Source organism: Oncorhynchus mykiss, chromosome 20, assembly GCF_013265735.2.
Source record: "Oncorhynchus mykiss isolate Arlee chromosome 20, USDA_OmykA_1.1, whole genome shotgun sequence".
Taxonomy (NCBI): domain Eukaryota; kingdom Metazoa; phylum Chordata; class Actinopteri; order Salmoniformes; family Salmonidae; genus Oncorhynchus; species Oncorhynchus mykiss.
The window spans coordinates 35,525,380-35,597,468 of NC_048584.1; the positions used below are offsets into that span (position 1 = coordinate 35,525,380).

The 72,089-nt window shown below is 41.3% G+C and overlaps 3 protein-coding genes across 6 annotated transcripts in view; 2 read left to right on the top strand and 1 right to left on the bottom strand.

Annotated features, from left to right (window-relative positions):
• The first annotated feature begins 11,552 nt into the window (after positions 1 to 11,552).
• On the top strand, positions 11,553 to 33,380 carry LOC110499407 (hexokinase-1). Of its 2 annotated transcripts, XM_036956254.1 has the most exons (18): positions 11,553 to 11,615; positions 15,679 to 15,841; positions 20,469 to 20,617; positions 21,580 to 21,699; positions 21,928 to 22,023; positions 22,149 to 22,248; positions 23,150 to 23,333; positions 23,488 to 23,643; positions 23,784 to 24,017; positions 24,839 to 25,143; positions 26,726 to 26,874; positions 27,112 to 27,231; positions 29,099 to 29,194; positions 29,520 to 29,619; positions 30,880 to 31,063; positions 31,159 to 31,314; positions 31,419 to 31,652; positions 31,941 to 33,380. In XM_036956254.1, exons 1-18 carry the CDS (start codon positions 11,553 to 11,555, stop codon positions 32,086 to 32,088), a joined length of 2,757 nt encoding a protein of 918 aa, XP_036812149.1. In that variant the 3' UTR covers positions 32,089 to 33,380. The 2 variants fall into 2 exon arrangements, with proteins under 2 accessions (XP_036812149.1, XP_036812150.1); XM_036956255.1 differs by lacking the exons at positions 11,553 to 11,615; positions 15,679 to 15,841; positions 20,469 to 20,617 and adding an exon at positions 21,345 to 21,501 and having other exon boundaries at positions 31,941 to 32,088.
• Positions 33,381 to 35,870: 2,490 nt separating this feature from the next.
• On the bottom strand, positions 35,871 to 42,242 carry LOC110499408 (neuromedin-K receptor). 2 transcript variants are annotated; one of them, XM_021576538.2, is made up of 5 exons: positions 41,643 to 42,242; positions 39,016 to 39,210; positions 37,890 to 38,040; positions 36,995 to 37,191; positions 35,871 to 36,676 (listed from the first exon to the last, which is right to left on the bottom strand). In XM_021576538.2, the coding sequence occupies exons 1-5, from the start codon at positions 42,041 to 42,043 to the stop codon at positions 36,517 to 36,519; spliced, it is 1,104 nt and encodes a 367-aa protein (XP_021432213.1). In that variant the 5' UTR covers positions 42,044 to 42,242; the 3' UTR covers positions 35,871 to 36,516. The 2 variants fall into 2 exon arrangements, with proteins under 2 accessions (XP_021432213.1, XP_021432214.1); XM_021576539.2 differs by lacking the exon at positions 35,871 to 36,676 and having other exon boundaries at positions 36,991 to 37,191.
• A 3,632-nt stretch (positions 42,243 to 45,874) lies between these two features.
• Positions 45,875 to 72,089, top strand: part of LOC110499410 (tetraspanin-15) — a 33,987-nt gene continuing 7,772 nt past the window's right edge. Inside the window, exons 1-6 of one of the 2 annotated variants that reach the window (XM_021576540.2) lie at positions 45,877 to 46,100; positions 54,267 to 54,452; positions 59,298 to 59,372; positions 61,648 to 61,743; positions 65,481 to 65,597; positions 69,952 to 70,002. In XM_021576540.2, the coding sequence (XP_021432215.1) occupies positions 46,017 to 46,100; positions 54,267 to 54,452; positions 59,298 to 59,372; positions 61,648 to 61,743; positions 65,481 to 65,597; positions 69,952 to 70,002 (609 nt within the window). In that variant the 5' untranslated portion in view covers positions 45,877 to 46,016. Of the gene's footprint in view, positions 46,101 to 54,266; positions 54,453 to 59,297; positions 59,373 to 61,647; positions 61,744 to 65,480; positions 65,598 to 69,951; positions 70,003 to 72,089 lie in introns of both variants that reach the window. The other variant, XM_036956257.1, reaches the window with a different exon arrangement.

Below are 72,089 nucleotides of genomic sequence, written 5' to 3' on the forward strand. Positions count from 1 at the left end.
AGGGTTAAGGTAGTTCTGGAAAATGATGGTGGCCACACAAAATATTGACACTTTGGGCCCAATTTGGACATTTTCACTTAGGGGTGTACTCACTTTTGTTGCACTCACTACTTTACATTGTAGCAAAGTGTCATTTCTTCAGTATTGTCACATGAAAAGATATACTCAAATATTTACAAAAACGTGAGGGGTGTCTTAACAGCGCGATTTGCCAAGTCAGGATACTCTGAGCGCAGACAAATCCAGAAATCTGGCAGTGGCTTCTAATTTAAATTACATTTTCACAGAACCGCTTGTTGCAATTTCGATGAGGCTCTCTTGTTCAGATATCGGTAAGTGGACTGGAGGCAGGGCATGAAAGGGATAACGAAACCAGTTGTTTGTGTCATCCGTTTCAGGACAGTACCTGGGTAATTGCGCAACCAACTCACTCAGGTGCTTCGCTATATCACATTTGACATTGTCCGTAAGATTGAGTTCATTTGCACACAAAAAATGATACCATGATGAAAAGACCTCTGTGTGTTGCCCTTGTTAATGCAGACAGAGAAGAGCTCCAACTTCTTAATCATAGCCTCAATTTTGTCCCGCACATTGAATATAGTTGCAGAGAGTCCCTGTAATCCTAGATTCAAATCATTCAGGTAGGCCAGTCGTGTGAGAAACTCATCATGCAAGCGGTCAGACAAGTGAAAATGATGGTCAGTAAAGAAAACTTTAAGCTCATTTATCAATTCAAAAAAACATGTCAGTACTTTGCCCCTTGATAACCAGCGCACTAAAAGTATTACGTGGTCGCTGCCCTTTCACTGCATAGTGCAGAAAATACACGAGAGATCAGGGGCCTTGCTTCAACAAAGTTAACCATTTTCACTGTAGTGTGCAAAATGTCTTTCAAGCTGTCAGGCATTTCTTTGGCAGCAAGAGCCTCTTGGTGGATGCTGCAGTGTACCCAAGTGGCGTCGGGAGCAACTGCTTGCACGCGCGTTACCACTCCACTATGTCTCCCTGTCATGGCTTTTGCGCCATCAGTACAGATACCAACACATCTTGACCACCGAAGTCCATTTGATGTCACAAAGCTTTCCAGTACTTTACAAATATCTTCTCCTGTTGTACTGGTTTCCAGAAGAGGATATCTTCCTTAATTGGCCCTCACAAAAATGTAATTGACATATAGCTCACCATATAAAAACGCTTCTAGCCCCTTCTTATTTATGGTATTATACATCTTACTACTCGAAAGTAGTAAAACTTTATTTTTCAAATTGGCATGTTTTGTTTCTAAATGTCTGTGCAAGAGTGAAGGTTTCATCGAGTTGTGAGATAGTACTTTTGCACATATAACACACTGTGGCTGAGGAAAGGCACTACTCCCAATATAAGTGAACCCGAAATCAATGTAGTTGTCATCATATTTGCGCCTTTTCGATGGCCCAATGTCCCTGTCTGTTGTTCGGTGCTTTCCCAGGTAAGGGGGCAGTAGCTCTTTGGCTGCATCAGGTTCACAACTGTCAGTGTCCATGCTAGCTGTGCTAACAACAAATTAAGAATTACTGATAGTATTGGATGTGCTCGTGGAAGCAGAACTTGTGTTGTTGACAGGTGCAGGTGTAGTACTGCCGGTAGTAGCAGTACTACCAGTAGAGCTGGTATGTGTCTCTATGGATGCGGGCCTTACTTTTTTTTAACCATTTATCCATTTTCGAGCAAACGTTAGTGGAATTCCCACGAGAGAGTAACGGTTAATGTGATTAGATGTTAATTATTTGACTACGCTAGCTGTATTTGACATTGTGTTGTTATTTCGATGAACACTAGATGGTTTAATTTTATTTTTGGCAGTGAAACAAGGCTACTCGGGCAAGAAAAAAAAACTCACCCAAATGTATAGCCCAGTTGGAAAATATAAATGGACTATATTTTTTAATTTGGCTTACCCCCGACGGCATTGCGCGCACCCCAGTTTGGGAATAACTGTACTAGTTGCATCCGTTACCTGATGTGGAATAGAGTTCCAGATAGCCATGGCTTTATGTAGTACTGTGCGCCTCCCATAGTCTTCATTTGGGGATTGTGAAGAGACCTTTGGTGGCATGTCTTGTGGGGTATGCATGGGTGTCTGAGCTGTGTGCTGGTAGTTTAAACAGACACCTCGGTGCATTCAGCATGTCTACACTTTTTTACAAAAACAAGTAGTGATGAAGTCAATCTCTCAATCTCTCCGTTCTGTCTCATATTGCTCAAATAAACAGCAGACCTGGTTTATGCTGCCTCTGACTCTGGTCCTCTGACTCTGGTCCCCTGAGTCAGAGGCAGCATTCTGGGAACTGAAGCACCGCTTCACTTCTACTCCAATCCTTACCCAGCCAGACCCAGAACTCCAGTTTGACCTCGAGGTGGATGCTTCCGATACCGGGGTAGGTGCAGTCCTGTCTCAACGTTCTCCCGTGGATCAGAAGCTTCATCCTTGTGCCTTGTCCCGCAAGCTCTCACCTGCAGAGAGAAATGTTGACGTTGGCAACCTGGAACTTGACTGTTAAGCTGGCTCTTGAGGAGTGGCGTCACTGGTTAGAGCGTTCAGTTCTTCCCTTCATTGTGTGTACAGATCATAAAAATCTAGCCTCCATCCAGACCGCCAAACGTCCCAACTCTCGGCAGGCCAGATGGGCATAGTTTTTTGGAAGATTCAACTTCACACTCACTTATCGCCCCGGATCTAAGAATACCAAGCCTGATGCCGTCTCTCGTCAGTTCACCGCAAACAACAAAAGTTCAGAGCCTGAGACCATGATGCCTTCCTCCTGCATCGTTGCTGCCGTCTCCTGGGAGATTGAGTCCCGTGTTCGTCAGGCTCAGCTAAACCAGCCTGATCCTAGAAACAGCCCTTGTAAGGATGTGTTTGGGCCAGATTCAGTTCGTTCTGAGGTTCTTCAGTGGGCTCATTCTACTCACCTAATTTCTGCAGCATTAGTAAAGATGTGATGTTGATGATTTCATTCATGTGCTCTTTGTAACTAACCTGGTAGGTTGACTGATAACCTGAACCAGGTTGCAGGCACTAGTTATAGTTTGAAGCTTTTTCTTTAGTGGGCAGCTTGATGAAAGCCAGTCAATATTTAAATCACCCAGAAAATATACCTCACTGTTGATGTCACATACATTATCAAGCATTTCACACATGTTATCCAGATACTGACTGTTAGCACTTGGTGGTCTATAGCAGCTTCCCACCAGAATGGGCTTTAGGTGAGACAGATGAACCTGTAGCCATATTACTTCAACCGTATTTAACATGAGATCCTCTCTAAGCTTTACAGGAATGTGGTTCTGAATATAAACAGCAACACCTCTACCTTTGGAGTTACTGTCTTTTCTGTAGATGTTATAACCATGTATTGCCACCACTGTATCATCAAATTATTATCTAAGTTAGTTTCAGAGATTGTCAGAATATGAATGTCATCTGTTACTAGTAAAGTATTGATTTCATGAGCCTTGTCTCTTAAGCTATTCTTGTTTCTTAAGCTTTTCTGGGATGCTTGATTGTTTTCATTGCTTTACTGGGAAGCTTAGCAGAAGTAGACATGCTGATGCTATTTATGTTAGTGCAGGGTGAGCTGCACACACTGGACTTCCTACTAGGGCACACTGCCTCAGTGCTAACAGTATAACTCTGGGTCATAAGCACATGATTACTGCATACAATAGTTTTAGGATTAGCAGAGTCATTCAGTGCAGTTAGGGGGACAAATTAGGTTCCTTACATTGTGTCTTCCAACGTACCTGGGATAATGTACATTTGCTGAAGGATTATAACAACTCAGTGACACAATGGCAGGGATTAACTGAGCTGGGCTTAGGTCATTGATAAGTCATTGTCTCAACACAGCTTTATAATGCTGTGAAAGGATCCAGGAACTCAAATGATTTGGGTGGATCCCATCCTCCTTATTAAACAAGGTTTGTTTCCAGAAGCTATCTAAATTGTCAATAAATGTTACATGCACAGAGCTGCAATAGTCTCGTAGCCAGTTACAACATGTAGTCAGGAGTCAAACTAACACCTAGTCCATACTTTGACAACATGTAGTTTGGAGTCAAACTAACACATAGTCCAGATTTTGGCACAGTTTTAAAGCACAACAGAACACATCTTACACAGTACCTCTTGAACTGTTCAGCTTCTCCAGAATCCTCAAGGGCACAGTCAAGGCTCTGGCGCCGCAGTGTCTCGTGGAGTTTGTCCTATCAAAGGATCTATATGGAACCTTTTTTTAAGGTTCTGTAAAGAACCATGCTCATAAGGTTCTAAATGGAACCTGTATTGCGCTATAAATAACCCTTACCTACGGTTCTATAAAGAACCATAAAGGTTCTATATAGCACCAAAAAAGGGTTCCGCTGTGGTTACAACCCTTTTTGGTGCTATATAGAACCCTTTTTATAGCTCTTTATAGAATCTTTATGGAAAATGGTTCTATAAATAACCTTTCTCAATCTAAAAAGTTAAGAACAATACAAGCTTTTTTATTCTGGATTAATAGCCTTATTACATTGTTAAAATTCCATAGGTTTTATTATTGTGTTTATTATCAAGTTGAATCAGTTGTGCTAGCTCCGGAACAGAGATACTTGATAACTATTGAATTAGATTGACACAAGGCCATTTGTGAGTCTTTCACAAGACACCATTACTGTCCATTGTCTTTTATCTAACATGTCATAATTGCATAACGCAACAGAATTGATAAACTGGAATGACACGCTCACTCATGGTTGCACAAAATGAGCAGTGCTCAAACCATACCCCAAAATATTCCCATGAGCCGCCACCCCTACATTTGAAATGCCACTAAAAGAGGAAAGAACTTTTTTTTTGAACTGCAAGGAACCATTCAAGTACTCAAAGGGTTCTTTGTGGAACCACACTGACCCATCACCCTTCCCAAAGAACCTCTGAGGAAACCTAATTTCTTAGTATTTAGCATGTGTTGAGTAAGACATATTGACACTTACCAATGTTTTACAAATCTATATTCAATTTTCACCTCCTGTAGGATTAAATTACACAGTCAGGTAAAAGTGATTCATTTTTATTCATATCCTGTGTTACAACATTGGAATGTCCCCTATTACAGTTGAAGTCGGAAGTTTAGATACACTTAGGTTGGAGTCATTAAAACTAGTTTTTCAACCACTAATTTCTTGTTAACAAACTATAGTTTTGGCAAGTTGGTTAGGACATCTACTTTGTGCATGACACAAGTAATTTTACCAGCAATTGTTTACAGTCAGATTATTTCACTTATAATTCACTGTATCACAATTCCAGTGGGTCGGAAGTTTACATACACTAAGTTGACTGTGCCTTTAAACAGCTTGGAAAATTACAGAAAATTATGTCATGACTTTAGAAGCTTCTGATAGGCTAATTGACATCATTTGAGTCAATTGGAGGTGTACCTGTGGATGTATTTCAAGGCGTACCTTCAAACCCAGTGCCTCTTTGCTTGACATCATGGGAAAATCAAAAGAAATTAACCAAGACCTCAGGAAAAAAATGGTATACCTCCACAAGTCTGGTTCATAATTGGGAGCAATTTCCAAACGCCTGAAGGTACCACGTTCATCTGTACAAACAACAGTACGCAAGTATAAACACCATGGCACCACACAGCCGTCATAGAGATGAACTTATTTTGGTGTGAAAAGTGCAAATCAATCCCAGAACAACAGCAAAGAGCCTTGTGCAGGTGCTGGAGGAAACAGGTACAAAAATATCTATATCCACAGTAAAATGAGTCCTATATTGACAACCTGAAAGTCCGCTCAGCAAGGAAGAAGCCACTGCTCCAAAACCGCCATAAACCAGACTACGGTTTGCAACTGCATATGGGGACAAAGATTGTACTTTTTGGAGAAATGTCCTCTGGTCTGATGAAACAAAAATAGAACTGTTTGGCCATAATGACCATTGTTATGTTTGGAGGAAAAAGGGGGAGGCTTCCAAGCCGAAGAACACCATCCCAACAGTGAAGCATGGGGGTGGCAGCATCATGTTGTGGGAATGCTTTGCTGCAGGAGGACCTGGTGCACTTCACAAAATAGATGGCATCATTAGGTAGGAAAATGATGTGCATATATTGAAGCAACATCTCAAGACATCCATCAGGAAGTTAAAGCTTGGTCGCAAATGGGTCTTCCAAATGGACAATGACCCCAAGTATACTTCCAACGTTGTGGCAAAATGACTTAAGGACAACAAAGTCACGGTATTGGAGTGGCCGTCACAAAGCCCTGACCTCAATCCTATAGAAAATGTTTGGGCACAACTGAAAAAGCGTGTGTGAGCAAGGAGGCCTACAAACCTAGCTCAGTTACATCAGCTCTCTCAGGAGGAATGGTCCAAAATTCAGCCAACTTATTGTGGGAAGCTTGTGAAAGGCTCACTGCATGTTAAACAATTTAAATGCAATGCTACCAAATACTAATAGTGTGTATGTATACTTCTGACCCACTGGGAATGTGATGAAAGAAATATAATGATTTATTTCAGCTTGTATGTACTATTATTCTTACATTTCATATTCTTAAAATAAAGTGGTGATCCTAACTGACCTAAAACAGGTAATTTTTACTCTGATTAAATGTCAGGAATTGTGAAAAACTGAGTTTAAATCTATTTGGTTAAGGTGTATGTAAACTTCTGACTTCAACTGTATGCTGGCTAAATTAGACCCCTAGTGGGATTAAATAGAAGAGTTAAACCAGGGCTGCTGCATGCTACGTCATAAGACCATACACAGTAGTAGAGGGAAAACCTTGCTCACGGTAATCCCTCTCTGTCCTAGTTACGACCTAGCCTCCTGGGTTAATGATTCAGCTCATTCAGGTTTAGGGGCTGCTGCATGCTGTAGGTCACACTCGCAAAACCAGTATGTAAACAGCACTATGTACTTACATACTGTACATGCCCCCTCAATGTATAGGATGATTATGACTATTTTAAGAATTGTGATGGTCCCCTAGATGGCATTGGGCCAACCTGTGATTTCTTTGTGCATTTCTAAAGAGAGGCAAGGTGTCTGGCAGATTTAATGAAGCCTTTGTTGCTCCTTTGGCTGAAGATATTTGGGTGCATTCATTCAGTAGTCTTGTTTTTTTTCATGTTGTAACAATAAGAGCTTTCAGTTAGAAATACAGTATTACAAGGGGAATTAGCATAGATATGTGATTCTGAAGGACTGCAGACACCCTGGCCCCGGCGAATTAGCATAGATATGTGATTCTGAAGGACTGCAGACACACTGGGCCCGGCAAAGTAGCATAGTCACCATTTGATTATATAATGAATCACCCTCTCTCAAATCCCGGCCAATCCTATCTGGAGGAACAAGTTGGTAGCACTGATTTACTTTGAGATTACCTAATCTTATTGAGGAGAAGACTTTCCCTTTTCCTTCAACCACGGAGAACATGAAGAGATTGAAGATAGACGAAGTGAGAGATGATGCAGATATTTTACCACATCCTACTGTACGTATCACTCAACTATCTCATTAAGTGGAGGGATATGCTAGGCTTATCATGAATGTGCATTATAGTTAGCTGAATAAAGCAAATTCAACTGAAGCCATTGCTTAATATCGTAGTGAGTGTTTGTTAATTGGATTCTTGGACAGGAACATAAGGCATTAGCTGTGTGATCGATAGAAAAGTTGGGAGCTGGATAATTTGTATGAAAATTGATGTACATGGCTTATTCACAACATTGCCTGAAGATGTTTTGTTGATGAACACCACTGACCTTCTGTGGACCACTCGAACTGAATCACTTATGTGACAATAGACAAGTATATACAAGTATAATGCAAATTATTTGTGTTACAGTATTACTTCTAGTATTTCAACGTTTCTGTAAAAAAAAAAATATATATAATATTAATATATATATATATATATATATATATATATATATATATTATTTTTTTTAAATCTAAAATGAATACCCCAGCATAGGGGGACACATATTATTGTGATTTTCTCCCCACCAGGTTCAAACTGTTCACTCTATGTGTGGCTGTAAAATAAAGTGAATATTTGAATGGTCACCTCATAAAACGTGACTCATACATTGCACATGATCAAATGATCAAAATCCCATTCTATTGCTCAGTGTGAATTCCTTCTCATCCCAGCTCTTTGGAGGAACATTTCCTCTCCGTTATCTACTGTGTAAACATCATTTAGGTTGTCACCATGGTGATTCTAACTGAAACTGCCACTGACAGGAAATCACTTTATGTTTGTGAAGTCTGTGTTGACTGGTTGTGTGTCTGTGCATGCATATCCAATATGTAACAATCACACCTCAGCCTCTATAGTATACTATAGCTGAGTAATACGTTTTAACATTTTGAATAAATTCCCAGTTTTATTAGTATTGATGGAAAACCCAAGCCTAGTGGATTTAGGTTTCTGTGAATACTGAAGCGTTAACTACATGGTAACAGATCTGCTTTCATTGTCTTTAACATTGTAAACCGATGATTGAGTTCAGCAGGTGTGCTGGAGCCCTCTCTCTACCCTGCTTTCAGTCTCTGTCTCTCTCTAACGTTCCCCCCACACACACACATTTCTCCCGTCAACCTGTTCTTCTATCACTATTTCTAAATTCTGAAATATATTTTAATTCTATTTTTATTTCACTTTTATTTAGCCAGGTAGGCCAGTTGACACAAGTTCTCATTTACAACTGCAACCTGGCCAAGATAAAACAAAGCAGTGCGACCAAGAACAACAACCCAGTTACACATGGGATAAACAAACGTACAGTCAATAACACAATAGAAAAATCTATGTACAGTGTGTGCAAATATAGTAAGATTAGGGAGGTAAGGCAATAAATAGGCCATAGTGGTGAAATAATTACAATTTAGCATTAACACTGGAGTGATAGATGTGTAGATGATGATGTGCAAGTAGAGATACTGGGGTGCAAAAGAGCAACAACAAAAACAACATGGGGATGAGGTAGTTGGGTGTTCTTTTTACAGATGGGCTGTGTACAGGTACAGTGATCGGCAAACTGCTCTGACAGCAAATGCTTAAAGTTAGAGAGGGAGATATTAAGTCTCCAGCTTCTGATTTTTGCAATTTGTTCCAGTCATTGGCAGCAGAGCACTGGAAGGAAAGGCGGAGAAAGGAGGTTTTGGCTTTGGGGATGACCAGTGAAATATACCTGCTGGAGCACGTGCCACGGGTGGGTGTTGCTATGGTGACCAGTGAGCTGAGATAAGGTCTGGCTTTACCTAGCGAAGACTTATAGATGACCTGTAGCCAGTGGGTTTGGCGACAAATATGTAGCGAGGGCCAGCCAACGAGAGCATACAGGTCGCAGAGGTAGGTAGAATATGGGGCTTTAGTGACAAAACGGATGGCGCTGTGATAGACTACATGAAGACATGGCTAAAGGTCAATCAGATTTGTGAACATGGTCCCTAGCTGTGTGTTGCCGCTTTCCATGTTGTCTGCTGTCTGTAACTTGTGAGGTGTGGAAACACTTTGTTGCTTTTATGAATTTTGTCTTGCTGCTTTTTGTTTTATGTTGCTCTGTCTGTATGCTACGTCTTGCTTGTCCTATGTTGCTCTGTCTGTATGCTATGTCTTGCTTGTCCTATGTTGCTATGTCTTGCTTGTTCTATGCTGCTATTGTCTATATTGTAATTGTTTTTAATAACCTGCCCAGGGACTGCGGTTGAAAATTAGCCGGCTGGCTAAAACCGGCACTTTTACTGAAACGTTGATTAATGTGCACTGTCCCTGTAAAAATTAAAAATAAACTCAAACTCAATGCTGTGATAGACTACATCCAATTTGCTGAGTAGAGTGTTGGAGGCTATTTTGTAAATGACATCGCCGAAATCAAGGATCGGTAGGATAGTCAGTTTTACGGGAGTATGTTTGGCAGCATGAATGAAGGAGGCTTTGTTGCGAAATAGGAAGACAATTCTAGATGTAATTTTGGATTGGAGATGCTTAATGTGAGTCTGGAAGGAGAGTTTACAGTCTAACCAGACACCTAGATATTTGTAGTTGTACACATATTCTAAGTCAGAACCGTCCAGAGTAGTGGTGTTAGTCGGGTGGGCGGATGCGGGCTCTTGATCGGTTGAAGAGCATGCATTTACTTTTACTAGCATTTTAAGAGTAGTTGGAGGCCAAAGAAGGAGTGTTGTAGGGCGTTGAAGCTCGTTTTAAGGTTTGTTAGCACAGTGTCCAAAGAAAGTGTGTGAGCAAACTCTGAACCTTGTTCAGAAACCCTGAACCTTGTTCAAAAGAAGTGAGTGAGAGAGAACATAACTTCCCCTGATGACTTAACTTCCCCTGGTAGCTCTGCAATTACCAGACAAATGCAGTGACAATCCCTCCTGCTCAATTACAGGGATTGCAGGGAGGTGTGGGGGAGAGGTTGGATAGAGGACTCCTGTTCCAGAGAATAGCACACGTCAGGGGTGTGTCATCTGACCCTCGTGAGCTGAACCACATCCATTTATACACACCACTCACTGTGTGTGAGACAGAGAACAAAACGTAACCTGGATTCAGCCTGAATTCCTTATTTAGCAGGGAGACGTTCTAAATTGTTAACAACAGACTTACCAAAATACACAAAACTCGTTTTTTTTCTCTGTTTTGTGTATATTTGAAAATCAAACGTATTATTAATTTGTAGTGGTCATACAGTCAGTTGCTTTGCCATTGCAACACAACTGGACCTCTAAGCCACATCTTAAACCTTTACAACACCCTACAAGTGTCCTTCAGGCAGCTTGTACCACTGCCCATTGTAGGCAGCAGTGCAGTAACAGACAGCAGCAGCCTCCAGTAGGGGCAGTCCAGAGAAATATATTAGTCAGCTTACAGAGCTCCCTGACAACATAAAGAGAAAAAGCGCTTTGGGGGTCAGAGGAGGACACTCGAGTGATACAGGCTCAACCCAAGAGCAAGGACAATTCAACGTAACCTAACCCCTCCCTGCCTACTGTTTAACCCCTATGAGCCATCACCACAGCAACGTGCTGAACATGCCTGTTGGTTTAAAAAAAAGGATTGAGACCGGTTCTCTTTTTCCCCTCCTCCTCTCTCCTCTACTTCCTCGTTTCCTCCCCCACCCGATGTTCTTGTGAAAGAGAGTGTGTACTGCAGGCAGCCAGCCAGCCACCCTTTCGGCTGGGTTCTGCCCGGGAGGCCCCGGCTTCAGCAGTTCAGCCAATCAGAGCACAGGCAGAAGGAAGGGCTTAAACCAGTCCCCATCCCGGCCCCCCTACTGCGTGCATCTCATGCAAGCTAAACTTACTCCACATAGTCTGACTTCCTGGACCCAGGGAGAGAGTGTTGCGATAGTACTGATCTGTGTAGGAGCCCCATACATGACTGCTTTGTTTGAAACTGTGAGCTTGTTTTAACCTCCTCACCAGTGAGAAGAGACTATAGGGATTTCCCTTTTTTTAGCTCTCCATTTCTCCTTCACCACATCGGTGGACAGGATGATCGCAGCACAGCTTCTGGCCTACTTCTTCACTGAGTTGAAGGATGATAAAGTCAAAAAGGTGAGTGCCCTGTAGGGACCTTGCAACAGCAGGAAGAGCTGTTGCTACCTTCCTCCTAAAAATAGGACAGCTTTGAGGCACAGAGCTCAGGGCCATGTGACAAAATGTGACATAATCTGAAGCCCTGGGCTTATCGAGTGCCCCCAGATTCTCTCTGACTAGAGTCATGGTTACGTTTCCCTGTGTTGTGATAGCGTGCAGCAGCGTTTACAGTGTTGGTCAGGGCATCTTGTCTGTACCAATGCAATGTCCTTGAAACCAGGATGTGGGCTGCCCTGAGCAGTGGGCCACGGGTTTTTCCACGTCTGTTGTGAATGAATGTGTAGGGTGTGGTAACTCTAACCCTGTGAGAGGTCAGGAGCATCTAAAGCTACCCACCTCTTATGAGCAGAGGGTCAGATTTCAGCCACCGAATGACATTGCCTCCACCAGCTTCCTGGAGGCCCTTGCTGTAATGATTTCACTCTGTCATTGTTGAGAGAGAAAGGAATGCAAACGTTGAGAATGTGCATGTTGGAACTGCCCCATACCTCCTCTCTTGGCTGTTGTAGGACTACTGGCTAGGGTGTGTTAGTGGCAAATGTGCCTAAAGAAAAGCTAGCAAGTACATACTCTAGCTGGCAAGCCTATATCCTTGTGGTAAATGTAATGTCACTAGATTAAAACCAGCAATTATTCAGAAGTATCAAACATCTTTAGATTTCTCTGGCACATCCGTGTAAACAAATTACAGCGAGGTACAGGTTATATATTCTCTGAAGGTTATTTGTGTGGATGTCTGAGATGTGCTGCTGCATGACTTGTAGTGCTAATTAATGAAACATTCCGTTGCAAGTTGTTGGGCTCAACTAGTGTTTTGTAACAGGCCAAAACAGCGATCAAAAGATGTATGTGCTTTTACGTGTTTGGTCAGCTGCAAGTAAACATTTTTTTAGAGTTATTTCCCCCTCTAAATCTGCTGTTTTGTTCATCAACTCAGTTAATGTAGGAAACTGCTAGAAAGAGAACCCATGTGTTCTCAATTGACGCAACTCTAGAAAGGAATCTAAAACATTTAGGTGTTGTCCAATCTTCCTTAATTGTGCAATATCCTCTCACTTTTTTTTTTTACAGTATGTGCAATATGATCAAGGATAAGGAATGCGGCATAGGTATCACATAGATTGTGTGTATTTGTACTGACTCATTTACGTGATGAATATGTCCTACGTGCTAATAGGCCACACTCCCATTCTACATCTTTAGGAAACAGGAAACAATGTGATGACTGTAAAAAGTCACCAGTGAAAGCTAAGTTTACATATCCTCACTCCTTTATTGCGATGTGTGCTGTGGTAGTTTAAAAAAAACATTGACATATCTAAATATTTGTTTGGCATACTCGAAGGCTTTTAGCTTGTGGCTAGAGAAACACACCCATATTACATTTGGTTATCAGGTTAAACTCTCAAACGGTATTCTGAACACAGTGCAATGAAGGTTCAACAGGCAGCCATTTTTAGTCAATGCCAAGCATTCTTTACAGGGTTAATTGTGTCTACAAAACTACTATAAATAATACTACATGTTTGTAAAAAAAAACGTATTACCAAATTTCATCAGCCTAATCTCAAGGCTGATGAAATGGTTAGAACAGGAAATATGTGTAATATTTAACCACTGGAACAGGAACTCCACGCATTCTTCTTAAATGACTGATATATTTAGTGCCTTCAGAAAGTATTCATACCTCTTGACTTATTCCACAATGTTGATTTGTTTCAGCCTGATTAGAAAATGTATTAAATACAATACCCAATAATGACAAAGTGAAAACATGTTTTTATACATTTCAGCAAATTTATTGAAAATGTACTTAAGTATTCACATCCCTGAGACAATAAATGCTAGAATCACATTTGGCAGCGAGGACCGTTTTTGAGTCTTTCTGGGTAAGTCTCTGAGAGCTTTGCACACCTGGATTGTACAATATTTGCATATATTTGTTTTATTTTTTTTTCCTCAATCTGAACCAGGCTGTTACACAAACAAAATGTGTAAAAAGTCAAGGGGTGTGAAGGCACTGTATGGTGTGTGTTGCTAATTTTTTTATAGCAATGCTGACTATGTTCTGTATGACAATCATCATGACTTGCTTTTTATATTTCCTCCATTGGAATAGTAAAGTTTATACAGTTAGTGCTAACCCAATCATTTTATATCTCACATAAATTCCTTTCAGTTTTATTCCTCTTGTTACAGACCGGTACTGTCTAGCTCGTTACTGGAATGTCTCGAGGTAGCTCAATAGAGCTCTGTCCTCAAATAAACTCCTGTTTTATTTCACTAGTGCTGCCTTCATTCACATGGACAGATGTGGAAAGGCTTTAGAGAGAACGGCTCACTCTCCCAAGATTAAGGGTCAGAGGTGTGGCCTTCATGTCACTAGGCCCAGTATGTAAAAGGACAGCTGAATTACTAGTATTACTTGAATGTTTTGTAACTTTTGGTGTCGTTTGTGAGCCCATTGTGTTCCCTTTCAAGGAGAAAGCAGATAAAATAATCTTAATGTTTTGAATGTTGATGTATGAATGATGAGTGGATTAAACTGAATAAAACATTTCCCTCAAGAAGAAGGTGGTTGTCAAATCAAACCTTATTTGTCACATGCGCTGAATACAACAGGTGTAGACCTTACAGTGAAATGCTTACTTACAAGCCCTTAACCAACAATGACGTTTTAATAGAAATATGTGTTAAGTGAAAAATGTAAAATAGAAAGTAACAAATAATTCAACAACAGTAGTAAAATAACAATAGCGGGGCTATATACACGGGGTACCGATACAAAGTCGATGTGCGGGGGCACCGGTTAGTCGAGGTAATTGAGGTAATATGTATATGTAGTTAAAGTGACTATGCATAGATAATAAACAGAGAGTAGCAGCAGCGTAAAGAGGTATCTGGGTAGCCCTTTGATTAGCTGTTCAGGAGTCTTATGGTTTGGTGGTAGAAGCTGTTAAGAAGCCTTTTGGACCTAGACTCTAGCTCTCCGGTACCGCTTGCCGTGCAGTCTATGACTAGGGTAGCTGGAGTCTTTGAGAATTTTTAGGGCCTTCCTCTGACACCGCCTGCTATAGAGGTCCTGGATGGCAGGAAGCTTAGCCCCAGTGATGTACTGGGCCGTACGCACTACCCTCTGTAGTGCCTTGCAGTCGGAGACCGAGCAGTTGCCATACCAGGCAGTGATGCAACCAGTGGTGCTCTCGATGGTGCAGCTGTAAAACCTTTTGAGAATCTGAGGACCCATACCAAATCTTTTCAGTTTCCTGAGTGGGAATAGGCTTTGTCGTGCCCTCTTCACAACTGTCTTAGTGTGTTTGGACCATGACAGTCTGTTGGTGATGTGGACACCGAGGGAACTTGAAGCTTTCAACCTGTTCCACTACAGCCCCGTCGATGAGAATGGGGCATGCTCGGTCCTCCTTTTCCTGTAGTCCAAAATCAACTCCTTTGTCTTGATCACGTTGAGGTTGTTGTCCTGGCACCACATGGCCAGGTCTCTGACCTTCCTATAGGCTGTCTCATCATTGTTGGTGATCAGGTCTACCACTGTTGTGTAATATGAAAACTTGATGATGGTGTTGGACTTGTGCCTGGCCATGCAGTCATGAGTGAATAGGGAGTACAGGAAGGGACTGAGCACGCACCCCTGAGGGGCCCCCGTGTTGAGGATCAATGTGGCGGATGTTTTGTTACCTACCCTTACCACCTGGGGGTGGCCCGTTAGGACGTCCAGGATCCAGTTGCAGAGGGAGGTGTTTAGTCCCAGGGTCCTTAGCTTAGTGTTGAGCTTTGAGGGCACTATGGTGTTGAACGCTGAGCTTTAGTCAATGAATAGCATTCTCACATAGGTGTTTATTTTGTCCTGGTGAGAAAGGGCAATGTTGAGTGCAATAGAGATTGCATCATCTGTGGATCTGTTGGGGCGGTATGCAAATTAAGTGGGTCTAGGGTTTCTGGGATAATGGTGTTGATGTGAGCCATGAGTGATTGATGATGATGATGTGTTGATGTCTTTCAGATCGATAAGTACCTGTACGCCATGCGTTTCTCCGACGAGACGCTGTTGGACATCATGAAGCGCTTCAGGATGGAGCTGGGAAATGGGCTGGGCCAGGACACCAACCCCACAGCAACAGTCAAGATGCTGCCCACCTTCGTCAGGTCCATTCCCGACGGTTCAGGTGAGCATAGATATTCAGATGAAGAAGAATTGTGGGAAATGTATGCCTTTCTTTAAAGGGGACAAGATGTAACATGTTAAAGATTTGTACAGTTACTGGTGTAGGATCTTAATTAGTTTCAGGACATTTACTGCACACCAGGAAATACAAACTTGTAGTGTATTCAAACTTTAAAAAAGGCTTCTAAAGTTCGTAATTTCCACTTTAGAATATCAGACTTGATTTGACCTCTGCTGAGTCCCCCAACAAGCTGCATTCCAAACACTTAAGACACACCTTCTCCCCTCAGCCCTCAAATTAAGTGGACACCTCTGATAACGTATTATGACGTCTGACGAGTTGACACTTGCAGGGAAAGGAGCGAGGGAAGAATAAATAAATTTTAAATGGACCACTCTTGCCTGGAAATTTGTCACTCGTTCATCCCACTGTTGTGTTTTCAGTCATTATGGAACTGTTGTGTGTGTGCATTATATGCGCGACATTCAATTATGATTACACTTCATATCTTGGCTAGAAGACAACGCATCCACAGACATCGAATGTTAGTTATCCTACTATATCGGGTAAATTGATGTATGAGTGTGATGTCAGGGAAAGTTATGTTGGCAAGTTATCGTTTCCAAAAGCTAAACCAAACAAAAACATCTACTGTTATCATATGTGTTTGAGTCATCATGTGCATTAGTAACACAATTTCTAACTTATTTACAGTTGTATGTTGACTTCTCCATATTAATGTTGGTTTTAAATTTTGGCTGAGTTTTCTTAGCGGATGTACAGTCATCACGAATTGAATTATGGGGTGTTTCAGGCCCGTAGTGAACATAATTGTACACTCGCAAACTCGATCAAAAACGAGGGCTGAGGGGCTTATGTTGCCAACTTCCCTTGCTTGGCTAATCATTTGGACCAACGACAAAGATGGCCACGGGGATTCCCCAAGGGCATAAGGCGAGGGTGAGTGGAGGAGGGTCTGTCTTTTATGAGTTTTGAAACGCAGCCCATGTGACGCTACTTCAGCTTTTGGACGTTAACAAGGCAACACTGCATCTTAACTCCTCCTCCACATTTACTGGATTGGTTGAACAGTGCAGAAGAGAACCTCCCCCAACAGTTTTTTTCTTCTTCTTGTCAAGACCAGGATGTAGGGGAACTATTTTCAGGCATTTCTTTTACGCCTTATATGATAGGTTAGCTCAACCAAAACATTTATAAACCCCGACAAAAATGTCCATTAATAATTCACATTTCCTCTGCTGCAGAATTATTTTCCTGCTGTGAGAAACTGCTGAAATGAAGATCGTACATCTCTACGCATCTAGGTGTGAGAAAGAATCCTGGGGTGTAATCATTAGCCTGAAATGTTAAAATTAGAGTTTTTATTGGACAAATTCAGATAAGTCCCTCGCCATTTCATTCCATTTGCTTTCGTTTAAGAAACGCTTTGCAACAGAATTGGTGGAATGATTTACACCCCAGATGGTCAAGTGGCATTGTTTCAGTTTTTTTCTCTCATTGGCTAGAGTTACAGTCACAATAAACATTTGAGGATCTGATTTCCTCAGTACAACCTACATTTAATTTTACCAATATTAAAGGACACAATCTCATACATCTCACCTCATCAATTCTCCTATGATCTTTCAGGGCAGGTCAATATGAGTTGGCAGCACATTCGATCTGCCAACATTCAAATCAAACCATTTTAATGAAAAGGGTTATCTGATGTTCCTGATACAGCAAGTTGAAATAATGTTTGATTCATGAAGAATTGCATCTTATTGTGTCCAACACTTGTAAACTTTGCTAGAATTTGGTGACAACTGGTGTGTCTTAATCTATAGTAGCAGAAGGTTGATACATTTTTTGATCAACTGTTTCAAATTGACAAATGAAGCATCCAGTGGGTTCATCAATGCATTCATTCAATGATGAAGGAACTGTTGTCGTCTGAATTGCTGTAGGCCTACTGCAGCGACAAGCTTGCCATGTAACCATGGTAGAATCTGCCTTTGCTGCAGCGTGTAAGCATTCTATATTCAAGCCCTGCAGCACCCTATCAAAAGCTTGTGATTACATCATAGATTACACATAATCCCACCTCCAGATTTTTACAGGCAGTCAGTGTCTGATTCTACCGCCTGTACTCGGTGGAAGGCTGTGTTATGTGTGCGACCGGCGGGGTTGGAACCCGGGTCTCCTGTGTGCCACAAGATTGTGGTAAGCCATTGAGCTGAAGCCTATAGGCATTAGCTTGGGGAGCTACAGTGGGGCAAAAAAGTATTTATTTATTTATTTATTTACAGGCCTCTCTCATCTTTTTTAAGTGGGAGAACTTGCACAATTGGTGGCTGACTAAATACTTTTTTTGCCCCGCTGTATGTGTGAGCATGGTCAACATGATCAACCAAATGTGTTGTGTGTTATCAACTATATGGAATACGTCTATCAGCTACGGCAACACAAATGTTTCCTGCGGTCAGTGACATGGTACTTCCTTCAATCATTTATTCCATAGGGAATTGTGGAAGGGAGTGGACAATTAGATTTCAAACAATGCTTTTCACTAGGCCATCTATACTTTCATGTGATTTTCAGCGTCTTCATTTGTAAGTAATACGATACTAATAAAGATGGATATTGTAAATACAGTATAGCTGCTCCTTTAAGACTCCTACTGTTACTGTGTTAATAAGTAACATCCAGGCTGCTGAATTCTGCTGTCATTCACACTTTAAATATTTGTTCATTTATTAACAAGGAAGCAAGCAGTTAAGGAAGTCTAATGGGTTTGACTACCTCTTGACATAGCCTAATGTTGCAACGCTACGCTGACTGAAGTTAGTGCAACTGTTTAGTGCAATCATTATCTAATGAATCAACTACTGGTAGGCTAAAAAGTATCTATTAGCATCCTATCAGGAAAGCGCAATTCAGAGACGAGTGGTCGTTGAAGCTTTCTCACTTTCCCCTATCAGAAGACCAATTTGTCAGACTGTGAAAACTAGCGGATAGCCAACCTAGCAATGATTTATTGTTGTCAGGCGACAGCAGTAGGGTGAATTAGGTTGATAATCTGTCTGCACTCAGTGCTTTAGGATTGGACGTAAAAAAATAAATTTAAAAAAAGCATTTCCTGTCAAACAATCACTTTGAAGTAAATCACAGCAAATGTGGCATACATCACACTGTCAGGGTATTAGCTTGTGAATGGAGTAAGAGATCATATATGCAGTAGGTGTTTAGGGTTCAAATGTTGCATTTCCTCTTGTTTTGTTTTTTTACTTTTCAGTTCTGTTGGTTTTCAAAGGAGAAGTTGTCATGCCCATAAAGTACTACTGCTTTAATTGTAACATGTTCTCAAGACAGTTTGACAATGTCTTTCATTCCCAGGAGAGTGGAGTTTTGGCAAGAGTTGCCAGGAGCTTTAGCCAAACTGATATACTCTTGCATGGCAATGCCAAGGATAGTCAACCCAGGCATGGGCAACACAAGGATAGTCAACCCAGGCATGGGCAACACAAGGATAGTCAACCCAGGCATGGGCAACACAAGGATAGTCAACCCAGGCATGGGCAACACAAGGATAGTCAACCCAGGCATGGGCAACACAAGGATAGTCAACCCAGGCATGGGCAACACAAGGATAGTCAACCCAGGCATGGGCAACACAAGGATAGTCAACCCAGGCATGGGCAACACAAGGATAGTCAACCCAGGCATGGGCAACACAAGGATAGTCAACCCAGGCATGGGCAACACAAGGATAGTCAACCCAGGCATGGGCAACACAAGGATAGTCAACCCAGGCATGGGCAACACAAGGATAGTCAACCCAGGCATGGGCAACACAAGGATAGTCAACCCAGGCATGGGCAACACAAGGATAGTCAACCCAGGCATGGGCAACACAAGGATAGTCAACCCAGGCATGGGCAACACAAGGATAGTCAACCCAGGCATGGGCAACACAAGGATAGTCAACCCAGGCATGGGCAACACAAGGATAGTCAACCCAGGCATGGGCAACACAAGGATAGTCAACCCAGGCATGGGCAACACAAGGATAGTCAACCCAGGCATGGGCAACACAAGGATAGTCAACCCAGGCATGGGCAACACAATGATAGTCAACCCAGGCATGGGCAACACAAGGATAGTCAACCCAGGCATGGGCAAGACCAGGAGTTCAGTCTCTGGGGAATGTGACTGTAGAAGTACATTTATAACCTACGTACCTATACCATGGGCCAGTGGCTCATATGTTCTTGCTGTGTCCACATTAGATTAGATTATATTAACTTTATTATCCCACCAGGGTAACATTTATTTGGTTGTGTTCTTAGAAAGACAAAGTACAGATGTAGGATCTTAATTTAAACACCCTGTTGAAGGAGAATTTTCCTGCAATGCATCAACCCCTACCAAAAAAAATGATGATTCATTATAATCCACACAATAATTCACATTTCCTGTTGCTGCAGGATTATTTTCCAGCTGTAGCAAACTGGCTCAAATTAAGATCCTCCGTCTGTACATAAAACAGAGGAACACAGAATAATAATAAAATGCATTTGAAGGTGCGACGAACGTTACACATCCATATTGTTTTTGCTTGTTACAGAGAAGGGGGACTTCATTGCTCTGGATCTGGGAGGCTCGGCTTTCCGCATCCTGCGAGTAAAGGTGTCCCATGAGAAGAAGCAGACGGTTCAGATGGAGAGCCAGGTCTATGACACTCCTGAGGACATTATCCATGGCAGCGGTACTCAGGTACGGAGTACCTTTCAAACTCAAACCATATGTAAATGTCTAAGGGCCCGATTCAGACTTGAGATAAGTAGACTTAAAACTGCAATATGCAACTTTTTGGGAAACCCGATCAAATTCACACAGAAATATGTTATAGATATGTCATTTGCATTGAAAGCAAGTCTAAGCGGCTGTAGATAGGTTCTTTGTGTGCTATTTCTGTGCTTAGTTCTTAAGTTTTGTTTTTGCGTATTTTACTTTCGGTTTTGTACACCAGCTTCAAACAGCTGGGAAAAAATGTTGTTATTGAAAATATATTTCACAGCGGTGATTTTCGGGGTGTGGTTTGATGTCGGCGTCTCTTGTGTGTGTTCGCAGGTGGGAAGAGTTAGCCCAATTATGTTGCCAATTAGCTTCAGCCGGCCGGGGTGCGAAAATTAGTTTGACTGTGGATAGCCTATCCCTGGAGATAGTTTGGGACCGTCAATAAATTGCACAATGTAAATGAGACAATCATTTCAGGTTGCACACCTTCTAGTTGTCTCATTAAATGCTTTCAATATTTGAATTTCTACAATTTTATAGTTGGTTTGAGGTTTTTAAGTCATTGACATTTGAAGCTATTGACATTTTAAAATATTGCCCCATGTACAATGTGTAATTTACTGATTGTCCCTAACTAGCCCCATAGAGATATTGAATGTCAAACCAAGTTGACCATGGGCATTACAAAATGATTACTTGGGTGCTGTGGGCAGGATTAAAATGAACAATAAGGTGTAACGGGTCCGAACAACAACAAAAAATGCTGTTTAAAGCTTACTTCGTTATTCAATGATTTTTAATCATTTTCAGTGCGTCAGTGATAGCCCTAAAAGCCTAGTGGCAAGGGAAACACAACCAAAGTGTGTATTGCAGTCTCTCCTTGTCCATACATTGCTTTCGAGATAAATATCCCTCACTGAATTGTTTTCCTTTTGCAGCTGTTCGACCATGTTGCAGAGTGCCTGGGTGACTTCATGGAGAAGCAGAATATCAAGGACAAGAAGCTTCCAGTTGGCTTCACCTTTTCATTTCCCTGTGCACAAACCAAACTAAATGAGGTGAGAGAATAATTTATTTATTTTTATTTAACCTTTATTTAACTTGGCAAGTCAGTTAAGAACAATGACGGCCTACCAAAAGGCAAAAGACCTCCTGCAGGGACAGGGGGCTGGGATTCAAAATGAACACACCAATAGGACAGTACACCTAAGAGTATCCGTTTCAAAGACTGTTCAAATATTATAGCTCATTCATCTTTAGCCTAACTTCCTGTTTGTCTGTTGCAGAGTTTTTTGCTCAATTGGACTAAACGCTTTAAAGCCAGTGGAGTTGAGGGAATGGACGTTGTGGCACTTCTGAATAAGGCCATCAAAAAGCGTGGGGTAGGTTTGATGTTTTCAAGCATCCTTGCCTGATGCAACGACAATGAAGTTCAGTCATAAGCAATGATTAGAAAGAAATCTGTTGCACCACGGTTGTATAATTGTAACCCTGTGCTTTTTTTCAGGACTATGACGCAGACATCATGGCAGTGGTCAATGACACAGTTGGAACCATGATGACCTGTGGCTTTGATGACCAGCGGTGTGAAGTTGGTATCATCATAGGTAGGACATCCACTTACCTCCCAACAGAGAGATACAGCGCTGTTTGATTTCAGTGTTTCCCTTCTTATCATCCTTTTACCCCAGTTTTGTTCAAGTCGGGCTGAAGCTCATTGGTTACACTCTTAAATCAAATGTTATTTGTCACAAGCGCCGAATACAACGGGTGTAGCCTTTACCATGAAATGAAAATAAAAATATTAAAATAAAAATATTCCGCTTAAAAAAGTTTTTTAAAGGTTTAAATTATTATTTTTTTTTATTTAAAAAAAATAGAGTAACACAAGTAATAAAGTAAAACGCACAAGAATGGAGCATCATGAATATACAAAGCTACACTGTATATACAGGAAGTAGTACTCTCGCTACTAATATGTTGTCTCTTGGTGTTTCCTCATTCTCCTTCATTTCTGGATATACAACAGAATTTTAAAACATGCAGCTGTAAATTAAAACTGCAGCCAACACTGTTTATAGGGAATTGATGTGGATGTCCTGGCCGTTGTTAATGACACAGTGGGAACCATGATGACCTGTGGCTATGACGACCAGCTTTGTGAAGTGGGGGTTGTCATAGGTCAGCCTGGCATTCATTTGCCGCCTTCATTCAGAATGGCTGTTTCATTGTCAGTATTATGAGTCTTTACCTCTAGCTACTCAACAGTCTTTCAATTGAAAGGCTTTATTGGCATGGGAAACATGTTTTACATTGCCAAAGCAAATGGAATAGACAACAAACACAAGGGAAATAAACAATCAGTAAACATGACAAAAGTTTTAAAATAATAGAGATATTTCAAATGTTATATTATTGGCTGTGTACAGTGTTGTAACATTGTGTATCAGTGTTGCAAATAGTTGAAGGCAGATTCTTCCTCACCATTGCTTCGGTATGTCATCTCAGGCACAGGTACTAATGCTTGTTACATGGAGGAGCTGAGGCACATTGACCTGGTGGAGGGAGACGAGGGCAGGATGTGCATCAACACAGAGTGGGGAGCCTTCGGGGACAATGGGATGCTGGAGGACATTCGCACAGAGTTTGACAGAGAGATTGACCGGGGATCTCTGAATCCAGGAAAACAGCTGTATGTCTGCTGTTATTATTAAACTATAAAGTAGATCTTACCGAGTGACTTGAAGACTTGAAAATATCAGTCTAGTGTTTAGGTAGTAGTTGTTGTCTTACGTGTTGCCTTTTCTCTCAGTGTTTAGTAATGCATTGTATATTTTTCTCTCCAGGTTTGAGAAGATGGTCAGTGGGATGTACATGGGCGAACTTGTGCGACTCATCCTGGTCAAGATGGCCAAAGAAGAATTTTTGTTTGAGGGTCGGATAACCCCTGAACTTCTTACCAAAGGGACATTTGAAACAAAACATGTTTCTGCCATTGAAAAGTAGGTGTCAATCAGTTATATTTTCCTTTGTGTCCAGACGACTTGTATCATGTTTTAAGACTGCACACTACTACTGTACACCTTTTAATGTTATTTACCACCACTGAGCTCATCCCTTCTCGGTACCTGTCATTGTCCAGGAGTAAAGAAGGCCTTACCAAAGCCAAGGAGATCCTAGGTCGCCTAGGTGTAGAACCATCTGCAGATGACTGCATCGCCGTGCAGCACGTATGCACCATAGTCTCCCATAGATCAGCCAACCTCATTGCTGCCACTCTGGGTGGCATCCTCTCCAGGCTAAAGGACAACAAAGGGAATCCTCGTCTTCGCACTACTGTGGGAATCGACGGCTCTCTCTACAAGATGCACCCGCAGTGAGTAGTCTATACCAGAAGAGGGCCCCGTAGAGTGATTAGCCTATACCGCTAGAGGGCCCCGTAGATACAGTGATTAGCCTATACCGCTTGAGGGACCCCTGGATATAGTGTTTAGCCTATACCGCTAGAGGGCCCCCTGGATGCAGTGTTTAGCCTATACCGCTATAGGGCCCCCTGGATGCAGTGTTTAGCCTATACCGCTATAGGGCCCCCTGGATGCAGTGATTAGCCTATACCGCTATAGGGCCCCCTGGATGCAGTGTTTAGCCTATACCGCTATAGGGCCCCCTGGATGCAGTGATTAGCCTATACCGCTAGAGGGCCCCGTAGATACAGTGATTAGCCTATACTGCTTGAGGGACCCCTGGATATAGTGTTTAGCCTATACCGCTAGAGGGCCCCCTGGATGCAGTGTTTAGCCTATACCGCTTGAGGGCCCCCTGGATCCAGTGTTTAGCCTATACCGCTAGAGGGCCCCCTGAATTCAGTGATTAGCATGTGCCACTAGAGGGCCCTGTGGATACAGTGAATAGCCTATACCACTAGAGGGCCCCCTGGATACAAGGCATAATGTACCTAGCTCTTATTGTGAATCTTAATTGTGTACCTTGATTTGAAGATATGTGATTCTGTTATGGTTTAGGGGTATACTATAATGAACTTTGAAAAAAGAGACACTGATACAGATATCAACGTTATATTTTAAGTACTCGAGCAAAAAGTCTGAGTTGTTGAGTTGCATGAAAGGTTGAGTTACACGTGAGAGTCTAAGGTCAGGATTTTGGTCTGACTAAGAATCTCCCTGCCCATCTCCTCAGATATGCCCGGCGTCTCCACAAAACCGTCCGCCGCCTAGTTCCCGAGTCAGATGTCCGCTTCCTGCTCTCAGAGAGTGGCAGCTCCAAGGGCGCTGCCATGGTGACCGCCGTGGCCTACCGGCTGGCCGACCAGCGTCGTCAGATCACAGAGACCCTGGATGAGTTCAGACTGACCAATGACCAGCTGCTGGAGGTAAAGAAGAGGATGAGAACGGAGATCCAGAACGGCCTGGGGAAAAAGACCCATGACAGCGCCACCGTCAAGATGTGGCCCACATATGTACGCAGCACACCGGATGGATCAGGTAAGAAAAGTTCAACTGGTGTTGAAACTAGTTAGCCGGGCTGTGATTCTACCTGTTGAACACAGTGGTTTAGCTCTGTGACAAAATATTTAGAGATGAATTACATTTGACATGCGTTATAACTCAATGGGAATTTTACACTTCCTCTGGTCTGCCTGCTGTGTATAAAACCACATCAACAGGTTGACAGATCCCCATGCAGTATAGAACCACATCAACAGGTTGACAGATCCCCATGCAGTATAGAACCACATTAACAGGTTGACAGATCCCCATGCAGTATAAAACCACATCAACAGGTTGACAGATCCCCATGCAGTATAAAACCACATCAACAGGTTGACAGATCCCCATGCAGTATAAAACCACATCAACAGGTTGACAGATCCCCATGCAGTATAAAACCACATCAACAGGTTGACAGATCCCCATGCAGTATAAAACCACATCAACAGGTTGACAGATCCCCATGCAGTATAGAACCACATCAACAGGTTGACAGATCCCCATGCAGTATAAAACCACATCAACAGGTTGACAGATCCCCATGCAGTATAAAACCACATCAACAGGTTGACAGATCTCCATGCAGTATAGAACCACATCAACAGGTTGACAGATCCCCATGCAGTATAAAACCACATCAACAGGTTGACAGATCCCCATGCAGTATAGAACCACATCAACAGGTTGACAGATCCCCATGCAGTATAAAACCACATCAACAGGTTGACAGATCCCCATGCAGTATAAAACCACATCAACAGGTTGACAGATCCCCATGCAGTATAAAACCACATCAACAGGTTGACAGATCCCCATGCAGTATAAAACCACATCAACAGGTTGACAGATCCCCATGCAGTATAAAACCACATCAACAGGTTGACAGATCCCCATGCAGTATAGAACCACATCAACAGGTTGACAGATCCCCATGCAGTATAAAACCACATCAACAGGTTGACAGATCCCCATGCAGTATAAAACCACATCAACAGGTTGACAGATCTCCATGCAGTATAAAACCACATCAACAGGTTGACAGATCCCCATGCAGTATAAAACCACATCAACAGGTTGACAGATCCCCATGCAGTATAGAACCACATCAACAGGTTGACAGATCTCCATGCAGTATAGAACCACATCAACAGGTTGACAGATCCTTAATGCTTTGCCACACTGCTGTATAATGATGGCCTCTTTCCATGTAAGGACATTACATTGTGCATTTTATTGGCTCAGCCCCTCTTGCAGTGCCCTGATTAAGGTCAATGTGTTTCTAAGACTAGCACAATTATTGCACAACACTCCCACACCTTGATGTAAATCAATCCAATTCTAATGAGAGATTAAACTCTGATAACACACTGCTTGTCTGAGCCCTAATTTCAATTGGCTATGACAGTGGTAACACTTTACATAAAGTGAACAAGTACAATGCATTGTAAGACTTGTCATAAGCTTTTATGAACCATTTATAATCACTTATGTTTTCTTAATCGCCTCATAAATGAAATGGAAAATCCAATAATATTTTGTTTAATTAAAGATAGTATTCTTATGTTGTGTTTTCCAGAAAAGGGTGATTTCTTGGCTTTGGATTTAGGAGGGACAAACTTTAGAGTGCTGTTAGTGAAGATCCGTAGTGGCAAGCGACGGACAGTAGAGATGCATAACAAAATATATGCCATTCCTATGGAGGTGATGCAGGGGACCGGAGAGGAGGTGAGTTCGTTTTGGACTTTCAATAGAGTATGGACATCTCATTCTGTACCAAAACAATAAACATTTTCTCACACATTAGAAAAGGCAAAAGGCAACAGCTTCTATTATATTTCCATAGAAATAATAGAACACGCATTAAGCACATTCTAACAGCCAACCTTTGTTACCTATGTAACTTAAGTAAATGTAACATGTGCTTGTTGAAACATACCCTCCACCCCCCCCCCCCCCCTCTAGCTCTTTGACCACATTGTCCAGTGCATATCTGACTTCCTGGACTACATGGGCATGAAGAACACCCGCCTGCCTCTGGGCTTCACCTTCTCGTTCCCGTGTAGACAAACCAGCCTGGATGCGGTGAGCTGACTGCATCCTTTACAGCAAGGTTTCTTAAACTAGGGGTCGGATGAGGTGTAAAGTAATCAGCCATTCATCAGCTTTTTACATCTCAGACATATTGTTCACAACTTGCTCATTGCTGTGTGTGTGTGTGTGTGTGTCTGTGTGTGTGTGTGTATATTAGTGTACATGCATACATAAAGTTGAAGTCAGAAGTTTACATACACTTAGGTTGGTGTCATTAAAACTTGTTTTTCAACCACTCCACAAATTTCTTGTGAACAAACTATAGTTTTGGTTGGTTAGGACATCTACTTTGTGCATGACACAAGTCATTTTTCCAACCATTGTTTACAGACAGATTATTTCACTTATAATTCCCTGTATCACAATTCCAGTGTGTCAGAAGTTTACGTACACAAAGTTGACTGTGCCTTTAAACAGCTTGGAAAATTCCAGAAAATAATAGGCTAATTTACATAATTTGAGTAAATTGGAGGTGTACCTGTGGATGTATTTCAAGGCCTACCTTCAAACTCAGTGCCTCTTTGCTTCACATCATGGGAAAATCAAAAGTAATCAGCCAAGACCTCAGGAAAAAAAATGGTATACCTCCACAAGTCTGATTCATCCTTAGGAGCAATTTCCAAATGCCTGAAGGTACCACGTTCATCTGTACAAACAATAGTACTCAAGTATAAACACCTTGGGAACACGCAGCTGTCATACCGCTCAGGAAGGAGGTGTGTTCTGTCTCCACATTGGTGCGAAAAGTGCAAATCAATCCCAGAACAAAAGTAAAGGACATTGTGAAGATGCTGAAGGAAACAGGTACACAAGTATCTATATCCACAGTAAACGAGTCCTATATTGACATGACCTGAAAGGTCGCTCAGCAAGGAAGAAGCCACTGCTCCAAAACCGGCATAAAAAATCCAGACTACGGTTTGGGGACAAAGATCGTACTTTTTGGAGAAATGTCCTCTAGTCGGATTAAACAAAAATAGAACTGTTTGGCCATAATGACCATCGTTATGTTTGGAGGGAAAAAGGGGGAGGCTTGCAAGCTGAAGAACACCATCCTAACCGTGAAGCATGGGGTGGCAGCATCATGTTGTGGGGGTGCTTTGCTGTCGGACGGACTGGTGCACTTCACAAAATAGATGGCATCATGAGGGAACATTTTTGATATTGAAGCAACATCTCAAGACATCAGTCAGGAAATTAAAGCTTGGTCGCAAATGGGTCTTCCAAATGGACAATGACCCCAAGCATACTTCCAACGTTGTGGTAAAATGGCTTAAGGACAGCAAAGTCAAGGTATTGGAGTGGCCATCACAAAGCCCTGACCGCAATCCCATAGAAAATTTGTGGGCAGAATTGAAAAAGCGTGTGCGAGCAAGGAGGCTTACAAACCTGACTCAGTTACACCAGCTCTGTCAGGAGGAATGGGCCAAAATTCACCCAACTTATTGTGGGAAGCTTGTGGAAGGCTACCTGATACGTTTGACCCAAGTTAAACAATTTACCAGCAATGCTACCAAATACTAATTGAGTGTATGTAAACGTCTGACACGCACACACTGTTGACTGTTCCTGTGTCTTCGCAAAGTATTGTGGAGCCCTCAACAATATATATATATTACAGAGAGAGATTACTCTCAAAACTAAGGCAGGATCCCCATTTTAAATGTTGTGCCGATTTTCTTCATTAGGCTCAAAAGAAGTGCATTGTTTGTCCTGTTGCATGTTTTCTAAAGATAGTAGCTAATATATTTATTTATTGAGTGTCCAACAAACCTCTAAATCTTGACACAGTGCGTGTGTGTGTGTGTCGGTGTGTGTGTGTGAATCACTAATAGAACATCCCTGTGTCTGTGTTCAGGGCATCCTGGTCACCTGGACCAAAGGATTCAAGGCCACTGACTGTGAAGGGGAGAATGTTGTGGGGCTTCTCAGAGAGGGGATTAAACGGAGAGAGGTAAGTGGAGAGGTGGCATGATTCTTTAACCTCAGCCCGGACCTGAGCAGGAAAATCTCTTGGCCCTAGATATAACGAAGGCCCCTGCTGTAAGTGGCTGTTCTTTGGGTATATAATATATACAAGCTGAGATCTTATGGGCATATATTGACAATCAAAAGTTGCTGGAGGCAGCTCTTTTTGTTTGTTTTTACCATGATTTATAAAGTTGTGATACAATATTTGTCAGTGGTATTTCTATAAATTCAGTTCTGCTCATCTCCCCATTGCATATGTTTCCCAAAGACGTCCTGTACATGTGATTTTACATCTGTGTTTACTTCAGGAGTTTGACTTGGACGTAGTGGCAGTAGTGAACGACACGGTTGGGACCATGATGACATGTGCATATGAAGAAGCCACCTGTGAGGTTGGCCTAATTGCAGGTTGGTCATCTGTTTTCAGACACTTCTATAATGCTGATTCGAAATGGTTTCTGCCCAATGATAGAGCATGGGCAGGAAATGGACACGCACACACTGTTGACTGTTCCTGTGTCTTCGCAAAGTATTGTGGAGCCCTCGACAGTGTCCAGGTGTATCGATTTATTTTCTATGATGTACATTTTGTTTCCTGCACCTGGCAAAAGGCAGTACTTTCAAAACTAATTCTAGACCAAGGCAATATAGATTTGAGTGACGGAGAGGACAAGTGAAAGTAGGAATTATCAGAATAACAGCTGATTGCGAGAGTAACAATGTCCCTATATCTAGACAACTACAGAACATCATTATTATTATTATTATTATTATTATTGTGTTTGGTCGGAACCAGCCCTCCTCTGAAAGGCTGAGATATTTGACTCAGGACAGCTAATCAGATGTAACAGTGATTGTCTGAGACGGGAGTTTGTTTTACCCCTTGTGTTGGTATTCAGGATTTGGACCACAATGGACAAGAGTTGCAGCTCGTGAGATTATTTCTTTACCTCGTGTTGAGGTCCAAAATTCCAACCATTTCAAAAATGTAGCTCCTGGCTCACATTTCCTGGTCTCTGAGATTCAACGTTGAAACCACTTTAGACGTGGGCTGCAACTCCCTGTCTTTCTTGGTCTAATGTTACTTTCTGTTGCCAATCCTTTTATGCACTCTCGTCAAAAGGGGACGGTTCTGTCAGTCTGACACGCTCTCTGACCTCATTCGGGGCGTGGCTACATACTATGAACAGTTTATAGGACATAGATTCTCTTATCCCTCCTAAAATCACATTCTAATCTTAACAAATGTTTCATATTATATGTACAACGTATTGGATGGAAACTTGACAGATAAAGGGGATACACTTTCCAAGTTACAGTATTTTGTCCATACAATTTGTTTATGGAATCACTGACCATTCCCCACATTGTTATGTTAGAAATATTGTTCCAGTATCCACTTTTGACCGTGTTCGATTTTTTTGGCGTGAAAACTGTCTGTGAAGCAAAGACATTCCTTTGGTTGATACTAAAGGGGGAGACAGAGCCCCACCTTCTTCCTGCAATTTACAACCGGGTGTGTGTGACCTGTCAAACCGGCCCAGTTCCCTCTTCCCCTATTCTGTGGGTGAGAGAAGGTCTGGTTATTGTCAATCATTGCCAAGCTGATCTGACCCATTGTGATCATCACAGGACAGTCATAACAACATGTATGGTTTGTGGTTTCAGGAACTGGCAGCAACGCCTGTTACATGGAGGAGATGAGGAACATTGAGACGGTGGAGGGAGATGTGGGGAGGATGTGTGTCAACATGGAGTGGGGCGCCTTCGGGGACAACGGCTGTCTGGATGACATCAGGACAGAATATGACAGAGCTGTGGATGACTTATCACTCAACCCTGGCAAGCAGAGGTGACTGGGCTGCTCTCTCTTTATTTGATATTGAATAGTCTTGTTATTAGAGATCTAGATATACTAATTGATTATGTTTTTTTTCTTCATCTCAGGTATGAGAAGATGTGCAGCGGTATGTATCTAGGGGAGATTGTGCGAAACATCCTGATCGACTTGACGAAGCGTGGCTTCCTCTTCAGAGGGCAGATATCAGAGACCCTAAAGACCAGAGGCATTTTCGAAACTAAATTCCTCTCCCAGATTGAAAGGTTGGCAGCCATGTTGAATCTGCGATTGAAATGGTAACTGATTGTGTCATAACTACCTTTTGTTGTGCAATGGTCTCAACAAAATGTCTCCATTTTCCCCCCAGTGACCGCTTGGCGCTACTGCAGGTGAGGTCCATTCTGCAGCAGCTAGGTCTGGACAGCACATGTGATGACAGTATCATTGTCAAGGAGGTGTGTGGTACAGTGTCTCACCGGGCGGCCCAGCTCTGTGGAGCTGGAATGGCCGCCGTCGTCGACAAAATACGAGAAAACCGCGGGCTGGACCAAATGGACATCACCGTGGGGGTGGACGGAACGCTCTACAAGCTTCATCCACAGTGAGTAATAATGATGTGACTGCAATTGGCTTGTAATAACATGTATCACAGTCATTGACTGAGTTATTCGAGTTGACAATGATATTATGGTGAATGTTGAGTATGGGCCAGCAATGGTTGTGTAGTTTTATTGCAGTTATAAAATAAAAATGGTATAGCTCATCTTCGTTCTATTCTCGTTTATCAAGTTCTACATCTTCATTGATTTACGTTCCAGTGTAACAATAGCATGAACAAAGTTAAGTGTGTTATGCAAGACCAACCATGTCTTTTTCTATCCATTCACAGCTTCTCGGGGATCATGCACCAGACAGTGAAAGAGTTGGCCCCTAAGTGCAATGTCAACTTCTTTCTCTCTGAGGACGGGAGCGGCAAGGGTGCAGCCCTCATCACCGCTGTGGGATGTCGCATGCGTGAGCAGGAGGAGAAGAGCTGAGTCTGTTTGGCCTGCCCCCCTCCTCGTCCTCTACCACTTCCTCGTCTTCCTCTCCTTACACATGGTTAGAGAGGTATGCTACAGTATGTGATTTTATGATTTGATTTAACGATGACGCTGCTCAAGTGTCTGCCGCTCTGCTTCAGACACAACCCGTTGTGGGCACCAATGACGCAACATTACATTCTTCTAAACCATTTAAATCTTACACCTGCTATTTACCAGCCCGTTTCCTGTTTGTGTTGGTCTGCTGTACCGGATGGAAGGAACTGGGCTCAGTCTTATTATTGTGATGTTAGAACACTGCTGTAGGTATTTGGGGGCTAATGTAAGAGAAGAAAGGGAATATTTCTGCTTTGAATGTCTTGTACCTTGCCTAGGTATGTTAAGTGTTATTTATTTTATAGTGTGGATGTTTTGACATAATGAGTGATAGGGGATAATCATTGTAAGGTTAAAGATCTCTATTGCAAAAATTGAGTTTTATTTTTAACATTGCGTTCTTCTGTATGTATTTCCAAAATGTCAAATGTCAACTTTTCTTTTGTTTGCTAGAATTTCTAGGGTTGTCATGAATGCACCATTGTTCCTTGACCTTTGAGGATATTTTCATTGCACAAGCTCGTTGAAAAGTCTATCCAGCCACCCTGTAGGATGTGTTCCTTAATACATTGCTTTGGCAGTCTTTGTGAAACCTCTCAGGTTTAGTCATATTAAGTAAATGTAAAAAATCATGCTTTTTACCTAACAACCCCTCCTGAAAACCAGCGCTCTAAAGCAACTGGATCAATAAAAGTGTCTTTTGTGAACAAGATAACGACTTGAATTCCAACAGTGTACAATGTAAAATTTAAAAAAAAGATGCTTATAACAGAATAAAGGGAACAAAATAGGAGTATACGTTTGCATCCTGCAGTTGAATGTTTGAGTCTTACCGTACAAAAATGATAGAACATAATACATGCATAGAACATGAAAAAGGCTAGAACATGATAAATGCTAGAACATGATAAATGCTAGAACATGATAAATGCTAGAACATGATAAATGCTAGAACATGATAAATGCTAGAACATGATAAATGCTTGCCTTATTTGGTGTCAGATGTCTAGAATACATTTATTTTGTACAATTATAGAGATGCACTAAAGCTGGTCCAAATGATGCAATGGGATTAAATGAAACTTTATTTTGATGTGCTTTGCAAATATGAAGCTTTAACTTATCTTTGAATATCTATGTTAATTATCATGGCAATACTTTTTTCCAATAAAGGTCGACTTCCTTTCTGAGCTTTTGTTCATGAAATGTTCCAGTGATGTTATAGTTAGGACATTGATAATATAATACAGACAGTTAAGCTCATGGACAAGGATGCTATGTTTAGCAACAACCATATTTTTGTTATTTTGTGAAATAATTTCACTTACAATATGTCTAAAGATATATATATTTTTCAGTTATGGTTATGTAAAAATAGCATTCTGTACATGAGCAAGATGTTATGAAGAAATAACTTAACACGAACTTACACTCAGAAGTAATTTATGAAATACACTGGCATTATGCTACTATCATAAGGTGGAAAGTTATCTCACTTAAATCGTCTATTATCAACAGCCGTAATTAATTTCTAAAGTCACCAGCATATTATAATAATGCACAGTGTAACATTTTACAATACTTTAAATTGTGCAATTCCTCAGTGGGGTGACTTTTCTATGCTACATTACACTATATCAATATCAACTACACAAAACAAAACCTACATCATTTGACATAAGCAGCAAAACATGTAGTGGGATATAAATGTAAATTACATTTTTGAGCACATCGCAAGACACATTGAAAGTACTCTTTATGGTACAAAACTAAAATTAAATACACACTGTGACATCCAACAAAGTTAATAGTTACCAAATATCACATGATCCTTTTTAAATTCACATGCTTTGTGATTGGCTGTTTTCATGTTGTACACAATTATTGATGTTTTTTCTCTGACTTGATTGCGCCATTGAATACTCCCCAAGACTATTTCAATTGTACTACTTTGCACTGACAAACACTTGTTGAAAAGCTTATTTCAACATTTTACACCATGGCTGCAAACATGGGCTCTATGGGACACGACATCTGTTCCTGAGAACTCTTTCAATCTGCTTGCCACAAAATCTGTGTCTGCTCAACGGTTTCCAATTTGAGTTATCTAAAAACGACTTAAAAGCTGTTGCCTCGAAACAAGTCAAGTTCTGTGCTATATTGATTTTGGTGACAGTTATATTGCTGTAGAAGAGGTTGCAGACATGGCTATAGGACAATCCGACTTGTGAACATAATCCCAAGCTGTGTATTGCCGCTTTCCATATCTGTTGTCTGTAGCTTTCCATGATATCTGTTGTCTGTAGCTTTCCATGATATCTGTTGTCTGTAGCTTTCCATGATATCTGTTGTCTGTAGCTTTCCATGATATCTGTTGTCTGTAGCTTTCCATGATATCTGTTGTCTGTAGCTTTCCATGATATCTGTTGTCTGTAGCTTTCCATGATATCTGTTGTCTGTAGCTTTCCATATCTGTTGTCTGTAGCTTTCCATGATATCTGTTGTCTGTAGCTTTCCATATCTGTTGTCTGTAGCTTTCCATATCTGTTGTCTGTAGCTTTCCATGATATCTGTTGTCTGTAGCTTTCCATATCTGTTGTCTGTAGCTTTCCATGATATCTGTTGTCTGTAGCTTTCCATGATATCTGTTGTCTGTAGCTTTCCATGATATCTGTTGTCTGTAGCTTTCCATGATATCTGTTGTCTGTAGCTTTCCATGATATCTGTTGTCTGTAGCTTTCCATGATATCTGTTGTCTGTAGCTTTCCATGATATCTGTTGTCTGTAGCTTTCCATATCTGTTGTCTGTAGCTTTCCATGATATCTGTTGTCTGTAGCTTTCCATATCTGTTGTCTGTAGCCTGTTGAGGTGTGGAAACACTCTGCTGCTTTTATCAAATTTGTTTTGTTTCTTTTTAGGCTGTTGCTCTGCCTGTCTGTCTGTCTGCTATGTGTTGCTTGTCCTATGTTGCTCTGTCTGTCTGTTTGCTACGTGTTGCTTGTCCTATGTTGCTCTGTCTGTCTGCTATGTGTTGCTTGTCCTATATTGCTCTGCCTGTCTGTCTGTCTGCTACGTGTTGCTTGTCCTATGTTGCTCTGTCTGTCTGCTATGTGTTGCTTGTCCTATATTGCTCTGCCTGTCTGTCTGTCTGCTACGTGTTGCTTGTCCTATGTTGCTCTGTCTGTCTGCTATGTGTTGCTTGTCCTATATTGCTCTGCCTGTATGTCTGTCTGCTATGTGTTGCTTGTCCTATATTGCTCTGCCTGTCTGTCTGCTACGTGTTGCTTGTCCTATATTGCTCTGTCTGTCTGTTTGCTACGTGTTGCTTGTCCTATGTTGCTCTGTCTGTCTGTTTGCTACGTGTTGCTTGTCCTATGTTGCTCTGTCTGTCTGTTTGCTACGTGTTGCTTGTCCTATGTTGCTCTGTCTGTCTGTTTGCTACGTGTTGCTTGTCCTATGTTGCTCTGTCTGTCTGCTACGTGTTGCTTGTCCTATGTTGCTCTGTCTGTCTGCTACGTGTTTCTTGTCCTATGTTGCTCTGTCTGTCTGATACGTGTTGCTTGTCCTATGTTGCTCTGTCTGTCTGCTACGTGCTGCTTGTCCTATGTTGCTCTGTCTGTCTGCTACGTGTTTCTTGTCCTATGTTGCTCTGTCTGTCTGCTACGTGTTGCTTGTCCTATGTTGCTCTGTCTGTCTGCTACGTGTTTCTTGTCCTATGTTGCTCTGTCTGTCTGCTACGTGTTGCTTGTCCTATGTTGCTCTGTCTGTCTGCTACGTGTTGCTTGTCCTCTGTTGCTCTGCAAGTGCTCACTGCTCATTGTCTGCCTGTACTGTTATTGGAATAATAACCTAGGTTCACTTGCACATTTCACAATATGGTCTACAAAGTCAGGTGACACACAACATAAACCAATATTACACTAAAACAACACAAATAATAACACTACCTTAATACTGCAACAGATAAGGCTCGGTGCTTATACCATGGGAGTTCCCTTTCCTATTCTTCCTTCCCATTGGGGCAGCAGGTAGCCTAGTGGTTAGAGTGTTGGGCCAGTAAATGAAACCTACCCTTGAGCAAGGCACTTATCCTCAATTTGCTCCAGGGGGGCCGTACTTCTATGTCTGACCCTGTAAAATAACACATTTCACAGCACCTATCTGGTGTGTGTGTGACGATAAAGGTGTTTGGTGCGACTGACTGATGGACTGTACACAATAATAACATGATTTGTTTCACTTCTCCTAGCAGCTGAGCTCATGAGCTTTAGCATGTCCTCATGTCCTCAGATTTTCATGAGCTTGACTGAGGTGTGGTCATCTTGTTAGGTGGAGTTGTGGTGGACCACAGTGCTGTTGGTGTTGTCAGGGCGATAGCTGCGGGTCATCCTGAAGGTCCGTGTGTGCTGTAGCTCCATCTTGTCCTCCTCCGACACCTTGATGAAAGGGACCCAGCTGAAAGCGTGACGGAACCCCGAGCGAAACCTAGAAAAGAGAGATTCCAATGGGAATATCACAAAGCAAGATCAGCAAGTTAGCCAGCTGACTTTGATAAACATTTAGAATTAACTCTTGCATTTCTGCTTCATTAATAAAAGCTCAGCTTGAATGTGGGTTTTAGGTTGTTGAATCTATGATACAGTATCATACCACTTCCACAAGATGAGTGTAGTGATGTGGCCTAGCTTTACCTTTGGTTGTGATGTGGGCTAGCTTTACCTTTGGTTTTGATGTGGCCTAGCTTTACCTTTGGTTGTGATGTGGCCTAGCTTTACCTTTGGTTGTGATGTGGCCTAGCTTTACCTTTGGTTGAGGCAGCAGTAGATGATGGGGTTGTACATGGTGGAACTCATGGCCAGCCAGAAGATGGCCAGGTAGATCTGCTGGATGTACGTCTGCATGTAGATCTCAATGTTGAAGCTGCCCAGGATGAAGTAGATGTGGTAGGGCAGCCAGCACAGGGCAAAGGTCGTCACCACCACTATCATCATCTTCACCACCTACAGGGAGCACAACATAACACACTGACAGCACAGCACACTGAGACAACACAACACACTGAGACAGCCCAACACACTGACAGCCCAGCACACTGAGACAACACAACACACTGAGACAGCCCAATACACTGAGACAGCCCAACACACTGAGACAGCCCAACACACTGAGACAACACACTGACAGCCCAACAGACTGAGACAGCCCAACACACTGAGACAGCCCAACACACTGAGACAACACAGCACACTGAGACAGCCCAACACACTGAGACAGCCCAACACACTGAGACAACACAGCACACTGAGACAGCCCAGCACACTGAGACAGCCCAGCACACTGAGACAGCCCAAAACACTGAGACAACACACTGAGACAGCCCAACACACTGAGACATCACATTGAGACAGCCCAACACACTGAGACAACACAGCACACTGAGACAACACACTGAGACAACACACTGAGACAGCAGAGCATCTCTGATACCATGGCATATACATGCACCAGACCTGGGTCTAAACTCTTGATTTAGTGCAAAGCAAGCATTTGAAGTGTTTGTCTTTGTTTGGTATGCATATGCAATGACCATACTGGTAGAATACTGGACGCAGTGCTTTCAGTAAATAGAGATACATAGAGAACACAGGTTATTATAAACTATTCCGTCAAGGCTTTGCATCAATATGACGTAGCTGACCTTGTGTTTGGCCTGGATCTGGTTCTGGAAGTGGTCTGAGGCCTCCCCCGGTATCTCACTGCCCCACAGTGTCTGGCCAATAAGGCTGTAGGTGACCAACATCACCAGCAGGGGGAGCAGGTAGATCAGTATGATCAAAGCTATCTGGTATCTGTGAGACAAATGTTGAAGGTCAAGTATTACAGACACAAATATGTGATAACGTGGGCTTGAAACATCCTTTTCTATTAGAGACTTTGAAGTATTGAATATAAAAAATTAAGCATGTATTTCTGCACACAATGTATATAGACTATTTTTTTCTTTTTTTCTACTGCGTTATTGACTTTATTGTTTATTGTTTACTCCATGTGTAACTCTGTGTTGTCTGTTCACACTGCTTTGCTTTATCTTGGCCAGGTCGCAGTTGTAAATGAGAACTTGTTCTCAACTAGCCTACCTGGTTAAATAAAGGTGTTCTCAACTAGCCTACCTGGTTAAATAAAGGTGTTCTCAACTGGCCTACCTGGTTAAATAAAGGTGTTCTCAACTGGCCTACCTGGTTAAATAAAGGTGTTCTCAACTAGCCTACCTGGTTAAATAAAGGTGTTCTCAACTAGCCTACCTGGTTAAATAAAGGTGAAATTAAAATACAAATAAAAACAAAAAAAAGGTGCTATCTAGAACCAAACAGGTTTATTTGGCTGTCCCCATAGGAGAACACTTCGAAGGACCCATTTTGGTTCCAGGCAGAACCCTTTTGGGTTCCATATAGAACCCTTTCCACATAAGGTTCTAATCTACATGGACCCAAAAAAGAGTACTACCTGGCACCAAAAAGGGTTCTCCTATGGGGACATCCGCAGAACCCTTTTGGAACTAAGGGTGTACATTTAGACCAGAGATGGGCAACACCAGTCCTTGGGGTCCGGAGTGGTGTCACACTTTCCCCCCATCCCTAGCAAACACAGCTAATTAAACTAATTATATTCTAAACTCAAGATCATGATTAGTTGATTATTGGAGTCTGCTGTGTTTGCTGGGGCTGGGGCAAAAGTCTGACACCAATTAGGCCCCCGAGGACTGGAGTTGCCCATCCCTGATCTAGACAGACACATTACTGAGAACGGTGCTGTGGGTGTCTCACGTGAGATGGTGTTTCCCACCATAGTCATCAGGCCAGTTGACGAAACAGAGAGTCCGTGGTGGATAGTACTCGGTGACAGAGTAGTAACACTGGGGGAATGCCAGGGAGAATGCCACCGCCCAGATGACACCAATCACAATCTTGGTAGACGTGGAGGATAGCCTTAGTTTCAAAGGGTAGATTATGGCCATGTATCTGTGGAAGAGAACCAAGCAAAGGTCAGGTACAGTCCGAGACCTATAACAGTGCATGTCATTGGCTGCTTAGACCGCTGAAGACTGAAATGTTCTGAAAACCCTGAATGAATGGGAGGGTCCTCATTCTGTAATAAACTCAGCAAAAAAAGAAACGTCCTCTCACTGTCAACTGCGTTTATTTTCAGCAAACTTAACATGTGCAAATACTTCTATGAACATAAGATTCAACAACTGAGACATAACCTGAACAGGTTCCACAGACATGTGACTAACAGAAATGGAATAATGTGTCCCTGAACAAAGGTAATCAAAATCAAAAGTAACAGTCAGTATCTGGTGTGGCCACCAGCTGCATTAAGTACTGCACTGCATCTCCTCCTCATGGACTGCACCAGATGTGCCAGTTCTTGCTGTGAGATGTTACCCCACTCTTCCACCAAGGCACCTGCATGTTCCCGGACATTTCTGGGGGGGAATGGCCCTAGCTCTCACCCTCTGATACAACAGGTCCCAGACGCGCTCAATGGGATTGAGATCCGGGCTCTTCGCTGGCCATGGCAGAACACTGACATTCCTGTCTTGCAGGAAATCACACACAGAACGAGCAGTATGGCTGGTGGCATTGTCATGCTGGAGGGTCACGTCAGGATGAGCCTGCAGGAAGGGTACCACATGAGGAAGGAGGATGTCTTCCCTGTAACGCACACCATTGAGATTGCCTGCAAAGACAACAAACTCAGTCCAATGATGCTGTGACACACCGCCCAAGACCATGATGGACCCTCCACCTCCAAATCGATCCCGCTCCAGAGTACAGGCCTCAGTGTCAAGCTCATTCCTTCAACGATAAACGTGAATCCGACCATCACCCCTGCCTGGTAAGACAAAACCGCGACACGTCAGTGAAGAGCACTTTTTGCCAGTCCTGTCTGGTCCAGCGACGGTGGGTTTGTGCCCATAAGCGACATTGTTGCCGGTGATGTCTGGTGAGGACCTGCCTTACAACAGGCCTACAAGCCCTCAGTCCAGTCTCTCTCAGCCTATTGCGGCCAGTCTGAGCACTGATGGAGGGATTGTACAGTCCTGGTGTAACTCGGGCAGTTGTTGTTGCCATCCTGTACCTGTCCTGCAGGTGTGATGTTCAGATGTACCGATCCTGTGTAGGTGTTGTTACGCGTGGTCTGCCACTGCGAGGACGATCAGCTATCTGTCCTGTCTCCCTGTAGCGATGTCTTAGGTGTCTCACAGTACAGACATTGCAATTTATTACCCTGGCAATTTATTGCCCTGGCCACACTTGCAGTCTTCATGCCTCCTTGCAGCATGCCTAAGGCACATTCACGCAGATGAGCAGGGATCCGGGGCATCTTTCTTTTGGTGTTTTTCAGAGTAAGTAGAAAGGCCTCTAGTGTCCTAAGTTTTCATAACTGTGACCTTAATTGCCTACCTTCTGTAAGCTGTTAGTGTCACAGGTGCATGTTCATTAGTTGTTTATGGGTCATTGAACAAGCATGGGAAACAATGAAGATCTGTGAAGTTATTTGGATTTTTACAAATTATCTTTGAAAGACCAGGGTCCTGAAAAAGGGACGTTACTTTTTTTGATGAGTTAATATGACATGACATAACTTCTGTTCATGAGAGCTTTGAAAACAGCAATGTCTACAATACAACCGTAGTTTGAACTCATTAACATATTTATGATTTAATACAAAAAGGATGTGGTGCTGATTTCAGGGTGATGTTACAACCAGAATTAACCGTCTGTCAACGAAATATCTGATTAAATGTCATTAATATCGTGAAAACACACACACACACACATTGAGTGGGAGAGAAACAGAGAGAGAGATTTTAAGCCAGTGTATAACACAAAGTTAAACAGCGTATATCCATAGTTATATGCAGAATAATATACGAATTGTCCCGATATCAACAGAATATGTGTATTTAGGTAGGCTAGGGCGCTCTTTTATGCGCGCACAGACATGCACTGTGGTGAACACACAAGACGATAAAACCCGGTGAAGCGATAAATTGAATATATAAAAAGAATCTCGTGTTGTTAAGCAAATTAAAACAGTATCAGAATTATAATGTATTGCACTCTTATCATCTCCAGTGCTCTGTAGGCTATATTGGGAAAATGTTTTAATATAAATCAGAAATATAATTTAAAAATCTGCATGTGAAGATTATTGGATTATTGTCCACTTCAATGACAAGTAGCTTCATTTGGCATGTATCTGAATGATACAGACATTGATGATAAGATTGATTATATGTCTTCTTGGGAACGTGCGTAATTTGAAGACATTCACCATGGTTTGAGTGGAAATTGCAATTTTTTTATTTCCCTTGACAATTATGTGGTCTCTACCGACTAGATCAGTCTGTTTCACGTAAATAGCAAGTCTCGTATGTTCTTACCGGTCAACCGCAATAGCTGCCATAGAATAAACGCTTGAGCACATTGCTGTGATGGGATAGAAGTTCTGAAACCTACAGTATCCCAACCCGAAGTACCAGTTGCTGTGTGTAGCATAAACAAAATTGAAGACAGTGTTGAAAGTCGCCATTGACAAGTCCGAGAATGCAAGATTTACTATAAAATAGTTAGTCACTGTCCTCATTCTTTTGTGGGCCAAAATTATCCAAATTACAGTGACATTTCCTGTGACGGACACAATCACTATCAGTGAATAAGCAATTGCCCACAATGCCACTTGCCAATCCGGCTGTTCAAAACGATTGTTTGTCGTCTTGTTTCCATAACCCTGAAAAGATATGGTTGTTGAAAGGTTGACCGGTTCCGACGTTGTTGTAGCCATCTCTATATCACACTAGACAAAATCCCTTTAGCGTTTTGGGCAATGATTGATTAGTTCCGATGTCCGCTTCTTGAACAAAAATCACAATTCAAAACCATTCAGGTGTTGTGAAGTCCAAGACCCTCTCCGGCTCTCCTGCTATTTTTGAAATGCTCTTCATGGCCACAGAACTTTATCAGACTTGCCAGTGGCTGCGTGCGTAAAGCTGAGCTGCCAGCGGTGATTGGAGAGCTAGCGGTTTGGAATGTGCGCACGAGCCTACAATGTAATCAACGTGTAGGGTTTGACGTTTCAGTATAATACAACAGCTGTGATAGCACAGATGCACACTTTCAACAATAGCATCTGATTTTAGAAGTGCTGTCAATAACATATAGCCTACAAATATAGCCTCACTCAAAAGAGGTCCAGGAACATGCAGAACACAATGAAGCAAAACAGGCACACAGATAGGAGTGACATTAGTCTGCAATGGGCTCCTTCAGCCAAATGGCTCCATTCATTCTAAGTGATAGGGGTGAAGAGATTTAACCACAATGACATCATGTGGCCAAATATCCTTAAACCCATGGGTTAATATTGCACTATTGATTCCATGTAGTCTGACATTTGGCTTCAGGTATCAACTTCTCCATTGCAAATGGGTTAAAGCCATTAGAGATTTGTTGCATTAGTGTAGCATAGCATTATAATATTTTGGGTTAGCCCTCAATTTGGTAGTTTTATTCCTTTATGAGATTTGATTAAAATAATGTAATCAATTCTGGAGGTAACCACAGAGCAGACCGGGGTCATCATGCATGTAGTAACATAACTGTCTGTCTATCTATAGTATGTCATATTGATTGATATTAGATTATACACGTCTGGGGATTAGTGCTATGTCCGGGTTGTTTTGAAAAGCCAAACATGATATCTGAATGCAGAGGAGGCTACAGAGTCCAACTACTCCCCAATGCCTCAGTCTCAGCATACCAGATAAGTGCCATTCTATTTCAAGTAGCTTGCCAGAAATGAAACAACTCATAAAATCAATACAGTATGTGGCTAGAAAAGGTTTAATGATAGTGTCTTGCAACTGTCTAAAATCAACAATATTTAATCCACTGTCCGGGTACCATCCATACATGAGACAAACACCAGCGAGTCAAAACTAATCAAAATAGATGTGTGATGAATCCTCCCATCCAGGCAAAACAGGATAGAATTGTTGACATGGTCTAGTGGTTCAGCAGACTTCTTTCAGAATACCTGGGTTAAAATAGATCAAAATTCCTTAGATATTGTTCCACCACATTGTGAAATTCCCAGTTTTCTCTGAAAAGTAACTCTGTTGACATGGTATTGAAAAATGGGCAAGACCTTTCCGCATGAAGTTCAAGTTTTGGTTTGTCTAAATTCAAAATAGTATCTAATTTTGCCACATTTGACAGTAGGTCTACCATATGACATTTGACAGTAGGCCTACCCTATCAGATTTGACAGTAGGCCTACCATATGACATTTGACAGTAGGCCTACCATATGACATTTGACAGTAGGCCTACCATATCACATTTGACAGTAGGCCTACCCTATCACATTTAACAGTAGGCCTACCATATGACATTTGACAGTAGGCCTACCATATCACATTTGACAGTAGGCCTACCCTATCACATTTGACAGTTGGCCTACCATATCACATTTGACAGTAGGCCTACCCTATCACATTTGCATTTGACAGTACCTTATAGACCAGACATAGGCAACTTTGATTGGGATGGGGGCCACAAATAATTCTGAACTCATCATAATGTGCCGCATTTGAGCCACCAGCTGCTTTACAGCAAATTCTTTGCAATTCCACACATTTGCCATAGGGTGGAGAGAAATGTTTGCAGTTTTTAATATGATATCTGAGTGAGACTGACTAACAAAATCAATGGGGACCCCCAGGTGGTATTTAGATTATTACTATAAGGAAATTGATCCGAGGGCCTTCAAAAGGGATGCCCGCGAGGCACCCAGATGCCCATCCCCGCTATATACAGGTTGGTTGTTTAGCAACAAAACCGATACGTGCACAACTATGGGGCACAACAGATGTGGTTGGCTTAGATGGTTGACAACATGTAAACTATATTTAGTCTCCAATGTTTGTTGAAAACATAAACAAATTTGCACATTGAGCACTTGTTGTCTTGCAAATATATCGTTAAGGTTGGTTATCTAGCTAGCTAATTTTTGCTATATTAGTATTGACATGAAATCTGTCAAAACACCCAAAAAAAAAGACATGGTATCAAGAACAAGATGAAACTAGCTGAAATGAGCTACTTACAATTCCCCACATGGCAGTTTCATGTCATTGTTGGTAGCTATCTAGCCATCCAGAATCACAATTTACAGACTTCTGCCCAATTGAAGCGTGTGCATCGTTTTCGTGACATTGTCCGCTTTCCCATCTATAGACAATTATACAAATAACCACATATAAAAATATAAACACAACATGTGAAGTGTTGGTCCCATGTTTCATGAGCTGAAATAAGAGCTCAGAAATGTTCCATACGCACAAAAAGCTTATTTCTCTCAAATTCTGTGCTGACTGCAGGAATGTCCACCAGAGCTGTTTCCTGAAAATGTAATGTTAATTTCTCTACCATAAGCCACCTCCAATGTTGTTTTAGAGAATTTGGCAGTACGTTCAACCGGCCTCACTACCGCAGACCACGTGTAACCCCACCAGCCCCGGATCGACCCATCCGGTTTCTACACCTGTGGGATCGTCTGAAACCAGCCACTCGGACAACTGATGAAACTGTGGGTTTGCACAACTGAAGAATTACTACACAAACTGTCAGAAACCGTTCCAGGGAAGCTCATCTGCGTGCTCGTCGTCCTCACCAGGGTCTTGACCTGACTGCTGTTCGGCGTGGTAACTGACTTTAGTGGGAAAATGCTCACCTTCGTTGGCCTGTACCGGACAGATGGCGTCGTGTGGGTGAGCAGTTTGTTGATGTCAACATTGTCAACAGAGTTCCCCATGGTGGCGGTGGGGTTATGGTATGGGGTTATGGTATGGGCAGGCATAAGCTACGGACAATAAACACAATTGCATTTTATCGATGGCAATTTGAATGCACAGAGATACCGTAACCAGATCCGGAGGCCCATTGTCGTGCCATTCATCCTCCTCCATCACCTCATGTTTCAGCATGATCATTTTGCAAGGATCTGTATACAATTCCTGGAAGCTGAAAATGTCCCCGCCAACTTTGCACAGCCATTGAAGAGGAGTAGGACAACATTCCACAGGCCACAATCACCAGCCTGATCAACTCTCTGCGAAGGAGATGTGTTGTGCAGCATGAGGCAAATGGTGGTCGAACCAGATACTGACTGGATTTCTGATCCACACCCCTACCTTTTTTAAAAAAAAGGTTTTTGTGACCAACAGATGCTTATCTGTATTCCCAGTCATGTGAAATCTATAGATATCATTTCAGATGACTGATTTCCTTATATGAACTATAACTCAGGGGAAGCAACAATAGTACTGGTATAGGCCTATATTAAAACCAGGCGTTATATACACAATGTAGGCTACATCCATATAAAAAAAAATACTAAAAGGTTCATTACGAGTAAACATGTTTGGTCTGTAATGTAGAAACATTAGGCTACATCTTTGAATTTTTACCAACAGTGCAACATAAAACGTCATATGTTGCCCTAACAACTGGAATACTGGCACTTTCAGGGAAACGCAAAAATGGAAACTTGTGAATTAAACCGACTAAATGACCCTACTAAAACAGAAGCCACCGTGGCAGAAGTGCTCCCATTCATTCCTCGCAGTGTCCTAATTGGGGCGTCTGACTATCAGTCAAAAAATATTTACTGCTGGCAGGTGGTGCTTTAACAGAGTTCCAGGTGTGTGGGACGAGAAACAGGAAGTTCATCTTTCGGAATCGAAAGAGGGATCAAACATGTCCAATGATGTCAGATATTGTGAGAAGTTCTCCTACGTCTTCCTAAAGTTCGCCCTCATTGTATATTCCACTATCTTCTGGGTGAGTAGTCTATGCTTAATATCCCCCGTGTCGCCAAATACAGGCAGACTCGATGCAAATAACAGAGGGCGTATAAACGGACTCGCGCATTCCGCAAAAAAAACCCCATTAATATTCGCCCTTGCTGGTGTTTAAAACACAAAATATTATCCAATTGCCTATTAGGATTGTCAATAACTTAAAAGTTAGTTTGGATCGACAGGTGTCCGATATTGTAGTCTACACACGGTTAATTTTGGGGCTAGTGGTTTGATAGGCATCTGAACGTCGTATCGTAACCACACCCTCTGGAAGTGACATTTTGGCTACTGGCTACTGTTGCCGTGATACACACGATTCATTTGAAGGAATATCACATAGGTTTCGCTACCATAACAAACAAAAAAAATGTAGGCCTATAGATGGTCTCATGGAATGGCATATTTTCTAGAGCATTTACTATTTGCCAATACACCAAATACTATTTGCTAAAAAAAAATGCCATGGGTATTAATTTGCTACATTGTTTGTTTTTGCTGGTGCCTCACTTCAGAGTCTAGTGGAATGCACATTTTACAGTGTGTGCCGTCGAAGGGCATGTGCCCGACTGTATAAGTGCTAATAAATGCCATGTTTGGATAAATAGAGGATTATGAGAAGAGTTAGTGCATAGGATATCTTTAAAGCCCATCCTATTTTATGTCAGTAGAATGAGATTTACAATGGCTTGTGAATAAATTGTTAGTACACAAAGTGCATTATGCCCGCTATACTCTCAGAAGGTTGCCATTTCAATTCGTCAAACAAGCAATACATGTCTTTCATGGTTATTTTCTTCAACAGTTCAATGGAACCAATGTTTTGTGATCTTGATGGATGATCTGAATCCAAATTTACTTAAATATTTATTGGTGATCCATAAATTGATGCTTTGCATAGAGAGTAAAGAACATCATTGCTCGGGAGTTTTCAGTTATTCAGTCCATATTTGGTTTCAATAAAGCAAATGCAGTTGAAGTTGGAAGTTTACATACACCTTAGCCAAATACATTGATTTAGCCAAAACAGTTTAACAATTCCTGACATTTAATCCTAGTAAAAACGATCTTAGGTCAGTTTGGATCACCACTTCATTTTAAGAATGTGAAATGTCAGAATAATAGTAGAGAACTATTTTAGCTTTTATTTCTTTCATCACATTCCAAGTGGGTCAGAAGTTTACATACTCAATTAGTATTTAGTAGCATTGCCTTTAAATTGTTTAACTTGGGTCGAACGTTTCAGGTAGCCTACCATAAGCTTCCCACAATAAGTTGGGTGAATTTCGGCCCATTCCTCCTGACAGAGATGGTTTGATTGAGTTAGGTTTGTAGGCCTCCTTATTCACACACGCCATTTTCAGTTCTGTCCACAAATTTTCCAATGGATTGAGGTCAGGACTTTGTGATGGACACTCCAATACCTTAAGCCATTTTGCCACAACTTTGGAAGTATGCTTGCCGTCATTGTCCATTTGGAAGACCCATTTGCAACCAAGCTTTAGCTTCCTGACTGATGTCTTGAGATTTTGCTTCAATATATCCACTATTTTCCCTCATGATGCCATCTATTTTGTGAAGTACACCAGTCCCTCCTGCAGCAAAGCAACCCCACAACATGATGCTGCCACCCCCGTGCTTCACGGTTGGGATGTTGTTCGCCAGCTTGCAAGCCTCCCCTTTTTCCCCCCAAATGTAAATATGGTCATTATGGCCAAACAGTTCTATTTTTGTTTCATCAGACCAGAGGAGGACATTTCTCCAAAAAGTATGATCTTTGTCCCCATGTGCAGTTGCAAACTGCAGTCTGGCTTTTTTATGGCGGTTTTGGAGCAGTGGCTTCTTCCTTGCTGAGCGGCCTTTCAGGTTATGCTGATATAGGACCTGTTTTATTGTGGATATAGATACTTTAGTACCTGTTTCTTCCAGCATCTTCACAAGGTCCTTTGCTGTTGTTCTGGGATTGATTTGCACTTTTCACACCAAAGTATGTTCATCTCTAGGAGACAGAACGTGTCTACTTCCTGAGCGGTATGACAGCTGTGTGGTCCCATGGTGTTTATACTTGCGTACTATTGTTTGTACAGATGAATGTGGTACCTTCAGATGTTTGGAAATTGCTCCCAAGGATGAACCAGACTTGTGGAGGTCTACAATATTTATTCTGAGGTCTTGACTGATTTATTTTGATTTTCCCATGATGTCAAGCAAAGAGGCACTGAGTTTGAAGGTAGGCCTTGAAATACATCCACAGTTACACCTCCAATTGACTCAAATTATGTCAATTAGCCTATCAGAAGCTTCTAATGCCATGACACAATTTTCTGTAATTTTCCAAGCTTTTTAAAGGCACAGTCAACTTAGTGTATGTAAACTTCTGACCCACTGGAATTGTGATACAGCGAATTCTAAGTGAAATAATCTGTCTAAACAATTGTTGGAAACAAGAAACTTGTGGAGTGGTTGAAAAATGAGTTTTAATGACTCCAACCTAAGTGTATGTAAACTTCTGACTTCAACTGTAGATTTGAGCCTGAACAGATCAAGGTTTCTACATTGTTAGGGTTAACAATATTTCTACACAGTATTTTGTTGATAATGGCTGTGTGGGCCACTCCTGGGCATAATGGATTCAAATGTGGGCATCTTTAGTGCTTTCTCTACCACACATTCTCTCTCTCACACACACACACACATTATATATATATATATATATATATATATTTTTTTTTTTTTTAAATTTATTTTTACATTTATTATTGGCTCTGAACAACCTGCCAAGTCTGGCAACATAAAAGTTAAAGTTGGTTGGAAATATCTTTTGATTTTATTGTACACGCAGTAGATTATCTGTTGTACAATCAAACAGTTACTCAAAGAAGGGACTGCATTCAGTGACGAATTCACCCATTGTTGTGTTTTTGAGTGTTTGGAAAATTGACAGGAAATCCTGCAGATCATCCATCAGGAATCCTGCACGAAAAGCCTATAGTCCAATAATGATTGATAATTTCATGTTTCGTATTGTGGGCTTGTTAATACCAGGAATGTTATTTTGATTGCCCTCACTGCTCCTTAACGGCAGAGCTATCAGGAAGCAGGCATACATACGCATGTTAAGGGCCTTCAACAGGAGGCTGCTGAGGAGAGTACGGCTCATAATAATGTCCGGAACGGAACAGCATCAAATATATGGAAACCAGGTGTTTGCTGTATTCGATACCATTCCACTGACTCCGCTCCAGCCTTTACCACGAGCCCGTCCTCCCCAATGAAGTAGCCACCAGCCTCCTGTGAACATAAACAAAAGGCTGCATGGACCTCCCGCATTATTTTCTCACTAATCTGTTGGATTTCTCCTCGCAGGCATTTCTGTCAGGGTGTTCCAGTCCGTTGACTCTATGACAATAGGTATACTCACAAGGCTTCAGTGTGTGCATGGATAGTAGTAGTTCTGCTGATGTCCATTTTATTTTTTATAGAAACATGTTTTATTTGTATTATTTTTGCTCACTGTTGATACAGTTACTGAGTACTTTGCCATAGGGAAGAATGGGGAAGTAGAGAGTCAGACCACAAAATCATGCTGATGAATGTGTGCCCCTGGAGATAGTTGAGAATCCACAGCGCCATGCCAATGTGCTAGCCAACGTGCTAGTCAACGTGCTAGCCCCTCTAATACCAGATAGGTATTGGATTATGGATTTGTCAGTATTGTTTTAAACAACAGTGTGTGTATTTGCTCAACAACTAGATATGCATATTATATATTATTTTACAGTTTGACCTGTGGAAAGAAATCTAGTATTTGCAGCAAAACATATTATTTTACGACTCAGATATCAAAGAAGAGAAGCTAAATGTCTTTTACGGAGGTGTTTCATTTAAGGATTTGACGTGATTATCTGATGCACATGCGAGTCAATAGGTTCTTATATTCCTCAGCAATTAGAATCCTTTGTGTTATTTTATGTGCCTTGAGTGTCCTGTTAAATATATCTAGTGGTGATGCTTAATGCACTCACGCAGTCACTGAAACGTTCGGACTCTGACGTCAATGCTTACATCTCGGATGCTTTTAGTAGCCTGCCTTCATGCCATATAAAGTCACATAAGTCATTGAAAAGCAAGTCGCTATTATCAAGAGGTTCACGAATAGAACCAAGGAATGGTATTTTGTTCCACTAAAATTGGTTCTGTTAAGCGGACAGTGAGAGGACAGGGCAGGGTAGATTTCACTTTTTGTCCTGGATGAACACTCATGCGTACCAGCACTGTCTTTGAGTACTGCCTTTTTAGATTCCGCTAATTTACAACTCACAACAACTTGAGGTCATGGTCCCTTGTCCCTGCTGATGTTCCTGTCTAGACCAGCAGACAGACAAGCTGCCTTACCCTTTGGTGCACAATTCCACATGGTCTGTTTGACATTAGGACAGCATTTTAATGTGTTGTGAGCACAGAAACAAATACAAACCCTTACAGAAAATTCCAGTCAGAGTGCAGAGTTTACAGGCCTATGGTCTGTTTACTGCCAAACTCTGTTCCTCCCTTGGGTGTTTGCATGTAGATGAGGAGTTTTTCCTAGCAACCACATATAGCGCCCTCCATTTGGACTAGTATCAAGGGATCGAAAAGCCTTGTACTTTCCTGTGTAGGCCTACATTGTGGTATCAATCTCAGTTCAGAACGCAGTGCCGCCTCATAGCTGTTTGGTGTGTCTCTTTCAATTACCGACCACCTGTAGCATCAGAACAGTCACAATCACAACAGCAGAGCTCAGTGTTCTACTTGCAATTAAAACCTCTGGCATTATGTGCACAGACAGTTTCTTTGAATTACTAACAAAGCCAGAATTGCTGCATTGATGTTTGAAGAGAAAATCTAATTGGCCCTGAAGTGGGGAAAGCTGTCCAATCAGCTGCCTGTGGCCCACCTGCCACCTGGGGAAATAGACAGACATACATAGACCCAGAGACACTGATTAGTTGTCACAGGTATAAGATGTAATGAACACCGGAGAACATCACTTTTGTAATACTACATCAGTATTACATACTGGTTCATTAGTGCTGCAGGAGTTACTATTCCCAATGGAAAATGAATACTATCACTACCTCGCAGTTGCTTTCCAACCAACAGTGAAGCTGGAAGAAAATTTGATCTTTCACTTACTGTTAAACCAATGTGTTTCTGTGTTTGCATTCATGTGCTGTGAATATGTGATTTTAAATAGATTGTTTCCTATTAACTTTCATTACTTTTAAAGAGTGAGCCCTTCTCCTTGCTGGAAATATTTTGACACTTTCAGTAAAATATCATATGTATCGCTTTTCTGCTAATGCTTAGCAAACTAATCAGCTAATTGAAATGGCAATGGACAGCCAATAAACTTAGTTAGTTATATTCTCGCCATGTAGCTAACTACTGGAACTACACACTATTTTTTTTTCTGCAAAAATAAAATAAAATATGGGTAAAGTAGGCCAGAATCTCCAATGCGACATCTGTAGCCATGAAATGTTTTGAAAGGCTGGTCATGGCCCACATAAACACCACCATCCCAGACACCCTGGACACACTCCAATTCACATACCACCCCAACAGATCCACAGATAATACAATCTCTATTGCACTCCACACAGCCCTTTCCCACCTGGACAAAAGGAACACCTACATAAAAATGCTGTTTATTGACTACAGTTCAGCATTAAACACCATAGTGCCCTCTAAGCTCAACACTAAGCTAAGGACCCTGAGACTAAACACTTCCCTCTGCAACTATGAAAAAAGAACGTGTATTAGCTAAATTGACAGAATATATATTTTTTTACATTGAATGTGTTGATAATTAGTAGAACATACATACATTAGTTAATTAATTAGCATTTTATTGTGTGACATAAGTATTTGATCACCTACCAACCAGTAAGATTTCTGGCTCTCACAGACCTGTTAGTTTTTCTTTAAGAATCCCTCCTGTTTTCCACTCATTACCTGTATTAACTGCACCTGTTTGAACTCGTTATGTGTATAAAAGACACCTGTCCACACACTCAATCAAACAGACTCCAACCTCTCCACACTGGCCAAGACCAGAGAGCTGTGTAAGGACATCAGGGTTCAATTGTAGACCTGCACAAGGCTGAGATGGGCTACAGGACAATAGGCAAGCAGCTTGGTGAGAAGGCAACAACTGTTGGCGCAATTATTAGAAAATGGAAGAAGTTCAAGATGACAGTCAATCACCCTCAGTCTGGGGCTAGATCTCACCTCGTGGGGCATCAATGATCATGAGGAAGGTGAGGGATCAGCCCAGAACTACATGGCAGGACCTGGTCAATGGCCTGAAGAGAGCTGGGACCACAGTCTCAAAGAAAACCATTAGTAACACACTATGCCGTCATGGATTAAAATCCTGCAGTGCCCGCAAGGTCCCCCTGCTCAAGCCAGCGCATGTCCAGGCCTGTCTGAAGTTTGCCAATGACCATCAGGATGATCCAGAGGAGGAATGGGAGAAGGTCATGTGGTCTGATAAGACAAAAAATAGAGCTTTTTGCTCTAAACTCCACTCGCCGTGTTTGGAGGAAGAAGAAGGATGAGTACAACCCCAAGAACACCATCCCAACCGTGAAGCATGGAGGTGGAAACATCATTCTTTGGGGATGCTTTTCTGCAAAGGGGACAGGAAGCACCGTATTGAGGGGAGGATGGATGGGGCCATGTACCGTGAGATCTTGGCTAACAACCTCCTTCCCTCAGTAAGAGCATTGAAGATGGGCTGTGGCTGGGTCTTCCAGCATGACAACGACCCGAAACACACAGCCAGGGCAACTAAGGAGTGGCTCCGTAAGAAGCATCTCAAGGTCCTGGAGTGGCCTAGCCAGTCTCCATACCTGAACCCAATAGAAAATCTTTGGAGTGAGCTGAAAGTCCGTATTGCCCAGCGACAGCCCCGAAACCTGAAGGATCTGGAGAAGGTCTGTATGAAGGAGTGGGCCAAATTCCCTGCTGCAGTGTGTGCAAACCTGGTCAAGAACTACAGGAAACGTATGATCTCTGTAATTGCAAACAAAGGTTTCTGTACCAAATATTAAGTTCTGCTTTTCTAATGTATCAAATACTTTTGTCATGCAATAAAATGCAAATTAATTACTTAAAAATCATACAATGTGATTTTCTGGATTTTTGTTTTAGATTCCGTCTCTCACAGTTGAAGTGTACCTATGATAAAAATGACAGACCTCTACATGCTTTGTAAGTAGGAAAACCTGCCGATTTTGCAGGTTATCAAATACTTGTTCTCCCCACTGTATATATTGTGACGCCTTTGTGCCTTTTTTTAATCTCATTAAACAAAATGTGTAAACTCTCCTAAGCCTTTGTTTACCAGAGACCTTATTTTCGGCATTCATCCAAAAATGCCATTAATCTGTCATGTTGTTTTGCTGCTATGTTGTTGTCTTAGGTCTGTCTTTATGTAGTGTTGTCTCTCTTGTTGTGATGTGTGTTTTGTCCTATATTTTTAATACCAGCCCCCGCAGGAGCCCTTTTGCCTTTTGGTAGGCCGTTATTGTAAATAAGAATTTGTTCTTAACTGACTTGCCAGGTTAAATAAATACATTTACCCATGTCCAGCGAACCATGGCGGAGTTAGTGCCTACGAACCGTATACTACCTATTCCCAGAGTGCATTTCACTTCCCAGGGTGCAATGCTCCGCCCAGGGCTTCTGGCTGCTACAGGCTACTGCTAGCAAGCCCAGACAAGAGTAGTCTAAATATGTTGCTGTCAAGTTATGATTGCATTTCACCGTTACTTTTGGGTTGTGTAATTATATTATAATGCTCACATGAATGTCATGCTGAATATATTCATGTCATTGTCATTCAAAAATCATTCAAATTGGCATCCAGAGTGGCGCTGCGGTCTAAACTTAATTTAAAAAATCTGTTTTTTATTAAGTTGAATGTGCTCTTTATGACAGAATGTTTAAAATGAGGTGAAATAATACTAAGTTACACTATTCAAAAAGGGCATGGAACATGGATACCGGTGGGGTGGATCAACCCATTTTATAAGTAACCTTTCAGTACAGGTAACCACTCCTATACTAAATTCTCTGATCTCCATGTTTCTATTTCCGGTAGCTGGTTGGGGGATTCGTCCTAGCCATTGGTATTTATGCGGAGGTGGAGCGACAGCGCTACAAAACCCTGCAGGGGGTGTTCCTGGCCCCCGCCATCATCCTCATCGTCCTGGGGGTGGTGATGTTCATTGTCTCCTTCATCGGTGTGTTAGCCTCCCTCAGGGACAACCTGCTGCTCCTCAAAGTGGTGAGTAGTAGACTCACACAATTGCATCCAAGACTGGGATATAAAGCTTGAGGTTTATCAGGTTCACTACACATCAGACCTGGTTAAAATACATACAGTTCCTTCAAAGTATTCACACCCCCTTGACTTTTTACACATTTGGTTTGTTACAGCCTGAATTTAAAATGTGTTAAAACCCCATCATGTCAAAGTGGAATTATGTTTTTAAATGTATTCAACCCCTTTGTTATGGCAAGCCTAAATAAGTCAAAATGTGCTTACCAAGTCACATAATAAGTTATATGAACTCACTATGTGTGCAATAATGCTGTTTAACATGATTTTTCAATGACTACCTCATCTCTGTACCCCACACATACAATTTTCTGTAAGGTCCCTCAGTTGAGCAGTGAATTGCAAGCAGATTCAATAACCAAGACCAGTAAGGTTTTCCAATGCCTCACAAAGAATGGTACCTATTGGTAGATGGGTAAATTTTTTTTTTTAAAAAGCAGACATTGAATATCTCTTTGAGCATGGTGAAGTTATTAATTACACTTTAGATTGTATATCAATACAACCAGTCACTACAAAGATAAAGGTGTCCTTCCTAACTCAGTTGCTGAAGAGGAAGGAAACCTTTTAGGGATTTCACCATGAGGCCAATGGTGACTTTAAACAGTTACAGGGTTTAATGGCTGTGATAAGACAACTGAGGATGGATGAACAACATTGTAGTTACTCCACAATACTAACCTAAATTACAGAGTGAAAGGAAGGAAGCCTGTACAGAATAAAACATATTCCAAAACATGCATCCTGTTTGCAATAAGGCACTAAGTAAAACTGTAAAAATGGTGGCAAAGAAAATAACTTTATGATCTGAATACAACGCATTATGTTTTGGGGCAAATACAACACATCACTGAGTACCGCCCTTCATATTTTCAAGCATGGTGGTGGCTGCATCATGTTATGGGTATGCTTGTCATCGGTTAGGGAGATTTTTGTTGTTGTTGATAAAAATAAATGTAATCGAGCTAAGCACAGGCAAAATTTTAGAGCAAAACCTGGTTGTGTGCTTTCCAACAAACACTGGGACACATTCACTTTAAAGCAGGATAATAACCTAAAACACAAGGCCAAATATACATTAGTATTTTATCAAGACAACCTTTATTGAATGTTCCTGAATTGCCTAGTTACAGTTTTGACTTAAATCGCCTTGAAAATCTATGGCAAGACTTAAATGGATGTCTAGCAATGATCAACAACCAACTTGATAGAGCTTGAATAATGTTTAAAACAAAAATGTGTAAATATTGTACAATCCATGTATCGAAAACTTACTCAGACTCACAGCTGTGATCTCTGCCAAAGGTATTCACTCAGGGGTGTGAATACTTATGTAAATGAGATTTCATTTTCAATACATTTGCAAAAATGTCTAAATGTTTTTTCACTTTGTCATTATAGGGTGTTTTGTGTAGATGGGGGGGGGGGGGGGGGGTGTATTTAATCCATTTTGAATTCAGGCTGTAACATAACAAAATGTGAAGTAAGTCAAGTGGTACTTTCTGAATGCACTGTATGTCAAATACAGTATGTTCATGTATTTAACTGTGCTTTATTTACCTTGGCCTTTACAATTATGGGACTATTTCATTGGTTCCGTTGTACCGGGGGGAAAAAAATGTTTGGTCGCTAAATCCGGCGAGAAATATGACCATGTAAAAACAGGTAGCTGGAGCTCATCTGAGCGCTTGGCAGGATATGCCCTCACCTGCAATAAACTTAATGCTGATTGGTTTTGGTTCTTTCAACTATAGTGCTGTTCAGTTAGAACATGATGTTGAGGCCCATCGCTGTGACTTGGTCACCAACTCCGTCTATTAGAAGGTTTTATATACAGTGCATTCGGAAAGTATTCAAACCCCTTGATTTTTTTTCCTCCACATTTTGTTACTTCACAGCCTTATCCTAAAATGGATTAAATAGTTTTTTCCCCTCATCAATGTACACACAATACCCCATAATGACAAAGCGAAAAGCAATTTTTAAAAATTATTTGTTGCCAAACCCCGAAAATATCACATTTTACATAAGTATTCAGAGCCTTTACTCAGTACTTTGTTGAAACACCTTTGGCAGTGATTACAGCCTTCGAGTCTTCTTGTGTAGGACGCTACCAGTTTGGCACACCTGTATTTGGGGAGTTTCTCCCATTCTTCTCTGCAGGATGGGGAGTGTAGCTGCACAGCTATTTTCAGGTCTCTCCAGAGATGTTAGATCGGGTTCAAGTCTGGGGTCTGGCTGGGCCACTCAAGGACATTCAGAGACTTGTCCCGAATCCACTCCTGCGTTGTCTTTGTGCTTCAGGTCATTGTCCTGTCGGAAGGTGAGCTTTCGCCCCAGTCTGAGGTCCTTAGTGCTCTGGAGCAGGTTTTCATCAAGGATCTCTCTGTACTTTGCTCTGTTCAACTTAACCTCGATCCTGACTAGTCTCCCAGTCCCTGCCACTGAAAAACATCCCCACATCATGATGCTGCCACCATGCTTCACCGTAGGGATGGTTCCAGGTTTCCTCCAGACGTGACATTTGGCTTTCAGGCCAAATAGTTCAATCTTGGTTTCATCAGACCAGAGAATCTTGTTTCTCATGGTCTGAGAGTCCTTTTTAGGTGTCTTTTGGCAAACTCCAAGTGGGCTGTAATGTGCCTTTTTACTGAGGAGTGGCTTCCGTCTGTCTACTATCAAAGATCTAATTGGTGGAGTGCTGCAGAGATGAGAGAACCTTCCAGAAGGATAACCATCTCCACAGAGGAACTCTGGATCTCTGTCAGTGACCATCGGGTTCTTGGTCACCTCCCTGACCAAGGCCTTCTGCCCCAATTGCTCAGTTTAGGCGGGCGGCCGACTCTAGAAAGAGTCTTGGTGCTTCCAAACTTCTTCCATTTAAGAATGATGGAGGCCACTGTGTTCCTTTGGACTTTCAATGCTGCAGATTTTTTTTAGTAGCCTTCCCCAGATCTGTGCCTCGACACAATCCTGTCTCTGAGCTCTACGGACAATTGCTTTGACCTCATGGCTTGGTTTTTGCTTTGACGTACACTGTCAACTGTGGGATCTTAATATAGACAGGTGTGTGTGCCTTTCCAAATCATGTCCAGTCAATTGAATTTACCACTGGTGGACTCCGATCAAGTTGTAGAAACATCTCAAGGATGACCAGTGGAAACAGGATGCACCTGAGCTCAATTTCGAGTCTCATAGCAAAGGGCCTTTATACTTTTTTAAATAAGATATTTCTGTTTAGTTTATTTTTTTAAATTGCAAAAAAATCTTAATCTGTTTTCGCTTTGTCATTATGGGGTATTGTGTGTAGATTGATGAGGGGGAAAGTATTTAATAATCCAGTTTAGAATAAGGCTGAAACTGAACACAATGTGGGAAGGGGTCTGAATGCTTTCCAAATGCACTGTAGTTGTGGTGCACAACACTTCTAGATAGAAAAATAGCATGTAAGCGTCCTTTAATTATAGAAATTTTCTTGAGATGGCAGGGGAACATGCTCTGACTTGAGGTGTGCGGGGTGGAGATCTGGACTGCATCCAAGCGCACTGATTGGTTGGAATTGAGAGCGATGTAGGCTGTCATTGTAAATAAGAATTTGTCCAGTCAGGTTAAGAGGGCCAGCCTTTTTTACAATACCATTCCATTGGTTTCAGTTGTTAAATTCTAGGAAGTTCCAAGCTGCAACACTCGCTGCATGGACATGGAATGAGCCTTATAATGTGTTTCTGTGACTGTGTACATTCCTTGAAACAACAGTCTTTCTCAATATAATTTCAGGTCTTCAGTGCTAGTGGCACGAGACAATTTAGCTCATATCAGTATGCGAAGAATGTGCTAAGCCATAAATGTTACCTGAAAATGTTTGCATAGCATCACAGTTGGCTGGGTTGTTATAGCTTGATTTGTCTGCAAAGTCAAACAAGCGGTAATTAAGACACAACCACTAATGAAAGTCCACTAGCTCCATAATTATCACAGATTTATTAATTTGGAACAGTTTACTCACCCGCGTTGACAACATTTTGAAATATGTTATCGTACTGTAGCAGGCCCTCATCCATTTAGCGTTTTTCACTTTACTCTTATGAATTAATGACCAAATGACTATGAATCACATTTGAGATGCTTTTGCATCCACTTTTAATTAGACACCAGTACTTAACGTACTGAATTAGATTCCTTTATATAGTTTGACTCACTTTTGAAAAATATTTTTTATTTTTTTGTCTTCTACTAAAAGCAAGGTATTTTTTACCCTAAATAAATTCTGCAATTTTGTTTAATTGGGGAACACTTTTTTTATGCTACAGTGCAGGAAACTACAATACAGGCTGTTTGAATTGAGCCTGATATTAAAAGACATACAATCAGCAACACAATAGAATGGTGCCCCTTCAATATCATCAATGATCAATTTTTTTTCCAGTACATTTGTTTTCATATTTAAAAAGTTGCCATGAAAATGGTAGAGAGCAGCAGCAGTCTAGATGTCAGATCTAACCTTTGGTTTTGAGGTTAGCAAGATACGATCAAAGATGGGCGGCAGGTAGCCTAGTGGTTAGAGCGTTGGACATGTAACCTAAAGGTTGTAAGATCGAATCCCCGAGCTGACAAGGTAACCCACTGTTCCTAGGCCGTCATTGAAAATAAGAATTTGTTCTTTACTGACTTGCCTAGTTAAATAAAGTATTAAAAAAAAATTCAGATCAAAAGGGCTCTGACCTCATGACCATTAAACCATTTAAACTTGACTGTTCTGTGGATTAACCTTTTTCAATTTGTTTTTTTTAGTTTCTCTACACCTTGACATTCTGTCTTATTCTGGAGCTCCTCGGTGGCATCCTGGCTCTGGTTTTCAGGCATCAGGTACTGTAAATCCCAATTATATCACGTTATTGAGAGAAAATCTATGATTACGAGTTTAATCTCTAAACTCAGCAAAAAAAGAAATGTCCTCTCACTGTCAACTGCGTTTTATTTTCAGCCAATTTAAACATGTGTAAATATTTGTATGAACATAACAAGATTCAACAACAATAAACTGAACAAGTTCCACAGACCTGTGACTAACAGAAATTGATAAATGTGTCCCTGAACAAACCAGACCATGACGGATCCTCCACCTCCAAATCGATCCCACTCCAGAGTACAAGTACATTCCTTCGACGATAAATGCAAATCCGACCATCACCCCTGGTGAGACAAAACCGCGACTCGTTAGTGAAGAGCACTTTTTGCCAGTCCTGTCTGGTCCAGCGACGGTGGGTTTGTGCCCATAGGCGACGTTGTTGCCGGTGATGTCTGGTGAGGACCTGCCTTACAACAGACCTGCAAGCCCTCAGTCCAGCCTCTCTCAGCCTATTGCAGACAGTCTGAGCACTGATGGAGGGATTGTGCACTCCTGGTGTAACTCGGGCAGTTGTTGCCATCCTGTACCTGTCCCACAGATGTGATGTTCGGATGTACCGATCCTGTGCAGGTGTTGTGACGCGTGGTCTGCCACTGTGAGGACGATCAGCTGTCCGTCCTGTCTTCCTGTAGCGCTGTCTTAGGCGCTGTCTTAGGCGTCTCACAGTACGGACATTGCAGTTTATTGCCATTGCCAAGTCTGCAGTCCTCATGCTTCCTTGCAGCATGCCTAAGGCACGTTCACGCAGATGAGCAGGGACCCTGGGCATCTTTCTTTTGGTGTTTTTCAGAGTCATTAGAAAGGCCTCTTTAGTGTCCTAAGTTTTCATAACTGTGACCTAAGTTGCCTACCGTCTGTAAGCTGTTAGTGTCTTTACGACCGTTCAACAGGTTCATGTTCATTAATTGTTTATGGTTCATTGAACAAGCATGGGAAACAGTGTTTCAACCCTTTTACAATGAAGATCTGTGATGCTATTTTAATTTTTACAAATTATCTTTGAAAAACGGGGTCCTAAAAAAGGGACGTTTCTTTTTTTGCTGAGTTTATATACATGCTGTCTCTTATTGGATACATTTACCTGGGCTTGTGCAAAGTTCTGATTTTAAAGGGGCAATCACCAGCTGCTACATCCATTTTTTGGACATATACATTAATGATATGTACACATTTCTTCTTGAAGAATGTAACTTATAAAAATGCCTCCATGAGAGCCCAAAATATAAGCTTGTTTTACTCCAGTGTTTGTAAACAAAGTGAATGTAAACAAACACTATATAGCCTCAAGATGGTGAAAACTATAATGTTCATATCATGGATCCTTACATGGCTCTGTCTATGACTTTGAGTGTTATTACATTTTTCCAGCCCCATCCTTCAGCTTTTTACCCAAACGGTGGCTGGGAGACGCTTTGTTATTGTTTCTACTGCTGATTGCCGCTTTACGTTGGAGAGCCAACAAGTTTATGAAACGTGTACATTACAATATGTCAACGTAGTGGGACAAAATCAGTTGTGTTGATATCAGGCATGGATACTAACCGCACATTTGATATCAGATTGCCACTTGTGGTTTCCATGTAGGCATTTTCAAATGTATTGTCTATGATATTCCAATTACCATTGCGTTTTGAAATTCTGGCCTTTACATTGTTAAGCCACAAACTTCTGAGAATGTGAGACCCTTAATTTGATATGCTGATATCAATCATACAAAATCAACGAGTTCATATGTTTTTCTTGTATTATGACCCTTTCCTGATGTGTCAATGACAAGAGCAAGATCAGTGTGATAAACACACTTCCATTTGATCTGTATTGAAGATTAGATGTAGAAAACCTAGTAGTCTTTTTGGGAGAAGATGAAAAAGAAGGGAGAAAGTTCTAGAACAAATAGAAAAAAATAATAGCACAGCATTTCACTATTTCATAAATATTTAAGTTAAACGTTTAAACAGCAATGACTAGTCTAATCTGTAGAGAGAATTGGCATTTTCAAATCTCAACAGTAACTAATCCTCCAATGGTCAAAGTCAGGATAATTTTCAATCAAAAATTAATGACTGAATTTAGGTCATTTTTATTGAGAGGAGGAATAAAGGGAGAGTGTCTGTCAGTAAAGAGTTCCCCATTTGTTTTAATTATTCAATTGTTATAATGCTGCCTACACACTAATATCTCAATCCTACAGTCTTAATACATGTCACCCTCTATTTGACTTTTCCACCATAGACAGTGGATCTCTTAAACAAAAACATTCGGAAAGGAATGGTGAATTACTACGATGATCTGGATTTCAAAAACATCATGGACTTTGTTCAGAGAAAGGTAAGATTTCTGTTTGAAAAATAAGTGGATTTTCTTTGAAACTGTTTGCAAACTTTTCCCTCCATTTCTGTTGATGAAATGTAATTTGGGATTATTCACTTTGTGACATGATGGTTGGCCAACTCAAGGGCGAAGAGCAGTTTGTAATTAGAAGATTCCTACTGGGTTGGAGGGCGATGGACGCTGTCCATGCAGCGTTTGGAGTTCTCATTCTCACACCTAACCTTGACCAGATGTGTTGAACTCTTTTTCACCAGCGACCCTGTGTAACGGATGTGAAACGGCTAGCTTAGTTAGCGTGGGCGCTAAATAGCGTTTCAATCAGTGACGTCACTTGCTCTAAGACCTTGAAGTAGTAGTTCCCCTTGCTCTGCAAGAGCCGCGGCTTTTGTGGAGCGATGGGTAATGGAGTTGTTGATGCGTGCAGAATGTCCCTGGTTCGCGCCCGGGTATGGGCGAGGGGACGGTTTAAAAAATTATACTGTTACATTGATGCTGTTGACCCGGATTACTGGTTGCTGCGGAAAAGGAGGAGGTCAAAAGGGGGGTGAGTGTAACGGATGGGAAACGGCTAGCTTAGTATGCGCTAAATAGCGTTTCAATCAGTGACGTCACTTGCTCTGAGACCTTGTTCCCCTTGGCAAGGGCCGTGGCTTTTGTGGAGCGATGGGTAACGATGCTTCGAGGGTGACTGTTGATGTGTGCAGAAGGTCCCTGGTTCGCGTCCGGGTATGGGCGAGGGGACGGTCTAAAATTATACTGTTACACCTGCTTTGAGTTGTTACACAGGAGGACTACTGATGATCGAAAAGTCACCTATGTTTAAATCAAACACAAGCATTGGGATTTATTTTGAGCATTATACTCTATTTTATTCCATGAGCAACAAGCCGTTTTGTAGGATGGAAAATGTTGAAGGAAAAAACTACTTATTTCTGTGAATGTTGGAGGACAGGTCTGTCTCCCATAATAGAATATTAATGTGTCATTCTGTCTCAATTCTCTCCAACTGTGACGTGTTTGACATATCCTGAACCACGTCAAACACAGGCGCTTTGACAATCCCCACTGAGGAAGGTAGTGGTGTTAGTTTGGACTTGTTGATGGTAGGTAAATCAATACAACTGCAGTGAGTGAATGCTGCTGTCCCCTTTTTATAGCCTCGAAAACCCTTCCAGGTCAATAGAAAGGAAAACTGTTTCTAAACTGACTATTGAATAAGAGTTTGTAGTAGCCCCCCCCCCCCCCCCCCCCCCCCACGGTACTTTGACAGGGTTTTCACAGATATTTTTTTTCTTAAGTGCAGGTTTATGGTGAGATGTTGAACTGCTTCAGATAAGACAGTGTTTGAGTCTACGTTGGACTTATTTTTAGAGTGCGAGGGAGTAAGTGTAGTTCAATTTGCTTTTAACTCAGAGGCGTTTCGCCAGCCAAGTTGGAGACGGCCTCTGGAGGTGGTCACTCAGATGGAAGCAGGTTCTATGGGGGAAATGATTGTATTGTGTACCGTAGGATGTCTTTCATGATGGGTTTAGTGGCGTCCGAGGCACAGCTTTTTAGGGAGACGTGACTTTCTGCCACTGGATTGAGACATCTGCAACTGTATTTGCATTAAAAAAAAATCACTTCACAGGACTGTGAAAAGTTACACTATTAAAATGAGTTTGCAACCACATGCAAAACATTTGTGAATGTTCAATGACAGTCTTTACGCTTTTAAGCAAAGGTCTCTGCTATTCCAAGTCGTTGCTTATGTATCTAATGGCTGTAATTATAGCAGGGTATTTTAATAGCACTCAAATGGATGCACGTATCTCAAGCCTCTTTGGCAGAACCCTAGATGGTTCTAGCTCGCGGTGTGATATATCGCTTCAAGGTTTTGCGTGTGTCCAAAACAAACATTTAACTTTTAGCACAGGCCGGTTTTTGTTTCTTGATCTCTAGAGTAGGCCTAGTATTGCTTTAGCTTGGGATAGTTCCTACACTCTGATGTTAGTCTGTACTGCCTACATGGTCTCTGTGGTGCATAGCGCTTGTAGAATCTGCTGGAGAAAAGGTTACTTGCTAATCTCCCTAAGCACAAACAAGCTCTCTCTACCTCATGTGCTTGTAACTCAATCATGTCAGAGCCACTCCACCTCATTAGTTCTCCATCATTACAACCATGGTTTTTATTTTTTGGGGTTGGGGGGGTTGTGGTTTCTTCAGGAATAAATATGTTCATAGGTAAAGATGCCCTGATTTCTAAATGATTCTCTTACAATCTCGATTTAAAAAGCCACTACTAAGAGTGTCTAGTTTACTGGAACTAGCTAAATGCTGAGGTAATTACCCTAGCTGCATTTGAGATGCAGAGAGACATTCAAATGAGTTGGGGGACTGGCATGCTGCTCATAAAAAAATAAAAAGCGGACTAATATTTATTCCTACATTCCCCCATGAGAGCAGTTGGCTCAATGAATGAATGCAGAATAGTGAATATCCGTATTATTCAAGTAAAATATGGAATTTACCTCTGGATATTCTCAATAAGTGTTCATTTTGATCCCTTCACTGAAACTTTACAGGGTTCTAAATGACCAAATGATGTTTCACACCCATCATGCTATAGCTTCTGGCAAAGTACACTTAAAACTTTCAGAGAATCCTATCCAGCTAATTGAAATAGGTACTAGCAAATTGCTCTACGTGTTTTAAGAGCCTTTTTAAAGGTATGAGATTTGAAGACAAAACAGACCCACAGTGTGTATCTCAGCTCTTGTAAGTTATAGTAATTGCAAAAGATCAACGTGTAACCAAACGTGCTGTACCAGAGCAGAAAAGTTAGAAATTGTACTTGAAGTTCAAACTAACAACGATTTTAAAGCCCTTTATAAGGCTATAGTTCTATGCTTCAAAAATAATGTTTAAGCAAATGGCATGCTAGAGTGTGGTAAAGCTGAGAGTTACGCCACTTGTTGTGCATGATGTAAGGACCTGTTAAAAACATATTGGGTATGTGTATCTGTGTAGGCATAAAATAGTTTTTGACCGCTTAATTAAGGCTTTAAAGTTGTGTGTTTTTAAAGAGGGATCAAGGTATAGGCCAGTGGCGTAGCGCAGTTTGGAAGCGGTTACAGTTGAGTCTTTCTGGGTCTCTAAAGTCTCTAAAAGCTTTGCACACCTGGATATTGCAATATTTTGCACATTATTATTTGTTTAATTCTTCAAGCTTTGTCAAATAGTTTGTTGATCATTGTTAGACAACCATTTTCAGGTCTTGCCATATATTTTCAAGCAGATTTAAGTCAAAACTGTAACTCGGCCACTCAGGAACATTCACTGTCTTGGTAAGCAACTCCAGTGTAGATTTGTCCTTGTGTTTTAGGTTATTGTCCTGCTGAAAGGTGAATTCATCTCCTAGTGTCTGGTAGAAAGCAAGCTGAACCAGGTTTTCCTCTAGGATTTTGCCTGTGCTTCATTCTGTTTGTTTTTTTTTATCCTGGAAACCCCCCCCCAGTCCTTAATCATTACAAGCATACCCACAGCATGATGCAGCCACCCCTATGCTTGAATATATGGAGAGTGGTGTTTAATATTGTATTGGAATTCCCCCAAACATAACACAAAAGTTTTTTGCAGTATTACTTTAGTGTGTTGTTGCAAACAGAATGTTTTGGAATATTGCTATCGGCCTACCATTCTATAACTGTTTTGATTGTTAATACAACTATGTTTGTTTCTGTCTGTCTTTACAGTTCAAATGTTGTGGAGGGCAGGAGTACAAAGACTGGGAAGTGAACATGTACCATAACTGTACAGCTCCTGGACCGCTGGCATGTGGAGTGCCTTACACCTGCTGCCTCGAAAACAAGGTCTCTGCTGCTCTTCCATTGAGAGCTCATAATGCAAATTACAATATAATAGATTGTTATTTAAATAAATGTTAATGCAAATTTGGAGGGAAAAAATATATAATAAATCTGTCACAGTACCCAACCAAACACACATGACAGGCTGGGAGCAACATAGGGTCAACTCAGCAGAGCAGTGACCATGGAGCAGTTTTGGGGGGTTGAGTTTCTTGCTTAAGGACAAAACGGCAGTAGGTAGCATAGGGGATAATGATGCCAGCAACCCTCCGACTGCAGTTCACTCTGGCGCGCTTTTATCCATCAGCCCTGTGTTTCAAACCAATAACCTTTCAGTTACTGGCCCGCCTCTCTAACCTCGAGGCTACTGTTTTCTCCAAGTGACATAAAATTTCACAAGTTCACATTTTCTTCTGACAAGTGTCTGGTGGAAAGAAAACTGCAAACTGAGGTTTTGGTTATTTACACTCATAACTGAACTGTTTAGCCTTGTATTGTTTCAGCGGAGAATGTTTAATTGTCACATACACTGGTGCAGTGAAACGTGTTTTACAGGGTCAGCCATGGTCATGTGGCAACTCTGGAGCAGATTAGGGTTAAGTGCTCAAGGGGCATATCGACATACTTTTCACCTTGTCAGCTCGGGTATTCGAATCAGCAACCTTTTGGTTACTGGCCTAACTCTCCAACCGCTCAGCTACCTGCCGCCTTATTGGAGACCACATCCATAGCAGCACTGTATGTCCCCTAATACATTTGCATACTTGTCAAAAACTATTAAACAGTAGCTTAGATTTTATCTCTGTATCTCTAGATGCCTCCTATGACATTTGTTCCCCTCTGTGTTGTTCTGAGCCCTACATTCAACAGTAGGGTCGTTCTTGAATTGCGGTGGCATTTTGGCATTTGCATTCTTTTCATTGTAATTTATTTGGGTACCTCTTCCCATTCTAAATCGACTATGACTGCTTAACGACTTTTAAATAATTGTTATCATGATGATAACGTTGTGTCACCAGTAGGAGTAGTAACACCAATAACAAATAGGTAATTGAGGATTTTCTTAAATGGAGGCCACAGATGCTCAAATCTAAGGTCAGTAACCATTTCAAAATAATTTACTAAAGTGATATGATTTAATGATTTTGCTCATAATATAATTTCTCTTCATTTAAATTGAGTAACACCAAAAACACTTATTTAGGCACAGCAAATGATCAATGGAATCCTCAAATGGTTGACCTACTAGAAGGCTGGTCATGCATTTCTTTAGTATAGACTCCTCTGATAAGTTTGCCACTGGAGGGAATGCTCAAGGTCCTTTAATACCTTTTGTAATAAGTGATTTTTCAAGGCAGTATTTTATTTAACCTTTTACTTAACTAGGCAAGTCAGTTAAGAACACATTATTATTTTCAATGACGGCCTACCCCGGCCAAACCCGGACGACGCTGGGCCAATTGTGCACCGCCCTATAGGACTCCCAATCACGGACGGTTGTGATAAAGCCTGGAATCGAACCAGGGTCTGTAGTGATGCATCTAGCAATGAGATGCAGTGCCATAGATCGCTGTGCCACTCGGGAGCCCCTGGTAACACCAATGACAACTTGGACATATATTTGTTTTAAAGTATTTTAATAGCTTTATTTGCTTTTATTGAGCTATACAATATATTGTTTATTTTCTAGCATTTAAAATAAATCTCTCTAAATCTGAAAAATGTCACTAGAACTCATCACTACTGGGACAAGCCAATTTGCTTGCCCTTAGTACTTTAAACAATGCATCAAAATATAGGTTTTGAAGTATAAAGGACTTGCATTATGTTTTATTATTGATTAACAGTTCCATATAAACACAAACCAGTCATTTTAAAGTGTTTTTCATTGTTTCTGAGGCCGAGGGGCTCAAATGCCATCACAATTCACTATTACAGCTTGCAATACTTGCAATTGTATTGCTTTTAATTTATCTGGTGAGAGGCAGCAGCCAACATTCTACTTGTTTTAATGTCATCAACCATTGCCAGAAGCATTCCACACGGGGAAAGAGGGTCATCGGGATCTTTGTTAATCAATATCATGGGGCTGTGATTTGGTTCTCAGTCATAGCTAAATAGAAACATTTATTGAAAATATTAATGTTGTGAACTCTGACAAAAATCTGACTGTGAAAAAACGTTGCATTATTCATTTGCTGAGAAAGCAATTGAATGTTTAAGTAAGGTACACACAATCCACCAATCAGCAGTGGTCTGGGACAAGGTAGTGCGCCAGATGAAGTTTGGCCAGGGGTGCACAGCTGCAGTCAGAAAAGCAGCACTGGATCATCAGCTGGAACAGGTGGACTGGCAACAGGAACTGCCAGGAATCATGTCCTCAGGCACGGTACGCCGGCCCTCTGGGAGGGGAGACGTAGCACTCACAAAACATGGGGTCTGTGGATGTGAGCCTTTACCATCTCCTCTCCCTCTCTCTCTCTCTCTCTCTGAGAGTAGGGTGTCACTCACCACTTTGTGCTCTTAAAAAGTACAAAGAGAACATAAGGCAGGTGGGGACAGGGGGCTTATTCTGCCATGCCGCTGTAAGAGGATCTGGCTCTCAATCCTAATATGTTCTGTTGATGGCTCTCAATTCTAATATGTTGTGTTGATGGCTCTCAATCCTAAGATGTTGTCCTGATTTTTAAATGGCAAGGTAAAAAAGACTCTGTCTATTTTATTTTGAGGGGACAGCAAATGTACACTGTTATACATGCTGTACACTCACTACTTTACATTGTAGCAAAGTGTAATTTCTTCAGTGTTGTCACATGAAAAGATATACTCAAATATTTACAAAAATGTGAGGGGTATACTCACTTTTGTGATATACTGTATATTTGTTCTTGACTGACTTGCCTAGTTAAATAAAGGTTGCATTTAAAAATATATATATATTCAGTCAGTCATGGGATCTGAGATATAGTAGCAGAGAACCTTCAGGGAAAATCCCCTACCTATCTGGCTTAATGTATTCTCTTATCTCTAAACTCCAGATATTGACACCTCACAAGGCTTCACAGAAAAGCCTGAGACAAAAAATCTTGCATTGTTTGTCCACAATTCAAATCCGGTCTCTGAAAGGAATGAAAAACAGTCGATCTTAGTTCTTGTCGTTTTATGCCAAGCATAAATTTGGTCTATTGACATTTCAAATGCCTGTACTTGGCAACTCTCCTGAAGTTTCCAAAAAATAAAATAAGATAATGCCTGTCAAAATGCCCATGGGCTGGCTGTCATATCACATTTTCTCCTCCATGGTAGCTGTCATTAATGAGCAAAAGATTGAAAGACCACAGTTGCTCAGGGATATTTCTGTCAAAATACCCTCAATAATGTTTACCTTTATCATTCAAGTGGAATTCATTCAAGTAAAATATAATGGACAAGTTCTAACCGCATCATTTTGTCTATAAAAAGAGGTAGGTGTCTGTTTTTGAGAGAAAAAAGCTGAAGACAGTAGATTTCTCTGGTGTAGGTCATTCAGGGCTGCATTGATGGGTTGTGCGTTTTCCCTCACTTATTATCATCTACTGTTTGTACCTTTTTAATGGATTGTGGGCCCCAGCGGTGGTTTTGGCAATGTTTAACAACTTGTTTCAACTTGCCTTTTCTTTCAAAAATGTTGAAAAACTGAGCATTCTGTCACATTGCTTACTAATATTTAAATCAAGGTCTTAGCTAATATTTTAAATTAGGTTTATTGGTTGCTCTTTTGAGCTTGTCCTCTGGCTGGATATTGGCCTACATGTCCATTAATAACACGAGCATGCCGAGTTTTGCGTTCCCTAATGCGATGACTGATTTTTGTGAGCTCTCTCTCTGAAGGATAATGGGTATGTAGCTATTAGCTGGACTCCCACGAGCCAAGTAGCCTGAAATCCAGAACCTGTTTTGCTGACATTCCACTCCTTGTACTCTGTGTAATTAGCATGACAAAGAGTGGAATGTTTTCCCAGGCTACTACCCAAAGGGCCAAACTTCTAAAATAGTTCAACTACACCAGGGCTTCTGAGCCTGTTTTGACATGAGATCTAATATTTCTAACATCTGTTTAGAAGATCGACAAGTCAAAGGGTTCCCACGTTTAGACATTTTATTCACTTTCCCACAACTTTGTACACACAACCATCAGGCTGTTTGATTCTCTGTTTGAGAAAAGCAAGTGGAGATTGTTGATTCTTAAATGCCAAATTATTTGGATAATCCTCATCAAAAGATGTATCCTAACTTCAAATATGCTTGTGTAACCTGCCAATAATGTTCAGAAATAAGTTACATCCCTTTGACATAGTATTATCTTGCTCCTTTTCAGCCTAATGAAGTTGCCAACACACTATGTGGATTTAAGGTCCTTGAAAATGAGGTAAGACTGTCTGATCGAAATGTTGTCTCAATGTCTCTCACCGGCTCAATGTCTCTCACCGGCTCAATGTCTCTCACCGGCTCAATGTCTCTCACCGGCTCAATGTCTAAATGTGAAACGTATGTGTACCGCTGTCAGGAACAGTGCCGACCAATAACCAAATGAATCTTTGCTTTTTAAACATATCTGAAACACCATATCACATGTATTCATAGCTGCGGGAAGTTTCATTTGATTTGGATCTCTTTTAGTCCCCATTTGGACTAATCTTCCAATAGTCCTTAAACACATTTTCACATAACACACTATTACAAACATTCATAATATACTAACATAATGACCCAATAAATACTCAATCTAAAAAAATATTGATTCTTCATCTACTACAGTCCCACAGCATTTCTATGTATTATATTTAAATAGTTTTAAAATAATGTTTACATTTATATATTGAAAGGTTTCTAGTTTGCTCAGTTAATTTATTCAAGTTCTTTATTGCTCTAAATCAAAATGTTATTTTGCCTATTTCTTTTTTCTGTCTGGACAACGTATAGATAGATGGTGGACAATCTATTCCTAGTATTTACGGAATGTCTGTCTCTTACCAACTGAATACCGTTGTGAATAGAACTTAGCTGTTTTAAATTATGTATATTATGAAATAAAATAAGCATATTTTTTTTAATTATCTTGTTGATTGATGACCAACCAAGAACACTGCGCATGACTGCAACAGAAGAACCATATCTCCTCCTTAAAACAATCCAAACCCACTCCCTAATATTCTCCAAATCTCCTTGTAAAGCTTGCTGTACCTGTTGAACCGATTGTCTTGCTGCATAAATTGTAGTATCATCTGCAAATATAGTAGCTTGAGTTTCAACCAAGGCATATGGAAGGTCGTTGGTATATATGAAATAGAGAAGTGGCCCAAGGCAGCTGCCCTGCGCTATTCCACAGTTTTACACATGAGGGGAAGAAAATGAACCATTGATATAGGTGGACTGTTTCCTGTTAGTTAGATATGACTGTACACAATTCAATGCTACCTTCTTAAAATCATAATGCATTAATTTGGTCAAAATTATTTCATGATCCACTAAATCAAATGCTGCACTGAAATCTAAAAATAGCACACCCACAAACCTGCCATTATCCATAGCATTGAGCCACTGGTCAGTCATGGCAACCAATGCAGTGGTAGTGGAATGGTTTTTACGATAAGCATGCTGATTGGCTGTAATCAGACTATTCTTTTCCATGTACTCCCACATTTGTCTACTCACAATACCTTCCAATATCTTACTGAGTGTAGGGAGTAGACTAATTGGTTGACTATTGGCAGGAGTAATGGGTTCTTTGCAGTCTTTCGGAATAGGACAGTTTAGCATGCTTCCATACATTTGCAAACATCCCCTTTTCCAGTGACCAATTAAATATGTATCTCAGTGGAACTGCAATCTGGGGAGCAGCACAGCGAAGCAAAAAATTATCCATAAGACCATAACCTGTAGATTTACCATCAGGTAATGACTTCAATAGGTTTAACACCTCCGCCACTGTAGATTTACCATCAGGTAATGACTTCAATAGGTTTAACACCTCATCCACTGTAGATTTACCACCAGGTAATGACTTCAATAGGTTTAACACCTCATCCACTGTAGATTTACCATCAGGTAATGACTTCAATAGGTTTAACACCTCCTCCACTGTAGATTTACCATCAGGTAATGACTTCAATAGGTTTAACACCTCATCCACTGTAGATTTACCATCAGGTAATGACTTCAATAGGTTTAACACCTCCACTGTAGATTTACCATCAGGTAATGACTTCCAATAGGTTTAACACCTCCTCCACTGTAGATTTACCATCAGGTAATGACTTCAATAGGTTTAACACCTCCTCCAATGACACCGTTTGCAGGCTAAAAGAGCAGATCTTGTTGCTCATAATATGATCATTAATCCATTGGACAATAGCTTGTTTGGAAGAATGTATGTTTACATTGTTGCTCAGTAAATTAATTTTCTTTGTAAAAAAACAAATCTGCAAAATGATTGGCAATATCAACTGGTTTTGT

Excerpts from the sequence above, each read along its gene's own strand:
- LOC110499407 (XM_036956254.1), top strand. The coding sequence starts at position 11,553 with ATGATCGCAGCACAGCTTCTGGCCTACTTCTTCACTGAGTTGAAGGAT. Across the intron at positions 11,616-15,678 it reads AGGATGATAAAGTCAAAAAG|ATCGATAAGTACCTGTACGC; the intron begins GTGAGTGCCCTG and ends GATGTCTTTCAG. Across the intron at positions 22,024-22,148 it reads AGGCCATCAAAAAGCGTGGG|GACTATGACGCAGACATCAT; the intron begins GTAGGTTTGATG and ends GCTTTTTTTCAG.
- LOC110499408 (XM_021576538.2), bottom strand. The coding sequence starts at position 42,043 with ATGGCTACAACAACGTCGGAACCGGTCAACCTTTCAACAACCATATCT. Across the intron at positions 38,041-39,015 it reads GGTGGGAAACACCATCTCAC|ATACCAGATAGCTTTGATCA; the intron begins GTGAGACACCCA and ends TTTGTCTCACAG. Across the intron at positions 37,192-37,889 it reads AGATCCAGGCCAAACACAAG|GTGGTGAAGATGATGATAGT; the intron begins GTCAGCTACGTC and ends TGCTCCCTGTAG.